The sequence below is a fragment of the Megascapheus bottae genome, chromosome X (assembly GCF_031878675.1).
Source record: "Megascapheus bottae isolate mThoBot1 chromosome X, mThoBot2.hap1, whole genome shotgun sequence".
Classification (NCBI taxonomy): domain Eukaryota; kingdom Metazoa; phylum Chordata; class Mammalia; order Rodentia; family Geomyidae; genus Megascapheus; species Megascapheus bottae.
Window position 1 is genome coordinate 47,738,628 of NC_143547.1, and position 72,089 is coordinate 47,810,716.

General features: G+C 40.4%; 1 protein-coding gene across 1 annotated transcript; it reads right to left on the minus strand.

Annotated features, from left to right (window-relative positions):
- Positions 1–13,443: 13,443 nt before the first annotated feature.
- On the minus strand, positions 13,444–42,359 carry Uprt (uracil phosphoribosyltransferase homolog). The gene is made up of 7 exons (XM_090327258.1): positions 41,803–42,359; positions 28,128–28,170; positions 23,375–23,444; positions 22,224–22,286; positions 17,622–17,783; positions 16,859–16,957; positions 13,444–14,147 (listed from the first exon to the last, which is right to left on the minus strand). The coding sequence occupies exons 1-7, from the start codon at positions 42,189–42,191 to the stop codon at positions 14,041–14,043; spliced, it is 933 nt and encodes a 310-aa protein (XP_090183384.1). The 5' UTR covers positions 42,192–42,359; the 3' UTR covers positions 13,444–14,040.
- Between the last annotated feature and the right edge of the window lie 29,730 nt (positions 42,360–72,089).

Consider the following 72,089-nt stretch of genomic DNA (forward strand, 5'->3'; position numbering starts at 1 on the left):
ATTCATAAGAAAACAACTAGATAAACAATTCATCTTGGGAAAAAAATCACAGGATAGACCATGAATATGCACAAATCAGTTTTCCTTCTATAAAGCAGAAACCAACAAATAGGGGCAATTTCATTTATAACAGCATCTGAACAATTAAAATACTTGGAAAAATAAAAGGCCACGTGTTGGTGGCTCATGAATGTAATCCTAACTACTCAGGAGGGTGAGGTCTAAAGGCTCCTAATTTGAAAGCCACCAGATAGAAATCTCCACTACAGTCTCTGTCTCCAATTAACCAGCAAATAGCTACACTGGAGGCATGGCTCAAATGGTACAGTGGCAGTCAAGTGAACAAGCCAATGAGAGTATGAGGCCCTGAGGTCAAGCCACAGTACAGTCACAAAAGAATTCAATAAAATATAAATAAATGGAGAAACATCTAGTGCTCATGGATACTTAATGTTATTAGAATGGCAATAAATACGCCATAGATTCAATGCAATTTTTTTCTTTTTTCTTTAAACAAATAAACGTATATACAATATACCAGATAACAAAGTAAAATACAGCAACAACACGAGATTACCCTAAAGGCAAAAAAAAAAAGAGAAAAGAAATAACATAGGGCTGGGAGTTTGGCCCAGTGGTAGCATGCTTGCCTAGCATGCAAGAAGACCCAGGTTAGATTCCTTGGTACCACATACATAGAAAAAAGCCAGAAGTGGTACTGAGGCTCAAGTGGTAGAGCTCTAGCCTTGAGAAAGCCCAAGGACAGTGCTAAGGCCCTGACTTCAAGCCCCAGAACTGGCAAAAATATTCAAAATGTATAAAGTACTACAACTTAACATTAGCCAACTCAAATTAAGAATAAGCAAAATCTAGGGAAACTGAGGAAATTGGTGGAGTTGGGAGGGACTGGGAAGAATGACGAAAGGGACAACTACTAAGATAATAAAAATAACAATCATAAAGAATGAGCAAAGGCTAAAAAAAACATTTTTCCAAAACAGAAATACAAATATACAATCAGCATATGAAACAAAAATGTTCAAAGTTAGGGAAATGTAAATCAAAACCACAATATCCACTAGAAAGGATATGATATACATAGGTTTTTTTATTAAACATTACGAGTGTTAGAAATATATGGAGAGTGTAGAACTCTGACACATTGTTGTTAGGAATGTAAAATGGTGCAGCCACTGTGAAAAACAGTTTGGCAAATCTTAAAAGGGCTAAGTATAGAACTGCTGTATGATCCAGTAATTTCAATTCTACATATATATCCAGAAGAATTGAAGATAGGGTCTCACCCAGATGCTTATGTATCCATGATCATTGCAACCTTACTCACAATAGCAAGAATGTGTAAAGAACTCGTGTTCATCAGCAGATGAATGGATAAACAAAATGTGGTATGTGAACACAATGGACTATCACTCAGCCACAGAATGAAGTTCTGATATATGCTATAATATAAATAAACATTTTAGCTAACTGTACTAAGAAAAGCAAGCCACACAGAAAAGGGCATATATTGAATTATTCTACTTATTGTGAGATCCACATTTGATAAATATATGCAGACAGAACGTAGATAGGAAATTAACCCTCTCAGCCGGGCAGTGGCTCATGTCTGTAATCCTAGCTACTCAGGAGGCTAAAATCTGAGGGTCAAGGTTTAAAGCCAGCCCTGGCACAAAAGAACCTGAGATTCTTTTTTTTTTTTGTAGTTTTATTTTCCCATAGTTTTCTGTATTTTATTTCTTGCACATAAGGAGCCTGAGATTCTTTTTTGTTTGTTTGTTTTTTTTTGCCAGTCCTGGGCTTGAGCTCAGGGCCTGAGCACTGTCCTTGGACTTTCTCAAGGCTAGAGCTCTACCACTTGCGCCTCAGCACCACTTCTGGCTTTTTTTGTATGTATGTATGTGGTACCGAGGAATCGAACCCAGGTCTTTGTGCATGCTAGGCAAGCACTTTAACCACTAGGCCAAACTCCTGGCCCCGCAACCTGAGATTCTTATCTCCAATTAATCTCTAGAACATGGGAAGTGGGGCTTGGCTCAAGGGTAGGGTGGTAGCCTTGAGTGAAGAGCTCAGGGACAGCGCCCAGGCCGAGTTCAAGCCCCATGAACCACAAAAAAAAAAAAAAAAAGAAAGAAAGAAAAGAAAAGAAATTAACCCTCTCCTCTGGTAGTAGGGGAGAGGAATAGGAAATTCTTGCGTAATAGTTGAGTTTTACTTTTAGAAACGGATGCTCATAATGTTTATACAATATTATAAATGAGAAGGGATGATATATCAAAGTCATTTGCTGAAGGCTTGGCTCCAAACTGATAGCATTATGGGAAGGTAGTGGAGCTTTCAGAAGGTGGGGCCTAGAGAAAGGAAGGCAGGTCCTTGGTTTGTAAAGGAATAACAGTCCTCCCTGCCACCAATCCCTGCTATGTGCTTCCAGGTCTTTGTGCATTCACTCCATTTCCTGATACTATAGGCCCAAAGCAACAAGGCCAAATGATTATGAACTGAAACCTCTGAAGTAAGAGATAAAATAAATCTTTTCTCCTTTTCTGTAGCAATCCTGGGGCTTGAACTCAGGGTCTGTGTGCTGTCCTTGAGCTCAAGGTTAATGCTCTTCCACTTGAGCCACAGCTCCACTTTCAGCTTTTTCGGTACTTAATTGGAAATAGAAGTCACATGAACTTTCCTACCCAGGCTGGCTTCAAACAATGATCTTCAGATCTCAGTGTCTTGGGCAGCTAGGATTACAGGAATGAGCCACTGATGTCAAGCACCTTTCTCCTTTTATTTTGATTTTTCTGAGATATTTTGTCACTGTAATGGAAACCCAATGAATATGTTCTGTAAATATATATTTGTTCAATGATAGATCACTTGAATGCATTATTCCTATGGGTTACATCCCCAGAAATGCATGAAAACATAGTATTGATAAAGCACATACATCATATAAAATAATCATAACTGTATTTAACATATATGGACATAATGATAAAAGCAAAGTTGGAGGAGAGTCAATAGGGACTATGAAGGAATAATATCTGTATATGTCATTGAGAATCGAATTCGTGTAAATCTGTGATAGTGTGCTGTAATAAGAAATACATGTTTGGTGTCTGCCCCTGGCTCCTGACACATATCTCCTAGAGCCCTTCCACTCCTTGCGTGATAAATGTCTTTTTGTGAGATGACTGCTGGCTGAGAAATCCTGAATAGCCTTAGGACAAAGGCTGATTGCTTGGGAAACCAATCTTGTGATTAGAGCATTGAAATGTTCAGTCTCACTCTCCCTGAAGCAGTTCTCTGGAGAGAAGAGAGGCTGAATGCTGTAATCTATCATGCCTATGTAATAAAGATTTCATGAACTGCCCCCACCCCTAAAAGGGACAGGGCTCAGGGAGCTTTCCAGATTGCTAAACAAGTGGGGGATTCAGGAACATGGAGTCTCCAGAACCGACATGGAAACCCTCGCACCCCTTCGCACATACCTCTTTCCTGTGTAGCTCTTCATCTGGCAGTTCACCTGTATTCTTTGGAGTATTCTTTATGATAAACCAGTAACTGTTAAATATCTTTGTGGAGTTATCTGAGCTATCTAGTGAATTAATCAAACCAAGGAGGGGCTTTTGGGAGCCCTCAATTTATAACTGGCTGGTCAGAAGTACCCGTGAGCTTGTAACTGACACTCCAACATGGGAAATGAATGAGCAGTCTCGTGGGATTGAGCACTTAACCCATGGGGTCTGATACGACTTATAGGTAAGACAGTGTCAGAGTTGAATTTAAGGACACACACTCGATGTCTCTATGTATCTGGTGCAAGAAATATTGTGGGGAGTGTGTGAGAGAAGAAGAGGTGTTTTGGTTTTTCCTAGCTCTAGTAGGGTCTACAGTAGCTTCAGTTAAGTTGGAATATACAGATAATTCCCAGTGTATCATCATTTGACTTACAGGTTTTGATCATGTGAGATGAACACTCAGTAGAAAGTGTATCTTCCATGTTTGTCTTACCCCAGGTAAGTAATATGCAGTAAAATACCTTCTTGCTATGCTGAGCAGGGCCAGCAACCATGCCTCCCACTCAGCCACATAATCACAAGGGTAAATAACCCCCCACTCCACAGCCAACTGTATTGCTAAGTTATGATGCTTGGTTTGTTAGATATATTAAGTATATTTTCAAGTAATAATGGATTTATCAGGACATATACTCATTTGTTGAGGAGCATCAATATATGGCAAGCTCTAGAATCTAAAGTAAAGTGGCTAAAAATAAAATTATTTAACCTGGGCACTGATGGCTCATGTCTATAATCCTAGCTACTTGGGGGGCTGAGAACTAAGGATTATATAGTTCAAAGCCAGGCTGGGCAGGAAATCCATGCGACTCTTATCTCCAATAAAACTACTAAAAAGCTGGAAGTAGAGCTGTGGCTCAAGTGGTAAAGTTCTAACTTTGAGCAAAAGAAGCTCAGGGACAGTGCCTAGGCCCTTAGCTTTAGCCCCAGGATCAACACGCGCGCACACACACACACACACACACACACACACACACACACACACACACGGAAAGAAAAATAGAAAGTAAACATTGCAAACAGGTAATTATAAAGTATAATGTTTAAAACTATTATAATAGTACAATTACTAAATGTAAAAGAAAGTAGGGAATGCTAGATTCCTGTGACTTACACCTGTAAATCCTAACCACTTAGGAGGCTGAGATCTGAGGATCAGAGTTTGAAGCTAGCTGGGGCACTAAAGTCTATTACACTATTTCTAGTTATGAAGCAAAAATTCAGAGGTAGAGCTGTGGCTTATGTGGTAGAGCACCAGCTCTTGAGCAGGAAAAGTTATGGGATAGCACTCAGACCCACATTCAAGCCCCAGTACTAGAATTGACCTACACATATTCACACACACACACACACACTCACACAGAAGGAAATCAGGGTGGAGGAGAGGGGAGGACAGGAGAGAGGGAACATGAGCATGCAAGAGATATGATGGAAAGTATAAATCTAGCAAAATCAATACCAGTGTTAATTGGTGCTGAGGGATGTGTCACTTCCTTTCTGTGCTTGCAGACATCTCAGAGACAGCACAAAAGCTCAATAGCACTGTGCATATGATCATATGAACTCCAAGAAATGGAAACTAGAAGATTTTTTTTATTGCACTGTTTTCAGTGTTTGTTTGTTTTTCCCAGTCCTGGCCTTGAGCTCAGGGTCTGAGCACTGTCCTTGGACTTTTCTCAAGGCTAGAGTTCTACTACTTGAGCCACAACACCATTTCAGACTTTTTCTATGTATGTGGTACTGAGGAATTGAACTCAGGGCTTCATGCATGCTAGACAAGCACTCTACCACTAGGCCAAACTCCTGGCCCTTGTTGTTGTTTATCTTTTTCTTTGGTTTATTCCCTTTTGTCACTGCTTTTGATCTCTGTACACTGTGTCTTGTGTTTTAAGTTTATCTGATTTGGGGAAGGGAAAGGGAATCATTGGAATGGAGGGACGAAGGGTGAACATGCAGCAGTGGTGTTCACTAGACACTGTTAGAAATGAACTAAACAACTTTAGGGGAGGGGGATCAAGAGGGGAAACCCTGGGAGAGAATGAGGGAGGGGTTACACAGTTCAAAAGGAACCATACTTATTACCTGACCTGACTTACATAACTGTAACTCCTCTGTACATCACCTTTACATAAACATTTTTAAATCTTAAAAAAGAATTTAAGGGCTGGAAGTTTGACCTAGGGGTAGAGTGCTTGCCTAGCATGCACAAAGACCTGGGTTCGATTCCTCGCTACCACATACATAGAAAAAAGCTGGAACTGGTGCTGTGGATCAAGTGGTAGAGTACTATCCTTGAGGAAAAGTCCAAGGATACTGCTCAGGCCCTGAGGTCAAGCCCAGGACTGGCAATTTAAAAAAAATAATTAAAGAAAGAAAAATGTAAAGATTTTAATACTACCCAAAATGATACATAGATATGTTATAATCCCTATCAAAATCCCAATCACTTCTTTGTATACAGAAAAAAAAGATAATCCTAAAATTCATAAGGAGTTGCAAGGAAGCCCCAAAAGCTAAAAACAAAGAAGAAAAAGAATAATAAAGGAGGACAACTCATACTTATTGATGTCAAATCCTACAGCAAAGCCATGGTAATCAGAAGTGATGTAAAGACAGACATAGGAGGCAATGAAATGAAATTGAAACCCAAGAAATACCAATAACCTTTATACTTGTACTTGAATGCGGTTCAGTGGTACATTACTTGCCTAGCACATTCAAAGCTCTTGGTTTGATCTCCAGCAGCACATACAAAAGTATTCAAAACACATCACTTTTTCATGATGGAATCACAGTGCGAGAGTAGTGATGCTGGCAAAAAGAAAGCAAGAGGTGCTTTCTTTATGTGCAAAGGGGAAAGTTCTGCACTTAAGGAAAGAAAATTGGTATGCTGTGGCTGCGAAAGTCTCTGGTAAGAATGAATCTTCTATTTGTGAAAATTGTGGAGGAACAAGAAATCCATGATAGTTTGGCTGTCACATCTTAAACTTAAGAATTATGTGCAAAGAATGACATATGCTTAGCTAAGGTTGAAAAAGGAATTAAATGTGTGACTTGATATTATCCAAGATTTCAGGTTCCCATTTGGGGTCTTGGGGTCTGGGAACTCATTCTGTGCGAATAAGGGAGAAACAGCTGTCAATATATACGCCAGAATTTGTAGGGCCTTTATTAAATGAATTGTATATACACATATATTTTGCCAGTCCTGGGCCTTGAACTCAGGGACTGGGTACTGTCCTTGGACACTTTTTGCTCAAGGCTAGCACTATGTCATCTGAGCCACTACCAGCTTTTTCTGTGTATGTGGTACCGAGGAATTGAATCCAGGGCTTCATGCATGTTAGGTGAGCACTCTATCACTAGGCTATGCTCCCAGCCCCTGAATTATATTTTTAAAATACTTTCTCTATTTTTTTTTAATCTTTTTCTTTTTTAGTACTTGGTATTGAACCCAGGATGTTGCACTTGCTAGGCAAGCACTTTACCACTGAGCTACATCTCAGCCTTCTACTTTTTTGATATACATTATAATGATCTATAGTTATTATATTGTATAATAAGTACACCAGAACTTCGTTGTCCTATCTAACTATAAGTTAATACCCTCCTTCCATATTTCTCATCTTCTGGTAACCATAACTCTACTTCTCTAATGTCAGTTTCTATGAGTAAGACCCTGTTTCAAATATTACAATTTCTCGCTTGGCTTGGTGGCTCATGCCTGCAATCCTAGTTACTCAGGAGGCTGAGATCTAAGGATCATGGTCCAAAGCCAGCCCAGGCCTCAAAAGTCCATGAGCTCAGGGACAGCTCTCAGGCCCAGAGTTCAAGTTCTAAAACTGACCCCCCAAAATTTATAATTTCTCTTATCCAAGAATGACAAAAAATAATATCTTTTTGGATTTTACTTAAGTGAACACATGAAGGTACTTGTTTCTCTGTGCCTGGCTTATTTTACTTAATGTAATCATCTCCAGTTCCATACATGTTATTACAAATGATGGAATTTTTCCCTTGCTTGGTTGAATTTCCATTGTGTATATGTAGCATGTTTCCTTTAACTATTTCTCAGTTGATGGATACTGGTTGTTTCCATTTCTTGGTTGGAGCACAGGAGATCAGATGCCTTACAACACGGTGATTTCATTTCCTTTGTATATGAATTAGTGAGAATTGCTGGACTCAATGGAATTTTCATCTAATAAATGGCACTCAAAAGAAAAGATGGGCCACGTGGAGCAGAACAATTAAAGAGATACTTTCCCAGAAGAAAAGTAAAGGACAGAATTTATCCTGGAAAAGTAGTAAGATGTTAGCAAAACAGGCTAAACACAGATTCACTGAATCACACTGAATATTAGTAGGAGTTGGTGCTAAGAGCTTGTGCCCTGTCCTACTAGTGTGTCTTGGACTATTTAAAGGAAAGAGAACCTGATCTAGAAATATGGTAATGGCCTTTCATCAACATTCCTGGAAATCTTATAAACCTGCAAACTGAGAAGTTCTCTAGAGACAAGAACAGTTTACATGAATGTGAATTGTCTGCCCTCAGCCCCAAGTTGTACCCTCTAATACAATTAATAGAACAGAAAAACCATTCCTAAGAAAGAAGCCCAAAGATGGGTGCCTGTAATCCTGAGCTACTCTGGAAGCTGAGATCTGAGGACTGTGGTTCAAAGTGAGTCCCAGCAGAAAAAGCCACAAGACTTTTCTCTCTAATGAACTACTCAAAAAAAGGGGGGTAGTAACTGGGGGGAAGTTAAGAGGTGACATGTCCAAAAAAAGAAATGTGCTCATTTTGAAACAGTAAATCTTCAGTATAACACCTTAATAACAATAAAATTGTATTTTTAAAAAGCCACAAGTAGAGCTGTAGCTCAAATGATAGAGCACTAGCCTTGAGCAAAAGAAGCTCAGAGATCAGAGACCTAGGGCTTGAGTTCAAGCCCCAGGAATAGCACAAAAAGAAAGAAAAAAATCCCAACTATGTAGCAGCACACAATGGAAACAGACTGAATAAAATTATATGAACTGAGGTAAGATGACTGGTTTTGTCTCACATGTTGTGGGCTGAATTGTGTCTCCCCCGCCCTCGAAATTATATTGAAGTCCCAACCCCCAGTATGTCAGAATATGAGTTTATTCAGAGATAAATTTAAAGGTGTGTTTTAGTTTAAATGAGGTCATTAGCCAGGTGTTGGTAGCTCACACCTGTAATCCTGACTACTCAGGAGGCTGAGATCTGAGGATCACGGTTCAAAGCTGGCTCAGGCCCCAAAATCCATGACACTCTTTATCTCAAGTTAACCACATGAAAGCAGGAAGTACAGCTGTGGCTCAAAGTGGTACAGTGCTAGCCTTGAACTGAAGAGCTCTGGGACAGTGCCTGAAAAAAGAAGTAGCTACACAATTCTGATTTGTGGTACTTTGTAAAGTTAGTATTGCTGGCAAGATTTAATTATCTCAGATAAGACACAGAATGCAGACATAGAGACCTTGGTAACTGTGTGTATATGTGTAAATTTAATTAAAGGTTTTTGATGCTGTGATATCAATGGAAAATGACTGGCTTAAGGAAGAACTAGACCTAATTAACCATCAACTAATTAATATGATAAACACTCCATGTAAGTTTATTGTCAAATACAAATAATAGTAGACAAAGTGAAGAAATAATTAGTACAAAAATATGGATATCTATATACTGATTTTATAGAATGGATTAATGGCTTCAAGTCTATTCCTATTTTGCATAGAATTCTGCATGTGGAGGATTATACATAGGCTATTATTATACCATACCTGTTATAGATGTTCAGAAAAATACAATAGGTTTCCTTTAAGAGAGTTTGGGCCAAAGTCCAGGAGAATAAACTATACAAGAAAGAGTTGACTCAAAAGCTTTGAGTTGCTTAAACCTTAAACATTCCATGAAGAAATAAAATGGATTCACAAATATCCCAGAAAAGGTAGAAAGAGGAAAAAGTGAATAAAGAACAAATACAAGGCAAATAACAAGACAGTAAATACAAAACTAATCATTAATAAAATTAAAATGACCTGAGCATCCCAATGAAAAGGCAGATACATTCAAATTGGATAAAAAAAGCAACACTCAACTGGGTTACCCATTTAGCAAAACAGATTAAATCTAAAAACACAAATAGGCTAAAAATAAAACTGGTATTTTGGAGGGTGAGATCTGAAAAGCACAGATCAAAGCAAGTCCAGGCAGACAAGTCCATGAGGCTTTTTTCTTTAATTTTCTTTTTTTCTCTGCCTACCCTGGGGCTTGACCAGGGCCTGAGCACTGGCCTTGCGCTTTCAAGGCTAGCACTCTACTGCCTGAGCCACAGCACCACTTCCAGCATTTTCTGTGTATGTGGTACCAAGGAATCAAACTCTTGTCATTGTGCATGATAGGCAAGCACTCTACCATTAGGCCACACAAATTATATATATTAGGCCCACAAATTATATTTTTGACTATAGTGGAATTAAGTTAGTAAAAATGTGAAGAAAGACACTGGAAAATCATGTGTATATGTGTGCATATGTATAGTATATAGTGTATTATAGTGTGTGTATATATATATATGTATACATAGTATACAGAAATGTAAACATACATTGGTTGTATAACAGAGGGGTTCATTTGTTGACAGTTCCACAATGTATGCAATGTATCCCAAATTCACCCCCTCTATCATCCACCCTTATCCCATACCTACTATCTAAAACAATTTCAAGGGGCTGGGAGTTTGGCCTAGAGGTAGAGTGCTTGCCTAGCATGCACGAAAACCCGGGTTCAATTCCTCGGTACCACATACATAGAAAAGCCAGAAGTGGTGCTGTGGCTCAAGTGGTAGAGCTCTAGCCTTGAGGAAAGCCCAAGGACAGTGCTCAGGCCCTTGTTCAAGCCCAGGACTGGCAAAAAAAAATTTCAACTGGTTACTTGATTTTATTCTCCTCTACGCCAATAAAATAGTTCCACCAGATTCCATCCAGTAAAAAATAAGTTAAAGAAGTTTTTTTGTTGTTGTTGTTGTTGTTTTTTGCCAATCCTGGGGCTTGAACTCAGGGCCTGGGTACTGTCCTTGGACACTTTTTTTCCCAAGGAATTGAACCCAGGGCTTTGTGCATGCTAATCAAGCACTCTACCACCAGACCACACTCACAGCCCCTTGAGTTAAAGAAATTTTAAAAGCCAACGTAAAAGTATGTTACTTGGTTTAATATGAAAGTGGGGTACATTTGTGGGGTACAAAGCTGGAGCTGGGGCTCAAGTCTGTAATTTTTACTACTTAGGAGGCAGAGATCAAGAGACTGTAGTTCAAGGTCAACTCGGGCACAAAAGCTCAAGAGACTTCACCTCAATGGATGAGGTGGGTGTGGCGGCAAATAGCTGTTAACCTAGTCACAGGAGAAACATGGCTGGGCGCACTGGGACAAACCTGTTGTCTCCTGTGACATGGGGAAACACAAGTAGGAGGATTATAGGCCAGTTGAGCTTGAGCATAAAATTGAGACCTTATCTTGAAAATAACCAAGCCATTTTCAAGGTTTGTTTGGTTTTTTGGTTGGTAGTATGGAGCTTGAAGGGTAGTGCTCTACCATTTGAGCCACAATGCCATTTCTGGTTTTCTGGGGGTTAACTGGAGGGAAGAGTATCATGGACTTTTGTGCCCGGGCTGGCTTTGAACCCCCTTCTTCAGATCTCAGCCTCCTGTGTAGCTATAATTACAGGCATGAGCAATCAGTGCTTTCAAATTTTGAAAGCCACAATTATGTACCATTTGAATGTCACTCTTATTGTGTTAGGGTTTTTCCTCCATAGGGCATCTACCATTTATACTACTCTCCCATTCTTGGTTACTAAACATAACATTATTTGCAATAATCTATTAATCTCGTTTGCTAATCTTGAGTCTTACAAGTGATTAACCCTACAGGCAATGCTTCATTGCTAAAAATATCCCAAAGTTCAGAAAGTATAGTTGAACTTTATCTTTATATTATTTTTGTTTGTTTCTTTGAGATACTGGAGTTTGAGTTGAGTTCATTTTTCCTGATATTTCTAGTGGTGTGACAATGACTATATCAAATAATTCCTACTATTTATGTTGGGCTCACCATGTGGGAATGAAATTCATGTTCACTGATACAAAGAAAGAAATGTTCAATATAAATGGCTGATTATTATGATTCATATAATATTAATTAATTTTTTGAGCTGACAGCAATGCTGAACGCCAATTTCTAGCAACTCAAGAAGCTAAGATTGGGAAGATTGTGGTTCAAAGCCAGCCTGAGCAGAGAATTCTGTAAGAATGGATCCAGTTCCAAAATACCAGCAAAAAAAAAGAAGGGGGAGGGGCTAAAGGCATGGCTTAAGTAGTACAACACAGTGAAGGAAGCAAGTGCAGTAAGATCACAAATCCTAAATTTAAATTCTTATACCAAAACTGAAAACTCTTCTCATTTTATAGAGTAATAAACCCTGGGTTAAGAGACAGAGTGCCAGCCTAAGAAGCAAGAAACTCTGATTCAAATTCTTGTGTTGTGAAAGAGGGGAAAAAAGAATTTTCTTGAAATATGGTTTTACGGGCCAGGAGTTTGGCCTTGTGGTAGAGTGTTTGCCTAGCATGCATGAAGACCCAGGTTCAATTCCTCAGTACCACATATATAGAAAAAAAAGGCTGGAAGTGGTACTGTGGCTCAAGTGGAAGAGCTCTAGCCTTGAGAAAGCCCAAGGACAGTGCTCAGGCCCTGAGTTCAAGGCCCAGGACTGGCAATATATATACATATATATAGTTTTATACTTGAATACAATTTGGTTTTATTAAACTTCAATTGCAGCTTTTGCTAATCAGAGTAAACAAATTCCACATTTAAGAAAACAGTTAATTATAGATGAGAATTTCAATTAGAATTTGAAAACAACACATACAGAAGAACTATAAGAGTAACCTCAATTTCAGTTTATTATGTGACAGTCTGGAAAAATAAAGGAAAATATACTAAATACAATATAATAAGCTGGTGCCAGTGGCTTATGTCTCTAATTCTAGCTACTTAGGAGACTGAGATCTGAGGATTATGGTTGGAAGCCAGCCCAGGAGGAAAGTGAAAAGTTCCTGTGAGACTCTTATCTCCAATCAAGTACTCAAAAAAAAAAAAAAGAGCCAGAAGTGGCACTGTGGCTTAGTGGTAGTGCACTAGCCTTGAACAGAAAGAAGCTCAGGGACAGCACTCAGGCCCTGAGTTCAAGCCCCAGGACCGGCAAAAACAAACAAATATATATTATAAATTTTTTTGAGTATTCTGGGATCCAGAGATAAAAATAGAATGCACTCTACTCTGCTTTCATTCTTCCCTTTATGCTTTGCTCTCCCTCTTCAGCTTTGGTTCTTTCTTGGAAAGAGGATGGTAGCAGCTGACTATAGGACTAGGAGAGAACTATAAATCTAGCAATTACAACATGGCCACCACTCTTAAAATGTTTTCCTATCAATGTAAAATGAGATCAGTTTTTACACAAACAGATTTAACAACACAAAGACTGATTTCCAAAATGGTTTGTCTTCCAGAAGCATCAATGTATAAATATGTATAACATCTTAGGAATTTCTAAAAAGGAGTGCCTATTTCTCCATTTTAATATATCTGCACATCACAAACAGGGAAAATAACAACTTTCCAGATCAAAGACCTATAATAGAAACAGTCAAATGAAAAATGAAGAATTTTAATTTACTTATTGATTATTAAATGTTCCATGAAACTCACTTTCTTCCCACACTTCAGAAAATCCACCATGAATCTCCCTAGAGCTAAAAGCATATACTAAAGCTAAACTCATATTAGCTATGCAGGAGGCTGAGATCTGAGGATCGAAATTAAAACTAGCCCTAGCAGATAAATCCAGGAGATTCTTTCCTCCAATTAACCAGCAGAAGACCAGAAGCAGAGGTATGACTTAGGTGATAGAACTTCAGCTTTGAGTAAAAAAGTCGAGTAATAGGAAAAGGCTCTGAGCGCAAGTCCCAAAACTGGCACAAAAATAAATAAATAAAAATAAATGTACACTAAACAAAATGTAAACTGTCATGGGCCAAAGAAGGATTCTCATTTGAGTTTTATTCATGGCTACAAGTAACTTCCAAACTAAGAGAATCATAAATTAGGGAACAATTTCAATATACTAAATGAGAGTTTGGCAATCTCCATAAACATATTATTAAGATTTGTGTGTAGGCTTCTTAAGTTTGGTACCAACTGTCAAGAAATAACCAACTAAATTAAAAATTATTGCTTACTGAGCTTTTATTATTCACACTTCCATAATATCTTTAATGTATCTTTCTCTATTATTCCTCAAATTAATAAAACAAAGTCAAGACATAACTGTAATGTGACACAAGATACTTCATTTTCCTTCAGCAATTTAATCTGTTCCAAAATACTTCTGTCCAAAATGTGTAGGTGCAACAGGATGCACTTCAGTAGTTAAAATTGTGATCTCTGGAAATTCTTGAATGATTGATTTGGCACCTTCAAGAAACAAAGAAAAGAAAATAGTTGAGTATGGGATTTTTGGTAATGCTAGTTTCAATTCAGCAATTTTATAGTCATTGTTACTAGATATACTATTGAGCTAGAGAGAGTGTGAAATAGCCTTTGAATATTTATTCTGACATAATCTCTAGGTGACCGGGAAGCTTTGATAGTGGTTATACTATGCCCCTGAAGTCTCATTAATATATGCATAGAATCCAATTTTTTATACCTAAGTTGTGAAAAAAATTAGTTACTTATAGCAACTTTTTCCTAAAGAGCTTTTTTTTGTTGTAGTTTAGAGGTGGCTGGGTTAGAATGAATAGAGTTCTTTCTCAAAGGAGGATCACACACACAAATCAAAGCTCTCCCACTGACACACTATGAAACAAGTTCAGAGAGTTGGTGGTGTGTCAGAGCAACTGAGCTCTTCAGAAATCAGGACTCTAGCTTTGGAAGAGGGACTAGACTAGGAATTAAGACATCTGAACCTATTAAATAGACTAAGTTTTGGAGGGGGGGGAAGTCAGGTTAGAATCACAGTTAAAAGAAGAAGTTGAGCTGGGTGCTGATGGCTCATGTAATCCTAGCTACTCTAGATTGAAGTTCAAAGCCAGTCTATGCACTAAAGACGATGAGATTCTTTTTTCTATTATTATTTTTGCCAGTCCTGGGGCTAGAACTGAGGGCCTGAGCACTGTTCTTGGGTTTTCTCAAGGCTAGTGCTCTTTCACTTGAGCCACAGTACCACTTCTGGCTTTTTCTATGTATGTACTACTGAGGAATCGAACTCAGGTCTTCGTGCATGTAGGCAAGCATTCTACCACTAAGCCAAACTCTGGGCCTGACTGTGCAACTCTTATCTCAAATTAACCACTAGAAGCTGGAAGTGGCTCTGTGGCTCAAGGGGTAGGACAGTAGCCTTGAGCTGAAGAGCTCAGGGACAGTGTCCAGACCCAGAGTCCAAGTTCCCCAAGTCAGAGCAAAGCTACCAAAAAATATTTTTTTCAGTTATAATGTCAAGGATAGTATGCTATTCTAATGAAAAATACTAAAACTAAATGGATTAGTTTTGTATTCCTCCAAATGGATAATTACAGGATTAGCTTAATATGTTTAATGTTATATGTTCTGAATAATCAAGGAAGTCACACTTTGTCACCACCAGTGTTTGACTTACAGATCATTTCTGGTTACAAAAGAACAAGGTGATCAAGCAGGTCAGAATTCCTACCCAACTGGAAAGTGCAGTCAGAACCTACTGTAGCTTCTTCAGGGCTGGCTTAGTCTTAGAACACTTGGAAATAAGGAACTAGGCCTGGGTAGAAAAGTCACTTCTTTCTCTTTCTTCTCAGTTATGAAACAAAATAGGAATTCATTGTAGAACAACTTAGGAAAATCTCACCCCCCCCTCAAAGGTAAAAGATGAATGAAAATCATTTAGAATCTCACTATCCTAAAATAATCCCTTTGACAAAACATTGAAATAGCATTGTGTATCTACACAGTCTCTTGCACTGAGGAATGACTTATTAGGAGACATTGCAAATTCAAGTTTGTTTGGGAAGTTAAAACAGTTAACTGGTATCGCCATCTCTAGACCTGGTGAAAACATTTCTCAGCATTTTAATGCTGCTGTGGCTTACGCTGCATTTTCACATTTACCATCCACATTTAGAGTTCATTAAATATTTTTCCAAAATAACATCTGACAGTGATATAGTTATTATATCCTCTGAATATACACTAATTTACAATTTATTTTAAGTCATTTATCTCTTTCTTTTTCCTTAGACAATATAACTATACAGTGAATATCCTGGAAACTAAATTCTTAATTGCATCCATCGCTGATTTTCTTAGCATGCATTCCTAGAGTCTTGAGTCTTATTTTAGGCACATTTCTCTGAGGAAATGGGGAACACAGTTTTCTCATCAAGTCTTTTGAGTCGAAATCTAACTTGAAAACTTCTTTAACTTCACATTGCAACATTTACTTCTGAAGTGAGACCATGTGGTTAGACAGAACCTGGAATTTCTTGCTATTTTGGGGTTGCTGTCAGACCCTAGTGGGAAATCAGAAAAAAAAGGGACTTTTCCAACATTTAAGGACATTTTTCTCTTCAAATAAGTCCATCAAAAAAAATTCTAATACTGGGTTGTGATTGTGTAGTGTTTTTGTAGTTTGGGGTGTGTGTGTGTGTGTGTGTGTGTGTGTGTGTGTGTGTGTGTGCTGGGACTGGGCTTGAACTCAGGGCCCTGAGGTCTCACTTGGCTTTTTTACCCAAGGCTGTTGCTCTACCACTTGAGCCATGTTTTCTTCTGAATTTTCACTGATTAATTGGCTAGCTTCAAACCAGCTTTAGAGCAGAAACAATTGTAATTATTTTCAGGGAGGTTGGTTCCTACTTCTCTATTTGAATCTGAGCGTTAGAACTAGGCATGTTGATAAGTCTAACTATTCAGAGGATCACTTAAGTTCAGGAGTTCAATACCACCCTGAGCAATATAGTGAAACACACTCAAAAAGGCTGCAAATTATTATCACTAAGCCTACAAATGATAAACCTAAGCTATAAATGCCAAAATTAGATTTAAATTGAGTAGGAGTGTAACAAACTTTTCCTCTGGATGAGAAGCTAGGCAGATTCCCACATACCATCTATTAACCATCTAGAACTGCAGTCACTTCCTGGTGCTCAACTTACCATGAGGAGTAGAGAAGAGACTGAGCAAGATAATAACACTTGGTTGAACTCCGTGTTCTATAAGAACCTTTACAGCTTCAATTACAGTATTTCCAGTGCCTAAAAGCAAAACACAACCAAATGTATTAGCAACATGAACATTTATTTTGAAATGTCTTTGAAGGGCAATGTGGCGCTTTTACATAAAATTGATCATTAGGTAAAGCTACACTTATAGGTGCTTCTTCTCTATTTTAAAATAACAGACATGAGATATAGTTATCAGTAATACAATAAGCCCTAACTTCATGTATTATTTGAGATATAAAATTTGTATTGCCCCTCACCTCTTTGGGAGACTATTGCATGACCTGAAAAAGCTTAGGAAGGAGAATAGAATAACAGAAAAATGTATATTACCTCCAGAGAGGATAAAGCCTTGAGAAAATCATTACCATACTCATTAAGCTAGAGAGAGAATATGTTTCAATATATTTTTTCTCTTCTATATATTTTGGCCTCATTAGGTTCTCTGCTTTGATGTGTTCACTTCAATACAGAAGCTCTTTGGAACTAATAAAGTTTAACTAATGGGTATTCCCTCCTGATTACACAATGAAATTTTTTTTTTCTGTGAACTTCCCAGGGCAACTCCAAATCCAACAGAGAATAACACATTTACAAACTGTGTTGGCCTTGTAGATAAGGATATGTAGGAGATAGGCACTAAGCTGCATTGAAACTTTGATCAACAATTACAGAGTAATGAACTTGAGACACTTACTGAGAATTGGATACATCAGAAGGACTTTTCTCCGGTAAATGTCTGGGGGGAACTTGGCATAATATACTTTGGCTCTTTGTGTTTCCTCATCACTCTGAATCAGGATCTTCCCAATTCTTATGGACCGACAGCAATCTCGTAGCCCTTGTTCCATTGCCTCACCTGCATGATGGAAACAGAAAAAATAAGGATAGGGCCAGGAGTTTGGCCTAGTGGTAGAGTGCTTGCTTAGCATACACAAAGACCTGGGTTCGATTCATTGGTACCACATATATAAAAAAGCTGAACGTGGTGCTGAGGCTCAAGTGGTAGAGCACTGACCTTGAGGAAAACTCAGGACAGTACTCAGTCCCTGAGTTCAGTCCCAAGGGCTGGCAAAAAAAAAAAAATGGTCTGCTGAGTTTTTTCATTATTAGGGATACTAATTACACATATGGTGTCAAAGAAGACTTCAGATCACTTATTTTTTACTTTCATCTGAAAAAAAAAGAAAATATTTTTGGAAGAATGGGGGCTATGGGTCAAAGAATATCCTTTAAGATCAAGGTGGGACCAGTAGACATCATTTAGCTCAACAAAAACTTCACTGACAGGTTTTGTTACAAGTGGTGAAAAAAAGTGGAATATTGTTCTCCCTCATCCAAAGATGAACCACCACTACCACCACAACCTCACTATTTTTTAAATATATAACTAATTTGGACAGGGTCAAGATTTTAGGCTAGCAGTAGAGTGCTTGCCTAATATGTATGAAGACCCAGGTTCAAGTCCTCAGTACCACATACACAGAAAAAGCCGCAAAAGCTACTGTGGCTTGAGTGGTAGAACTCTAGCTTTGAGAAATCCCAAGGACAGCACTCAGGCCCTGAGTTTAAGACCTGGGACTGGCAAAAAAAAAAAAAAAGACCTAATCTGGAGACTGAATTCCTAGAGAGAAGTGTTTGTCAAAAGTCAGTCTCAAGCCCAGTATGGTGACTCACACCTGTAATCCTAACTACTCAGAAGGGTGAGATCTAAGGATTGGGGTTCAAAGCTACCCGGACACTAAAGGCTGTGAGACTCTCATCTCCAATTAACCACTAGAGAACAGGAAATGGTGCTGTAGCTCAAGGGGCAGGGCGATAACCTTGAGTTGAAGAGCTCAGGGACAGTGCCCAGACCCAGAGTTCAAGCCCCATAACGGGGTGTCAGTCTTTCAAGGGCCTCATATCTAAAATATACCTACAGCTCAAAAAATTGAATCTCTCAAAAACAAATCCTCAAAGAAACAATCATCTTCTCTGAAGAAGAAATAAAAATGACCTATAGACACATGAAGAAATGCTTGACATCTCTGGCCATAAAAGAAATGCAAATCAAAACAACTTTGAGATTCTACCTCACTCCAGTTAAAATGGCCATTATCAAGAACTTTAATAACAACACATGCTGGCAGGGATACAGCCAGAAGAAAATGCTACTACACTGTTGGTGGGAGTGTAAACTCATTCAGCCACACTGGAAAGCAGTATGGCAATTCCTCAAAAGACTAAACATAGAGCTCCCCTATGACCCAGCAATCCGACTCTTTGGCATTTACCCAAAACTATCTTTGTCCAGAAACAAGGGCATACTAAAATTGCTAGCACAATGATGTTCACTGCAGTACTATTTACCATAGCTAAGACATGGAACCAACCCAGATGCCCTTCAGTAGATGACTGGATCAAGAAGATGTGGTATTTATATACAATGAGAATTCTATGCTGCCATCAGAAAGAATGACATTGCCCCATTTGTAAGGAAATGGAAAGATTGGAAAAAATCATATTAAGTGAAGTAAGCCAGACCCAAAGGAACATAGGCTCAATGGTTTCCCTCATTTGTAATAATTAGTACACATCTAGGACTCTCTTAGCGTAGGATCACAATAGCTCAAAACCTATGTACGTATGTCATATAGGATGAGACTAAACAAAATGAACTCCAGGATATGGAAGCAAGAGGTTTATCTTTGTGATTGTTGTTCTCAGTGTACTATGTGCAGTTACTTCTTTTCTCCTTTTTTCCCCTTATGGTTAATCTTGTGTGGTTACTGTATCTGAGTTTGTTTCCTGGTGTTTGGTATATATATATTTACTTGTTTATTTGAAATAGGGAAGGGAAGGGGGAAAAAGATGATTGGGAAGGAGTGGGAGGAGGGAAAATGAGACAAAAACATGAGAAGATGTATCAATGTTTGAGAAGTAATGGATCCACTACCTGACAAATGTAACTGTAACCCCTCTATACATAACCCCGACAATAAAAAAAAAAAGCCTGTCTCATACAGTCACAATTTTAGGCTGTATGAGAATTCTGAGTGCTGGCACTTTAGATTTTTTTTCTTTTTAAAATTGTTATTATAAAGGGGATGTATAGAAGCGTTACAGTTACATTAGTAGGTAATAAGTAATTCCCTTTTTTTCTTTTGGCTAGTCCTGGGGCTTAAACTCAGGGCCTGAGCACTATCCTTGGGTTTTCTCAAGACTAGCGCTCTACCACTTGAGCCACAGCAACCCTTCCAGCTTTTTCTATATATGTGGTACCAAGGAGTCGAACGCAGGTCTTCATGCATGCTAGGCAAGCACTCTACCACTAGGCCAAACATTTTTTTTTGTGGATCATGGGGCTTGAACTTGGCCTGGGCACTGTCCCTTAGCTCTTCAACTCAAGGCTACCACCATACTCTTAAGCCAAGCTCCACTTCCAGTTTTCTAGAGGTTAATTGGAGTCTCAGATCCTTTTGTGCCCGGGCTGGCTTTGAACCTTGATCCTCAATCTCAGCCTCCGGAGTAGCTAGGATTACAGGCGTGAGCCACTGCTCCTGGCTGAATACATTTCTTTTTGAGCAATGTCACTTCTACATCATCCTGTGTCACCATTGGTATACTTAGGGGTACAAGGATCACTCTGGTCCTTTTAGAAAAGAATCTAGGAGGAAACAGAAGAACTGACAACGGTCTTCATTAATTTAATAATTTATTAATTTAATAACATTGTCCTAAGAATGTCATCATTGCCTATGAGGAAATTGATTTAAAATTGGACCTTAAAGCTTCCATTTCAGTTGAGGTATTTAATTGCTCACTTATACAGCTTCAGAGCCAGAGAAGAGTGAATGTTCATATATATCTATCTACCAACATCTATCTATGTATCTATCTATCTATGTATCTATCTATCTGTGTATGTATCTATGTATGTATCTATGTATGTATGTATGTATGTATGTATGTATGTATGTATGTATGTATCTATCTATCTATCTATCTATCTATCTATCTATCTATCTATGTTGGTCCTAGGACTTGAACTCTGAGCCTGAGCATTGTCCCTGAGCTCTTCAGCTCAAGTCTATCACTACCAGTTGAGACACACAGTGCCACTTCCAGTATTCTGGTGGTTAATTAGAGATAAGAGTCGCATGGCTTTTTGTATCTGAGCTGGTTTTGAACCAATATTCTCAGATCTCAGCCTCCTGAGAAGCTAGCATTGCAGCTGTGAGCCACCAGAGCCTAGTTGAATGTTCATATTTTTCAAAATTTATTTCTAGAGTAAGTGATTTGTACTTCCAGCATAAAAAGAAATGAAAAATTAGCCGGGCAAGATGGCTCACACCTGTAATCCTAGCTACTCAGGAGGCTGAGATCTGAGGATCAAGGTTCACAGTCAGCCCCGGCACTGAGAACCTGAGCTTCTTATTTCCAATTAATCACTAGAAAACAGGAAGTTGGGCTGTGGCTCAAGGGGTAGGGCAGTAGCCTTGAGCTGAAGAGCTCAGGGAGAGGGCCCAGGCCCTGAGCTCAAGCCCCATAACCCAGCACAAAAAAAGAAAGAAAGAAAGAAAGAAATTAAAAATTAAGGTTGCTGCAGGAAAATAGTAACTGCTGAGTGGCAGGTATACAATGTTAGGGCACGCAGGTCAGTTTAGAAGGGCAAAAAGCTGGACTCAAACACAAATACAACATTTACACAAAACCAACAAATGCAAAACCCTAGAGCTAATGACAGTTAAGTGCTTTTGCCTATGTGTCTCACACTCATCACACATAAAAAATATATTAAATCATCCAGTCTAGTTCTTGGCTAAGTCCTCCGCAATAGAAATAAAACAGAACAAATTATATGTATATAAATTATATATCATATATTATATAATTAAAATTTTAAATAATATGTTATATTATATATATGAATATATTATACATATATAGATAGATAGATAGATATTTTGTTAAATCCCAGCCAGGAATCCAAAAGTTCTTCAGGCCTGAATTTATGCCAGTCTCTTCAAACTACCTTGTTCGCCTCAAGATAGCACGGCATACACCTCTGATCCCCCTTGAACCTTTTGGAAAATTGGCTTGCCCATACAAGCAGGCTGCTAAGAGGCTCTGCAAACTAAGCAAACTTAGCAGTGCACAGGCCACAACTGCAAAACAACAATGGGGACGGGAAGCATCGAGAGGGGGTGGGGAGTGTGAGACATTAAGCTGTGGCAGGCTGATCATCTTTTGCCCAGGAAAGAATGACTGTATCTATGCGCACAAAGAGACTAAAATCACATACGTGCACACCTACCACTTCTCATTATGCTGACCCCACAATTTCCCTTCTCAAACTTCACTCCTTCATATTTGTACCCTGTTGGGAAAGAAAACCCAAGAATTTATCTTACATCATTGGAGCAACCTATTTATTCTAGAAAGTGCCTATGGTTTCAAGTAGATGGATACAAAGCAATCCCTTGTCCAGATACACTGTGTAACACCTTTGGTTCCCTGTGAAAGGAATGAGATGCGTTATGATTTTTTGTAGTGATTTCTTAATTCCTCCTAAGAAACCTGTGGGGATAATTGAGAGAGGCAGACTTCATTGAAGGCAAAAGACTTATTATAGGACGATATTCGCATACACGTTCTTCAAATTGAATTCAGAGGAGAATCGCTGCACTCTGACAATGCTATCGACCCCATCAATTCAAACTGAGACCCCACTGAGAGCCACATCAGAAAACCTCCTCATTTCATCCCTTTTTATGAGCCTCTATTCTGCCTTAAAAGCCAGAAGAAAAAGGCAGAAGTAGTTATCAAGCTACCCAACCCTTGGTCTCTTCCTGAATTTGTGTCAATTATGATGCAACAAGCTCAGCCCTCAATTTTCCTTAAAAGTCAACCCTTGAAGAGTTTTCCATTATTTACTAAGGAACCAAATCTGAATTTCAAATCCCTGAAAAGGGGATGTGGTGTGGAAGGGACAGGGGAGGGATCCTTTGGCTATTTTTTCTTGGAACAAAGTACCTTCTTGAATTCTCATCCCTTTTCCATCTCTTTTTCCTTTTCAAGTCGCATCATTTTTTTTACCTGGAGTTTTAATGCCAAACCAGCCTCCCCCATTTGTTAACATCAGTGGCTTCCCCACAGAGGTAAAGATAAGCTGCCAGCAATTCTTAACTCAGGTCCCAATGGGCTGTCATCATAGGTAACACCTGCATGCCGAAGAATATTTATTAACCTTTAACTGGAATTGACAAGCAAGCCATTAACAAAAAGTCACCTACACAGATTTCTTTACTAAATGTCTCAGAAGTTTAAAAGAACAGCTCCATCCAGACTTCTCACTTTGCATACCAATTTTTTTTTACTCCATTTCCACCTCTTCCCCGCACCCCAACCCCCCATTGGCACTCAGAATTTTTAGGAGGATAATTTGAGAATAACAGCCCTGGTTACCTGTTGGAGTTGTCACCATGCATTCTTTATATGGCAGCTGATTCAGTCCCTCTTCCACAACAAGTCTGATCTAGAGAGTCAAAGGAAGAAGAAGTTGAGCAGGCTACAGTGAATCTCCGGCTAGCTTTTAGCCTCCGGAGCTCAATAGTGAACAGGGTCGATAGCACACTAAGTAAGGTTTTATTTCTGGAAATAGGAATGGGAACCCCATCAAAGGGCTCCAGTCTGCCTCCTGATTCCCAGGCTATGAAAGATAGGAAATTTCAAGTGACATGAATCATGGGAAATACCCTTCGTAGTCATAAAACTAGATACAGTGGAAAGTATCCAGTGGCACTTTCTCTGCCTTGTTCACTTTGAAAATGCTAGGTTGGATTTTTTTTTTTCAAACAAAGCCCCACTACAATACAAACAAAACTCTTGTAAGGAAATGAGTAAGTGTATGGGCTGAACCAATTTACTAGTCTGAAGAAGGATCCAGTAGAATAGACTGCGACTTGTCAATGAAAGAAAAGGTCTGTAACTATCATAACATATGGGGTATGGTTAAAAAAAAAAAAGAAAAGAAAAGAAAGAATCATTCAAAACCTCTAGGAACAGCTTCCCCGAGCCAGATGTTGTATTCCCATGGGTTTCCAGAGCCTACTGTAACAAAGACGGGGCCGAGCCTGCAAAGCACATTTTCTCCAATCGATACTACATTACTGATTGAGAATCAGGAACAGCAGGGAAAAGCACCAGGCTTCATGCTCTGTTATCACAACATAACACCCTGCTGCCATTAAAAGGATCAATTCGAAATGGGCCAGCACTTTGGTGGCCTGCAGAATCAGAGAGAGAGACCCCCAGCAACTTTATGAATACTGTTTGCAAGGGTACACTGGCCCTTAGCCACCATCCTCTACAGTGAGCTATTGTTTGTTAGCAGCAAATTACAACCTACGGTTCTTTTCTTTGAAGACAGTAGCCCACCTCACAGGAACACAAAATCATGGAAAAGAGTGACTAAAATATAAGAATGATGGGACTAAACCTCAGTGGTGGAGTACATGGGAAACAAGCACAAAGCCCTGAGCTCTGAAGTTGTGTTAGTGAGAAATTAAATACCTCAACTAAAAAGGGAGCTTTAAGCTCCCTTTTCTAAACCAATTTCCAGTTAGGTGATGATGGCATTCTCAGGACAATGTTATTAAATTATGAAGACTGTGGTCCATTTTTCTATTTCCTTCTAGAGGGACCAGAATGATCCTTGCACCCCTAAGGTATACCAGATGACTATGGACAAATACATGAATGAACGAATGAATGAATGAAACAAACATAATGAACTCAAGGATCAGAAGCCCAGGAAGCCAATTGTGACAAATTCAGAAGAGAATTAATGTCCAGGGCAATGAGACCATTATGTTAGAGAGGATGGTACCTAGCAACCCTCAGCCAACACAAACTTAAGGAACTGAAGTCCCCACCACCACCAACACCATAGACCCTTCCCTACCCAATGTAGTAGGCCCTTCAAAGCCAACTACAGAGAGCAGAGAGGTTCAAAGTAGCATCTCCCAAGGTACATTATGTCATACATCCTATTATTTCATTTGCCTAAGATACAAAGTCTACCATTTCAGGGAAGAATTGAATTTAAATCCTACTTCATATAGTAAAAGAGCATATGGGGCCTGACACAGGTGGCTTGTGCCTATAATCGCAGCCACTTGGAGGAACGATTTGTGTGTGTGTGTGTGTGTGTGTGTGTGTGTGTGTGTGTGTGTGTGTGTGTGTGTGTGTGTGTGTGTGTGTCGGTCATGGGACTTGGACTCTGGGTCTGGGCGCTGTTCCTGAACTCTTCAGCTCAAGGCTACCGCCCTACCTCTTGAGCCACAATGCCACTTCCGGCTTTCTGGTGGCTAATTGGAGATAAGAGTCTCAAAGTCTATAGTGCCCCGGCTTGCTTTGAACTGCAATCCTCAGATCTCAGCTTCCTGAGTAGCTGGGATTACAGATGTGAGCCACCGCTCCTGGCGGAAGGATTTTTGTATTCCGGAGTGAGGTAAACCTGGTCAATATAAGGAGATACTATCTCACAAAAAAATTTTTAAAGGAAAGGAAAGAGAAAATTGCACATGGAAATGAAATGAAACAGGAACAATTTTCTGCCAGTGAACACAGATTCTTATTCTCTCCATACTAGACCTTAAGACTAGTTCTTAAGTTTCCAGTTGGGCACTGGTGGCTCAGACCTGTAATCCTAGCTACTCAAGAAGCTGAGATCTGGGGCTAGTGGTCTGAAGACAGCCCAGGCAGGAATGTCCATGAAATGTATCTCCAATTAACCACCAGAAATTTAGAAGTGATGCTGTGGCTAAAAGTGGTCACTGGCTTTGAGTGCAAAAGCTCAGGGACAGTGTCCAGGCCCTGTGTTCAAGCCCCACAATCAACAACAATAATAATCAAAGGACATAGCTTCCCTTTCATTTGGGGGTTTGGTAAAAGAATAAAAGACAAAATGATCTATTGTCCTAGAAATGTCAACCTTATCTCTCTTGGTGCCATGCAATATTTATTACTGCATCTGAAAGCTAAAATAATCTGAAATAGAATCTGGTTTTGAACAAGGACTATTTAAAGCCAAAGCACTCTATAATTATTTTGGAACAAATTCTCAAGGGAAAACCTGACTGAAACATATCGTGTCCTTTTCTCATATTTCCTTTTATCATCTGTTTCCTACCATCTAACTCAGGTTAGGAAATCAGCTTTTTTTCTTTCCCAAAGTACCAACACTGTATTTAGGATGCAAACTCCAATGTCATCAACCTTATTCTTTTCTTTTATTTTGCCAGTTCTGGGGCTTGAACTCAGGGCCTGAGCACTGTCCTTGGACTTTCTCAAGGCTAGAGCTCTACCACTTGAGCAACAGCCCCATTTCCGGCTTTTTCTATGTATGTGGTACCAAGGAATGGAACCCAGATCTTTGTGTATGCTAGGCAAGCACTCTACCACTGAGCCAAACTCTGAGTCCCCTTCTTCTTTTTCTAAATTTTTTTATTTTAGTAACCTTATTCATGCATTCTTCTTCTCTACACATTCTAGCACAGGATGAAACCAGTGCATGTTTCATGAATGGATGAAAGTTAGCAACCACAGCAGGAAACATGTCAGCTTACTGGCAACACTGAGCTTGCTAAGATAGGAATGGGAGAAATTGTTACTTTGAAGACAAGTCAATTTGGCCTGAGATTCTGTCAGATGACAGAAGCCGAACAGAAATAGGCTTGCCTAAACCTTTCTAGGATTTCTTTTTTGCCAGTCCTGTGGCTTGAACTCAGGGCCTGGGCACTGTTCCTGAGCTTTTGCTCAAGGTTAGCGTTCTGCCACTTAAACCACAGCATCACTCCCGGCCTTTTCTGTGTATGTGGTACCAAGGAATCAAACCCAGGGCTTTGTGCATGCTAGGCAAGCATTCTATCACTAGGCTATGCTCCTGGCCAATAAAGCATATCTAATTCATTTATTTTTATTTTCATTTTTTGTCAATTGCAGAGTTTGAACTCATAGCCTAGGGGCTATCCCTGAGCTCTTTTGATCAAGGCCAGATCTCTACAACTCTGAGCTACAGTACCCAATTCCAGGTTTTGTTTTATTTTGTTTTTCTTTTTAGTTGGTCATAGGACTTGCGCTCTGGACCTTAGGGCTATCCCTGAGCTCTTCAGCTCAAGGCTATCGCTCTACCATTTTGAGCCATAGTGCCACTTCTCATTCTAGGAGTTTCTTGAGGACTGAGTAGATAACCCAACTTAGTATGTCACATGTTAAGGATGGTACAGAACAGAGTCATGGGGGCAGGTGTGTGGCCTAGTGGTAGAGTGCTTGCCAGGATGCATGAAGCCCTGGGCTCAATGCCTCAGTACCATATACACAGAAAAAGCGGATAGTACAGTGACTCAAGTGGCAGAGCACTCACCTTAAAGGAAGCTCAAGGACAGTGCCCAGGCCCTGAGTTCAAGCCCCAGGACTGGCAAAACAAAACAACAAAAAAAGAACAGAGTCAAAAGAAACATCACCTCCATGTAAACTACAAAATGTATACTCATTTTTTGCCCATTAGTCAGATATCACATGGGTAACTTCTAATGTAAACCACTTCATTGCCTAAGGATGATGAGAAAAAAGGCTGCCAAGTTGCAGTCATATCTGAAAACTAAAGGTCATGAGTTCCTAGGCAAAGCTTTGGGGAGGAAGGGATTAGAGTCAGAGTTTTATTTTTATTTATTTATTTATTTATTTATTTTTGCCAATCCTGGGCTTGAGCTCAGGGCCTGAGCACTGTCCTTGGACTTTCTCAAGGCTAGAGCTCTACCACTTGAACCTCAGCACCACTTCCGGCTTTTTTCTACGTATGTGGTACCGAGGAATCGAACCCGGGTCTTCATGCATGCTAGGCAAGCACTTTAACCACTAGGCCAAACTCCTGGTCCCTAGAGTCAGAGTTTTAATGCGATGATAGAAAGAACACTTCAGGGGCTGGGAGTTTGGCCTAGTGGTAGAGTGCTTGCCTAGCATGCACAAAGGCCAGGGTTCGATTCCTTGGTACCACATACATAGGAAAAAGCCCGAAAAGCACTTCAGAAGCCTAGCAACATGTAACCATGTTACATGGAACAATCTTTCTTACTCCCAGAATGATCTAGAACAAAACAGCCATGATTATATCACTGATACAACAATGAAATGAAAATGGAAAATGTTCACCTACCAAACGATCTGCAGAAAACATGAAGTCCCCTCTACTGGCTGTCCTAAAAAAAAAAAAAAAGGTACAAGTTTTAGAAATGAAAGGTAAAATATTACTTAATATGTATAGTAACACTGATATCAAGGTCTAATGCATACTAAAAGCTTAACTCATTTAGGGCATGGTCTATTGTCCTTATCAACAAGGTATTAACTAGCCCAAAGGTAAATGGGGAAACTTATGCTCTTTCTGGATATAAAAAGTTCGTAGTGTTCCTCTTTCTCTTCTTCTATATAATTCAAATAGACTGAGTGAACTGATTTATGGCTTTTGTACTTCAAAATCGCCACCAAAGCACACCTAAAATTTCCCCACACAATATCAAATAACATATGCAAGCACCTGCTAGCCCAATATATCACCAATCACCACACTTTGTTAAGTTGCATTTCCTTTCTCTGACATGGGAAAGCAAAGAAAATATCTCTGACATAAACAGTATTATGTTTCCTTGCGTTCTATCATATTACAGATATTAACTGCCTTAAGTATGGATCATAGTTGAGCAATAGTAAGAATATACCCTTATATTTTAATGTATAAATATTTCCTAAGTTCAGAAGACCACACACACACACACACACACACACACACACACACACACATATACAGGCACAAAGAAACCATTTGAAATAGATTTTATTTCATGTACTGTAGTTTCCAAATGAGACCAGCACCTTTCATTTCTATAATTAATCTTCACAACATGCTTGTCAAGAAAGCAAAAAGCAGCGAACTATAAAAAAAAGTACTGAAGCTTACTGCTTCTGCTAGACTTATAAGAACTTGTCTAGGCAGCTGGAACGTAGTTTTTTCAATATGGAAGAAAAGTCTGGGTTTCCCTTAAAGAAATATCCTGGAACGTATCTTGGAAATCCATCTGAATTAAAAAAAAAATATGGACCAAACATATGAACTTTACACCAGTTAAATGATCAGAGTTGCCCAGATCTCTTCTTTTCTCTTTCCTTTCCTTTCCTTTTTTCCTTTCCTTTTTCCCTTCCTTCCTTCCTTCCTTCCTTCCTTCCTTCCTTTCTTTCTTTCTTTCTTTCTGTCTGTCTGTCTGTCTGTCTGTCTGTCTGTCTGTCTGTCTGTCTGTCATCATGGGACTTAAACTCAGCCTGGGCACTGTCCCTGAGTGCTTCAGCTCAAGGCTACCACCCTACCTTGAGCCAACCCCCACTTCCCGTTTTCTTGAGGTTAATTGGAGATAAGAGTCTCAGGTCCTTTTGTGCCAAGGCTGACTTTGAACCTTGATCCTCAGATCTCAGCCTCCTCAGTAGCTAGGATTACAGGTGTGAGCAACCGTGCCTGGCTTATTATTTTATTTTCAGTCAGATATTTTAACACCTTTCACAAACTCCCTTCCTCAAAATGCAGCTTAGCCTACAACTTTTTTTGTACTTGTCCTGGGGCTTAAACTCAGGGCCTAGCACTGTCCCTGGGCTTTTTTTTGCTCAAGGCTAGCACACTACCACTTGAGCTACAGATCTACTTCTGGCTTTTTGGTGGTCAATGCAGATAAGAGACTCATAGACTTTCCTTCCCAGGCATGGTTCAAAAAGTGATCCTCAAATCTCAGCTTCCTGAGTAGCTAGGATTATAGATTTGAGCCACTAGTGCCTGGCTAGCCCGTAACTTTTATGTAATAAGAACCTTCTCCATCACCAGAAAAAGTACACAGTAAGAGAACAATGTAAATGGTTAACTTTGATAATTAGTTGATTTACAAATGTAATCATTTGCTGTTCTAATTTACCTATTATAAACACTAATCACTGACTTTTGTTTTAGACCTAGTGGTAGAGTGTTTGCCTAGCATGCACAAAGACCTGGGTTCGATTCTTCAGTACCACATACATAGAAAAAAGCCAGAAGTGGTGCTGAGGCTCAAGTGGTAGAGCTCTAGCTTTGAGAAAGTCCAAGGACAGTGCTCAGGCCCTGAGCTCAACCCCCAGGACTGGCAAAAAAAAAAAAATCTCTCCTACTAGAAGTCGGGCACCAGTGACGCAATGCCTATAATCCTAGCTATTTGGGAAACTAAGAGATGAGGATTGTGGTTTGAAGCCAGCAAAGACAGGAAATTTTGTGAGCCTCTTACCTCCAATTAACCACCAAAAAGCTGGAAGTGGAGCTGTGGCTAAAGTGATAGGGTGCTTCTTTGAGCAAAAAGTCTCAGGGCCTGAGTTGAGTTAAAGGCCCGGGCCCAGCATAAAAAAAAAAAAATCCCTTGTACTGCAAACAGCTTTGAAAGATTCAGTCACATCTTCTATTAACAATATCAAGTAAAATCACATACCTGAAATATCCCACAATACATGTAAATAATTAAATACCACATATTTAAACAGACAATGATATCCAGGTATTCAGAATCCAAAGCATAGAAAGATAACAGTAACTGGAACATTTAGTTAGCTATATATTTGCTGCTTGATTGATTGTAGGTACTGAGTTTGGAGCTTGGGGCCTCACCCTCTTGCTTGGCTTTTTAGCTTACAGCTGATGCTCTATCACTTGAGCAACACCTCTGTTTTCGGCATTTTGTTGATTATTCTTTTGCCAGTCCTGGGGCTTGAACTCAGGGCCTGGACACTGTCCTCGGGCTTTTCTCAAGGCTAGCACTCTATTCTTGAGCAACAGCACCACTTTCTGCCTTTTTCTGTGTATGTGGTACCGAAGAATTGAACCCAGGGCTTTGTGCATGCTAGGCAAGCACTCTACCACTAGGCCATGGCTTCCAACCCCTGGCTAATTATTTTGTAGATGGAGTCTGTGGTCTTTTCTGCTTAGGCTGTCTTTAAAAAATGATTTTCTAGGGATTTACAATAGAGCAAAACCTAGATACATAAGGCCATATAGGATGACGCTAAATGAAAGGACCTCTAGGATATAGAAACAAAAACCATATAAATGAGTGATTGTTATCCTTAATGTACTATGTTATCTCTCATCTCTTTTGCTGTCCCTTGGTTATCTCATATGGTTATAATATTTCACCTTGTTATCTGATATAATGTATATATGTTTATTTGGTTATTTGAAATCGGATAGGGAAGGGGGGAAAACAAGATGAGAGGCGGGGGTGGGGGTAGGAAATGGGGTATCAGTGTTTGTGAAGTAATGCATCTTCTATCTGGTGAATATAATGTAACCTTTCTATTAATTACAATAAAAATACATGGAAAAATGATTCTCTAGCAGCTTGAGCTGCTGAGTAGCTAGGATTACAATGTAAGTTACCACCCATCTTACACTGAATGCATTTTAAATTGTACTGACCTCAAAAAGGTTAAATAATGGATACCTAATTATCATCTAAGAATACACACACACACACACACACACACACACACACACACACACACACACACACAGATGTGGTGCCATACCCCTGTAGCAACAAAGGGAAAGCCAAAGGCACTCCAATTTATTAAGTAATTTTCAGTTGGAAACAAGAAAATTAGATTCATACTACAAACCAAATTTTATGGAGCAAAATTGGGTTTTCCCTACTTACTAAGTAAAGCTATCTATCAAGCATTTAAAATTTTCCAAAAAAAAAAAAAATAGGTATTTACGCCTGGAGGTTGAAGCAGGAGAGTCAAAAGTCTGAGGTCAGCTTGGTCCACATAATGAGATCCTATCTCAGAAGAAAAAGGAAGTAAAGAAAGAAGGAAATGAAGAAAGAGAAAGAAAGAGGAAAAATGAAAGAAAATTTATTTCTCCAGAAGCAGAAGCTTTTATGATGACATGAATTGTAAAAAAGTATATACTAAGGTTATTACATGTAGAAATACTTTGCCAGGCATGGTGATACTCACCTGTAAACTTAGTACTCAGGAAGTAGACACAGAAGGATCTGGAGTACAAAGATCTAGAACTAGCCTGGGTTATGTAGTGAGACCCTGTATAAAATAGTAATAGTGATAATCATAAGAATAGATTCAAGCCAATTCTCCTGGTTAGTAACTTTAAACAACTGAATTGAAATCAAATATTGGGAGAACTAAATGAAGCATCTTTTTTAAAAAAAGACTATTTGTAGCACTTGGGACAGAGGAAGTTGGAGTTCGGTATATAAAACAAAAATACAGAGCCAAGCGTGGTGGCTCACGCCTGTAATCCTAGCTTCTCAGGAGGCTAAGATCTGAGGATCAAAGTTCAAAGCCAGCCCCAGCACTAAAGTACCTGAAAGTCTTATCTCAGGGGTAGGGCAGTAGCCTTGAGCTGAATAGCTCAAGCTCCATGACCCACAAAACAGCAACAACAAAAAACAAGAAACAGTAAAAATAATCCCCCAAATACAGGATGATCAATTAAACTTGTGCTTCGGAAACCATGCAATTTTTAAGTAATAGTCATTGGAAGAATTATGTGAAGAATCATAAGACCCAGGTTCCATTCCTGGGTACCACATTTGTAGAAAAAAAGTCAGAAATGGTGCTGTGGCTCAAGAGGTAGAGCTCTAGCCTTGCGAAAGCACAAGGACAGTGTTCAGGCCCTGAGTATAAGCCCCAGGACTGGTTTAAATATATATATATATATATTTTTAATATATATATATAATACAATGTGAATTCTCAGTTCTAATTGTTTTTTCCTTTTTTTTTTTGTCAGTTGTGGTACTTGAACTCTGGGCCTGGGTATTGTCCCTGAGCTCTTCAGCTCAAGGCTACTGCTCTATCCCTTGAGCCTCAGCACCACTTCTGGTTTGCAGGTGGTTAATTTGAGATAAGAGTATCTTGGACTTTAGTGCCTGGTCTGGCTTTGAACCATGATCCTCAGATCTCAGCCTCTTGAGTAGCTAGGATTACAGGCGTGAGACACCGCGCCTGGCTCTTCCCATATTTTTATTAGCATCAAGTAGTTGTACCAGAAAGCCTCATTTTGACATGTCCATATATGTATACAAAGTATCTAGATTAGACTGAACCCTTCTATCACTCTCCCGCTTCCCCTCCTCCCTCTACCCTGCCCATACCAATCACAACAAGCTTTGTTGTTCCCTTTTCACATACTGTATTCAATTTACCCTTTCTCTTCACTATCTCCTCTCTCACATCCAGGACAGAATCTTGTTTTACATTCCTGTCCTTCATTTTTTTTTTTTTAGCGTATTCTAATGGTCCACAAGCATTTCCGGTATGTTTTTGTTGTTAAACAACTGGTTAAAGACAAGTAAAATGTAACAGTTTTTCTAGTAGATTTAAAACCAAAGGTATGCTCCATTTACAGTTAATGTTCAGTGAAAATTCTGAAAACCTAAGCTCCACATCTCTGTTATTATATGATCAGTAAAATAATAGTCCCAAGGTTTGCCGTAAGATGAAAATTTTTTATAAATTACTTCACTCTTCCTTACTTTACTGTAAACACACACACACACACACACACACACACACACACCCCTGAAATAAAGTACTTAAAACAAGTGTAACTCAAGCAAGGTGCCAGTGGCTTACATAGAAAATTCTAGCTACTTAAGAGGTCGAGATCTGATGGAAGTTTGAAGCCAGCACAGGCAGGAAAATCTGTGAGACTCTTAACTCTGATTAACTACCTTATAAAGAAGCCAGAAATGGATCTGTGTCTCATGTGGTAGAGCACCAGTCTTGAGCAAAATAGCTCAGAAACTGCATCAAAGCCCTGAGAATTTAGTGTGGTTTAAAGCTGGGGTGTGGAGTTTGCCTGTAATCCCTGCTACTCAAGTGGTAGAGACAGGAGACCTGCAAATTCAAGGCCAGTCTGGACAAAGGTAGCAAGCCCTGTTTCAAACCCAAAAAAGTTAACACACAGGGATAGGAGGCAGAGATTCAATGGTAGAACACACCCAGGATTCTCTAGATTCAATCAGTAATACCATCAAAACAAAACAGAACAAAAACCTGAAAATAGCTTTTACTACCTGCCAGGTGCAAATCATCAGAGGCACAGCTCCTTAGCACTTTCTTAATGAACTCATAAAACAGAACAGCATTAATTATTTGCTTGCACCTACAGCAGAGTTCAACCTAAACATTCAAAATCAGGTAAGAAAACCCATGAAGAAATAGCATGATGATGATTGCTTCCTTAAATTAATGCCCATATGTGCCAGGCCAGATGCCTTTTCCTACCCTTTCAGAGACTAGTCTAGTTGGTGAGACATCACTAGACTATTTCCAATAAATAGGATGCTATGGATGAATACCACTTAAAACTGTGACTTTCCCCCTATGTCCCAAAAGCCAGTTAGAAAATTCATCTGAGGGAAAAATGAGAAAATTGGTAAAACAGTTTCCTCTGTGCTGAGCAATTTGGTTTTGTATAAATTGAAAGGAAAAGTTCTGAGCTTTTTCCAATCTCAGGGTGATGCCAGACCCAGCTCTTTAGGCTGATTTTGTTTAGTATGTACAATCCTTGGCTCACCCTTGTACTCCAAATCTGAAGCCAGGCAAATCCCCACACAGGGGCACTGGCTATTTTCCCAGAGGCACAGAACACAGAACACAATAATCATCATTTGTGGTATTTGTAAAAGCTAGGGATAGTGAAGTTTCACCAAATACTATGCAAAACAACCTTTTAGGACTAAGGCCAGGGAGTTCTTATTAAAAGAAAAGGACTCCACAGGCAATTGTGATGCAGTTTCTGTGCAGAGCTTGGATGATTCAAATCACTTTAGGTTGCATTCACATTAGGGTTGGGCAAGAGGTTAATCTACCCAGAAGTTGTTTCCTTTCCAGATGACTAAGCAAAGTTATAAGGCTCAATTCATTTCTTCAGTGCCATCTCATGGACTCAAATACTCTTAAGATTGCTCAACTTTCATCCAAGCAGCGTGCACAGGCTATGTTGCAGCTCCCTTCTAGGACAAGTATACAGAGTGTATTCAACAGCTTACCAATGGCTTACTCAGGTTTCAGGAGACAAAGAAAAATAAATTTTAAAAAAATGGGCAGGGAGGATAATCATTTATTTATACTGCATTGCCTCAGTTACATTTAAGGGAAAATGTGCATAATACTCAGATGTCACTGTTTACTCTGTGCAGGAGACAGGACAGCAAGAGGTGAGGTTTAATATATTTCAACACCAACAAAAAGGAACCACAAGGAAATGAAGGCATCATTTCTTTTTCCTGGTTCACCAGTGACCCACTGTAAGGCTGAGTAAATTATCTGCTCATTCAGTGTTTAGATTACTGCATTCTGAAAGAGAAAAAATCATTTCCTCAAATTCAATAATATAGCCAGCATATTATGTGTTGAACACTGCACATTTTTAAAAAGTCATTTAAAATCAGTACAATATTCATCACCTCTCCTGCTTTATACATAGCTACAACAACATATAGTCTGGCTAGATCAATCTCTGTTCTCCATGCCAAAAACAATTCATGTAACAATCCTGTCACTAGATAGATGCTAAGTACCCAGAACAATAAGAATGACTTAAAAAAAAAATCACAGACACCAATGGCTTCTATTATCAGTTGGCCCCATAGTGTGCATATATGCTGGCATGACAAAACAGAGAAAAGCTTATGCCCTGCAGAGGACAGGGTGTGATAAGTAGACCTATGTCAACACAGTGACTTGTACCACAGGTGACCCATCATCTTCCTGCAGAGATAGAACAGGTCTTATTTGTGTGAAGGCATGGCAATTTGTTTGTCAAGGAAAAGAGAAGAAAAGAGAAAGCCTTTATGAACAGATTTGGTTAGCAATCACACAATAAAAACATCAACTCATTATCCATAGGTCTTTCTGTACTATAGCAAAGCAAGATAAAATTGTGGCTCTCGGTATTTATTTTAACAATAAGAATGTGAATTTGAAGTACAATTAAATTCCCTTTATTATTTTTAATAAGGCATGCCCCAAAACAAACAGGAAGATCTGAAATGCCCTAAAGTAGGAACAGCTCTTTATAGTTTATAACAAAAGCTAACAATTGTGTGTGCGTGTGTGTGTATGCATACGTGCCTGCGCGTGAGTGTGCTGGTTCTGGGGCTTGAACTCAAAACCTGGGCACTATACATATCGTGCCTGAGCTTTTGAACTCAAGGCTAGTACTGTACCACTTGAGCTCACTTCTGGCTTTTTTTTTTGCCAGTCCTGGGAACTAAACTCAGGGCCTGAGCACTGTCCTTGGGCTTTCCTCAAGGCTAGTGCTCTACCACTTGAGCCACCGCACCACTTCCAGCTTTTCTATGTATGTGGTACCAAAGAATCGAACCCAGGTCTTTGTGCATGCTAGGCAAGCACTCTACCACTAGGCCAAACTCCCAGCCCCAAGGTCATTCTTCTGGATCCAACTATAGGTTCCCAAATTCTAAGACTAAAGAGACTCCACTCATACTCAGGTGTGCTATTTAGGTCAGACTTTTCTGAATAATGAAGTATATCATGTTCAAATATTGCGACATGTAAATGCTAAATGTCGTATTTTCTCTAAGCTTTATAGTAATGGTTCTTAACATTACTATTCTTATCTTTCTTATGGACCTTTGTGAAATCTGAGAAAACAGATGGATCCTCATTTCCTAAGAAAGGTCCATAAACAAATGTTTACAACTGCATTATCCATAATGATCAGAGTGGGTAGAAATCACCAAAAGGGGGCCAGGAGTTTGGCCTAGTGGCAGAGTGCTTGCCGAGCATGCACAAAGACCCGGGTTTGATTCCTCAGTACCACATACATAGAAAAAGCCAGAAGTGGTGCTGAGGCTCAAGTGGTAGAGTTCTAGTCTTGAGAAAGCCCAAGGACAGTGCCCAGGCCCTGAGCTGAAGCCCAGGACTGGCCGAAAAAAATAAATAAATAAACTTCGTAAAGCACAACAAGAATAAACAATTTTAAAAAAAAGAAACCTGGGCCGGGAGTTTGGCCTAGTGGTTAAAGTGCTTGCCAAGTATGCATGAAGACCCAGGTTCGATTCCTCGGCACCACATACATAGAAAAAAGCTGGAAGTGGTGCTGAGGCTCAAGTGGTAGAGCTCTAGCCTTGAGAAAGTCCAAGGACAGTGCTCAGGCCCTGAGCTCAAGCCCAGGACTGGCAAAAAAAAAAAAAAAAAAAAAAAAGAAACCACCAAAAGGTCCATCAACACTGAAATGGATGAACAAATTACATGACATCCATACAGCAAAGTATAAGCCATAAAAACGAATGGTACACCGCCTAACATGTTTGAAACCGGAAAACATTATGCTAAAAGAAGCTACTTACACAAAATCACGTATTGCATGTCCCTTTTTGTCTGAAAATGTCCAGAATAGGGAGAACCATATGATTTCATACCTATGTATAATTTTTTTCTCTTAATCCCAGAGCAGTTGCCCGTAGAATGGAGGTTATCACAGGCTGGAGACAATAATATTGAGAGAAGAATGGGGGAAGGACAATGAATGGGTACTAAGTTATATTTATATAGGAACAAGAAGCTCTGGTTTGCTGTTGCATACATAACAATAATATACTGTCGATTTCCAAAAGTTACAATAAAGGATATATAAGGTTTGCTTGTTTTTACCAAAAAGCAATGATCAATGATCTTGTTGCAGGACCTGTAATCCTATCTACTCAGGAAGCTGAGATCAGAGGATGAAGGTTCAAAGCCAGCCAAGGGAAGACAAATCTGGGAGACTTCAATTAATAAGCAAAATGCCAGAAGTGGAACTGGCAGCAAGTGGTGGACCATGTGCACATGCGTGCACACAGCACACAGCACACAGCACACACACACACACACACAGCACACAGCACACACACACACACACACACACACACACACACACACACACACACACAGCTAGTTCTGGGGGTGTGGCTGAGGTAGTAGTCACCCATAAGTGGAAAAACCTGAATGAAACTATTAAGTTCAGCATTCAAGCTCCAATACTAGCCCCAAACAGTAACAACAATGACAACAATAAACGTCTGAAGATCAACTATGTGTAACCTGATTTAAGCATTATACAATGTTTGCATGTACTGAACATTACACAGTGCTTGCATTAATATGAATGATGTGTGCTTTTATCTATCTGTTAAAGGTAAATTTAAAATGAAATGTCTGGAATAGGGAACTTAAGAGGAAATAAATTAGTGATCCTTTGGGACTTGAGTAGGATGCTAGAGGAAAATGGGAAGTGACAGCATGTGTTTCATGTTCAGGTGATAAACATCCATGAACATGCTCAAAGCCACTAGAAATGTTAGCTTTAAATGCTTGCATTGGATGATCTATGAATTACAGCTCAATAAAGATGTCCTACTTGCAATGCTAGGAATTGAACTCAAAGCCTTGTGCACACTAGGCAAGCTCTCTACCACTGACCCTTGGTTGTTTAATAAAGGTGTTGTCTTGAAAACAATTGAAAATGATGAAATAGAAATTTCCAGATATTTTCTCAGTCTTGAAACCCATCTAAAACCCAAAGGTAATTACTCCTGCTTTACAGATGCAAGATTCATCATCCTCTATTTGTCATGATGTTTTATTTCAGCTGCCTGCATAATTATCAAGCAGATGACTCGTGTTTTTTTAAGATGACCGCTTCATGAGATCATATGATCACAAAAGCTTTCCATATTTGATTACTTAAAAACAAGTCAAATGGAGTAAAGTCATAAATAAAATTTTAAGAACTAAATCCAGGTATAAAGATGCATTTCTGTAACCCCAGCTCTTAGGATCTGAGATGGAGGTCAAGACAACTTGAGCCTTATGGTAAAACACCCCCTGACACACACAGACACTCAAAAGCTAGAGCCAAGTACCAGGGTTCACATCCATAATGCTAGCTATTTAAAGGGCTGAGGTTCAGAGTTTGGAGATGATCAGCCTATACATAAAAGTCTATGACGGGGCCAGGAGTTTGGCCTAGTGGTAGAGTGCTTGCCTAGCATGCATGAAGACCTGGGTTCGATTCCTCGGTACCACATACATAGAAAAAAGCCGGAAGTGGTGCTGAGGCTCAAGTGGTAGAGCTCAAGCCTTGAGAAAGTCCAAGGACAGTGCTCAGGCCCTGAGCTCAAGCCTAGGACTGGCAAAAAAAAAAAAAAAATCTATGAGATTCCATTTCAAAGTAACCGGCAAAAAGCAAGGTTAGAGGCATGGCCCAAATGGCAGAGCATCTGCCAAACAAGCAAGCTGAGTGACCTTGAGGGCCTAAGTTAAACCCCAGTACCAGAGAGAGAGAGAGACAGAGACGAGACGGTGACAGAGACAGAAAGAGAGACCCAGAAACAATTTTTACTGGAAAGGCATATTTGGAACTCAAAAATGTAAAATAATTCCTGCTCTTAAAGGGCTTATAAACCTTTAGGCAGCCAGGCACCAGTGGCTCACACCTGTAATCCTAACTACTCAAGAGGCTGAGATCTGAGGATCATGGTTCAATGCCAGCCTGGGCCCAAAGGTCCAAGGTCTGAGAGATTCTTATCTCTAGTTAACCATCAAAACCAAAACCAAACCAAACCAAACCAAAACAGGGGCATAGCTTAGTGGTAGAGTCACTGTGGCTCAAGGGGTAGGGCAGTAGCCTTGAACTGAAGAACTCAGGGACAACACTGAGTCCTAGAGCTCAAGTCCCATAAACAACAAAAGAAAGAAAGGAAGAAAGAAAGAAGAAAAGCAGACTGGTAATGTGGCTTAATGGTAGAGTGCTTGCATAGCATGCATGAAGCCCTGGGTTTGATTCCTCAGTACTACATACACAGAAAAAGCCAGAAGTGGCACTGTGGCTCAAGTGGTAGAGTACTAACCTTAAGCAAAAGAAGTTTGGGACTATGAGCAGGCCCTGAGTTCAAGGCTTGGACTGGCAAAACTAATGAAGCTGGGGGGTTGGGGGGAGCTGTCCTACTGGTAGAGTGCTCGTCTATCATGTACAATGCACAAAGACCTGAGTACCACATACATAGAAAAAAGCTAGGAGTGGTGTTACGGCTCAAGTGGTAGAGCTCTAGCTTTGGGGGAAAAAAAGAGAAGGACAATGCAGACAGTGCTCAGGGCCTGAGTTCAAGCTCTAGGACTGGAAAGGAGGAGGAGGAGGAGGAGAAATAGCAGCAGCAACTGGGTCTGGTGCTGGTAGCTCATGCCTGTAATCCTAGCTACTCAGCAGGCTGAGATCTGAGGATCATGGTTCAAAGCCAGCCCAGGTAGGAATGTCTGTGAGATTTTTTTTTTTTTTTTTGCCAGTTCTGGGGCTGGACTTTGGAGAAGCAGAGGTTGGAAGACTATACCAAAGCTGGCCCCAGGCAAAAGCAGAAATGCCTATGTAAAAAATGACTACAAGAAAGTAAGTAAAGCTCTGGAGCATGGCTCAAGTTGTTGAATTTTTGCCTAATAAGGGCAAGGCCCTCATTTCAAGCCCTAAGACACACCCACCAAAAAAAACCACCCTAATAGACAAGATAAGATTCATACACAAGTAATCTGGACTTTACTCAGTAGGTTTTAAGAAGTCAAGGGAAGCTGAGTTGAGCAGATATGAAATCAAAACTGTATTCACACAATGGATTAGATAGCAATATGTGCCCACAATGTGGAAAAGCGATAAACTGTAGCAAAGAAATCAATTAGGAGCCTGTGACAGTATAGGAAAAATGACTAGAGTCTGACATAGGGAGTGGTACCATATTATACAGTAGCCATGTTGAAAGTATCAAGATATGTCCTAGTCCTGAAAAGGCAGCGTTCTAACATGCTAAAGCTAGTCATGTAAAGCAGCCAGTAACAGTGAGGTATTGTTGAGTGCAAGTATATTCCTTGGTCTTATGGGGCTGAGGTGGGATGGCTTAACCTTAGGAATTTAAGGCCAGAGTGGGAGATATAAATATAGGAAGGCAGCCATTGAAAGAAGGAAAGAAAAGGAAAAGAGAGAAACAAACATACTGACAATGAGGGAATCCACTAGAATACATTGCAGTATGTATTTCTCCTAAATCTGAAAGTAGCAAATAGTATTTGAACATTACGTTCTGACTTTAATGGTTTGTGGGGTGAGGAGGAGCTCAGGGTCCTTGTAGGCTGGCTTTGTTTTATAGGGTTTATGGACCCTACATTTAGAGCAAAACATTTCTGATAAGAGTTGGGTGATAAGCTTTCAGGTGACTCCTTCTATCTGAAAGAGTCCTAAAACAATATGCCATAGGAGTTGTAGGAACATAGTAAAGGATCCAAAGGCCAATGTAGCTGTACAGGATTTCCTTGAACTTGGGGGTGGGAGGTGGGGGTTGGGAGTATTGCATAAGCCAGGGTAAGAAGCATGGCTGGGTTATACATTTGTCACATGATCAGGCCGTGGAAGACAAGAGTACACCTGGCCTGGAACGGCTGAGTAGTCGTCATCCATCAGGCAGGCAGACAAAGAGGCCGGAAGAGACCACAGGCTACTAAAAGGTTTCAGCCCTTCCCAAAGCCGCGTGAAACACGGAACTGGGTAGGAGAAGGGCTAGAGGCGTGTTCATTCGACTGTCCACGTACACATGGTCCTAAGAAACGCAGGATGGTCAAGATCCAAGACCGTTCCCCCCACCCCCCGGGCACCTTTACTTCCAATCCCCGCCCACCCCTTGCACTGTCCCCCTCCCAACGCACACTTCCCTTTCCCCTTCCGCTGTCGCACGCTCGCTCCCTGGCTCGCTTACTTGTCCCGGATGATGGTCTGTAGCTCTCGGATCTGATCATTCATGGGAAGCAGCTTAAGCTGAGTCCCGATCTGTCCCAAGAGTTCACATTCTCCTAGGAAAGAGTCACCCGCAGGTGCGTCATACTTGTGACTGTCACCACTGTCACTGTTGCTCTCCGAGTGAAGGTTGACGCTGCTGCCACAGGCCTGAGGGTCGTCGGCCAGCACACGAGGATGGGCGTGCCGTGCCAGGAGGGTCAGCTTCGCCATAACGCTACTATTGCCCTCAGCACAATCCGCAGTTGGCTCGCCAGAGCTCAACGGTGGTTCGGGACTTGGGGTGGAAGCAGAGTTTACTTGCTGATTGTGACAAGGCATGGAATCCTGATACTGGAACTCTGTGGCCATACACCAAGCCGGGACGGTTCCCGCAGCTACGAAACCCTTAGAGTAAATAAAGGCGGGTAGGAGGAGAAGGCCCCCCACCTCCGATGCTCAGGAGCTTTTCCGGTAGCTTCCGCCCTCCTCAAAATCTCTAACCCCGGCTGCACTCTCACCCTTAGGCCGCCAAGGGCTCCTTTTTGCAAGCTTTGTCCCAAGCCAGCCCACAGCAGACGCTCAGCCTGCTCGGAAACCCTATTGGTTGGTGTCCCTGCCATTCACCAGCAAGCTGCTCCTTAACTCTTTACTTACTCTGGCTGCAGGCGTTCTCCCACGTGGCCTGCCTGGCACTATAGGCAAAGGCAAAGTAGCCAGACAAGGTTCGCCTCAGTCACAGTTGCTAGGTTGCTCAGGCCTCTTGGACTTCTGAATGTAGAACTTTGGGTACAGGCTAGAAAAGCTGGGGAAGGGGGTGAATTGCAAGCCCAGGGCCTATGTTTTCAGGGCCTTGGAAAGGAAATGATACTTCATTAACAAGCTTGTCTGCATAAGCAAAGGAGGAAATAAAGTGGCCCAGCAAGCAGGCTAAGATCCTGTCCTTTTCGACTCCACTCCACAAACTGCAGATTCACAAAGGTGCTTAGCCTCTAAAGCCTTTTTTGCCTGTGAGATTGGCTGGGCTATACAGAGTACAAGTTTACCATGAGGATTCTGGCACCTTTTCAGACCCACTATTCATTTTAAACTGTGTGGATTCATAAGAAAGGTCTGAGGAAATGAATGTCTAAGACTGTACTTTTCAGACCCTGACCTGTAGCAAAACTACACACAGAGCATGTAAAAATTTAGGTTATTAGCCTAGTATGCAAGTTCATGCCAGTGATCCTAGCATTTAAGAGGCTGAAGCAGGAGGCTCAGGACTCTAGTTTAATATTCTCATTCAGTTGATCTCACATGGATCCCAAAAATATTTTGAAGTTTGTTTTTTAACTAGTAAGTCGTAGATTTTGATTTTTAAGATGGTACTCATAAGAAAGATTAATTTACAGGTTGCCTTTTGTGTTGTTTTGTGGACAGTAATGGGGTTTCAATTCAGAGCCTATGCTTGCTATTACTCTACCACTGGAGCCACTTGGACTATTACTAATTTAAAAAGTATTTTACATCATATTTCAAATGTCACGTTTAGTGATTGTATATAGAGATTCTCTTCTTGAATACTTGTTTGTTAAACATGAGATTTGAAATATGATGTAAAATCAATGTTAATAAAAAAAAATCTTAAAAATAAATAAATAAGGGGCTGGGAGTGTGGCCTAGTGGTAGAGTGCTTGTCTAGCATGCACTAAGACCCACGTTCGATTCCTTGCTACCACATACCTAGAAAAAAGCCAGAAGTGGTGCTGTGGCTCAAGTGGTACAGCTCTAGCCTTGAGAAAGTTCAAGGACAGTGCTCAGGCCCTAAGCTCAAGCCCAGGACTGGCAAAAAGTAAATAAATAAAAATAAATAAATAAAAAATATTTTATTTGGGGATGGGAATTTGGCATTCTACCGCCTAAGCCATGCCTCCAGTTGCAGCTTTGCACCTGAATCGTCACCCAACCGAGGTGTGGTTTAGTTAAGCTTTCCTTTTAATATAGGAACTCTTGGGCCAGAAGCGTAGCCTAGTGGTATAGTGCTTTCCTACCATGCACTAAATCCCTGGGTTCGATTCCCCAGTACCACATACGCAGAAAAAGCCAGAAATGGAGCTGTGACTCAAGTAGCAGAGCATTAGCCTTGAGCAAAAAGTGTCCAAAGACAGTGCCCAGGTACTGAGTTCAAGGTCCAGAACTGACAAAACAAACAAACAAGCAAACTGTTTACTTAGGGTCCTTGACTTCCCTTGCAGAATAAGAATTTCTGGACAAATCACAATGGTAACAAAACTTGGCAGAGCTTTATTGAGTTAGTAAACAAGCAGGCAAACAGACACAAAAGGGCTGGGGCACACTAATTTAGTGTGGGTGCTCTCATGGGGAGAGAGACAAAGAAGCACACAGCTGCTTAAGCTGCTGGGGTAGGGGGTCTGGCTTCAATGTTATGCAAAGATAGGTGCTTTGTCTTTGCTCTGAGCACATCTGGTGCTACCTTTTGAGTTTCCAGGTAGTAATGCATTCTGCCAGAAAATAAGCTTATCCTTGAGGCAAGGAAAAGTGCTCTTGGGCAGGTAGCTTATGTTTTCTCAGGAAGGCATACATTCTGTCAGTTAGCTGTGAAGTTGGGTGAGATATGCATCCCTCAGGAAGAAATGTTTTCTGTTGTCTCTCTTTGAAGCAGAGATAGCACTTGTATGTTTCTACATACCATATTTTTGAGTTGCCTTCTCTAGGCCTCATTTCTTTGTTATTCTGTTTCATTTCCTCTAAAAATGACCTTTGTACCCATAATCTTAAGGGATGTACATGAAGGAATATCTATTTGCTGTAAGCTGACTACCTCATTTTCCCTAGTCTATGGGGCTTCAGAATCTTGTTTTCAGCCTGCACCATGAACTTCCTCCTTATATGTCTCATTAGCTGTGATGACACATTTGTTTGGTCTGAACTTGAAATTGATCCTCTGATTTCTGCCTCTCAAGTAGTAAGAATTATAGCTGTGATCCATGATGCCCAGAATCCTGTTTAAAATGTTACAACCAGAAAATTTGAGTTTAACTAATTTTGCCAAAATTACTGACCAACATTTGACAAACCTTTTGCCCTTCTCTGAACTTGATCTTGCTGCCTATAAAATGAGATAGATTAACTATTTGACCCCCCCCTCCAAGTTTGACCTTCCGATTCTTGTTTGTCTCCCAAAAAGCTAGTTCTTAACGTTTTTTCTTCTATATACGAAAACCAACACATGCAGGGATTTAGAGAATTTGACTAACAAATAATATGAACATTTCAGGCCTTTTGCAAGAATTCAACCTTTACCTTACTCTTTGTTTTACATTTTCAATTTGTCCACTTGTTGTTTTGATATTGGCTTTAGTGATATTTCCTCCTTTGGTTCTGTATTTTGTTTTTTACTCTCCTGGTTTATACATTATTAGCTGTAATTGTAGAGAGTTTAAATGTGATTGGATGATCAAAATTGCCCCATAGAATTGAATTCATTCCCACTCACTTTTGAAAGCCTGTATATCCTTTCACCTAGCACATAATACAAATGAAAGGGTCTCTGGATTTAAAAGCTGCATCTGCTAGATTGAAGTGGACAGTAACAAATTGAATGGCTACTTTGGCAGTAAATACTCTCAGGGAAAACACTGAAATGTGGAATTGTTTCATTAGTAGTAATTTAAATGTAGTAATTAATTTTAAATGGTATTGTAAGACATCTTAGATCCAAAACTACACTGTACTGTCTCAGGTGTTGCAGCAAGCACGTAACCTTATTCTTTTTGTTTCCAATCCTGGCTTGAAGTCAGGGCCTGAGCACTACCCTGAGCACTCAAGGCTAGAGTTCTATCACTTGAACCTCAGCACCACTTCTGACATTTTCTATGTATGTGGCACTGAGGACTTGAACCCTGGTCTTTGTGCATGCTAGGCAAGCACTCTACCATTAGGCCAAACTCCCAATCCCACAGAATATGAATTAGAATAGTACAATTGCCAGTATTTCCTCTGTTTTTATCCTCATAGTAAGTTGTTATGCTATGCTTGTGTATATTATCCAATAAGCATTATTAGCAGGTCTATTTAGGTAGCTTATATAAGGCTCTATAAGGGCAGAACTCTAATGACTATTCATAATAGCACCTAATTTTGGTGCTTTAGAGTTTACAAATTTTTTCATATACATTCTCATTTATTTTAATCAGTTATGGAGCTTGAACTCAGGGCCTGAGTGCTGTCCCTGAGCTCTTTTGCTCAAGACTAATACTCTACCACGTTGAGACACAGTGCCACTTCCCGTTTTCTGGGGCTTTGGAGGTAAGAGTTTCATGGACTTTCCTGTACAGGCTGGATTTGAATTGTGAGCCTCAGATCTCAACTGCCTGAGTAGTTAGAATTACAGGCGTATGTCACTGGCACACAGCTCATTCTCTTATTTGAATATCCAATAAAAGCTTGAGTGCCAATCCTATTTAGAAAAAACTTCATGTGATTCCTTTTTTAACAAGGATTTTTGCCAGCTACCATTGGCTCATGCCTGTAATGCTAGCTACTCAAGAAGTTGAACTCTAGGTGCGGTGGCTCACACCTGTAATCCTAGCTACTCAGGAGGCTGAGATCTGAGGATCATTGTTCAAAGCCAGCCCCGGCACTAAAGAATGTTAAACTCTTTTTTTTTTTTTTTTTTTTTTTTTGCCAGTCCTGGGCTTGAGCTCAGGGCCTGAGCACTGTTCTTGAACTCCTCAAGGCTAGAGCTCTACCACTTGAGCCTCAGCACCACTTCCGGCTTTTTTTTGTATGTATGTGGTACCGAGGAATCGAACCCGGGTCTTCATGCATGCTAGGCAAGCACTCAACCACTAGGCCAAACTCCAGGCCCCAAGAATGTTAAACTCTTATCTCCAGTTACCCACTAGAAAAAACAAGAAGTGGGGCTGTAGCTCAAGGGGTAGGACAGTAGCCTTGAGCTGAAGAGCTCAGGGACAGTGCCCAGGGCCAGAGTTCAAGACCATGACCCACAAAAAAAAAAGGTTGAGATCTGAGAATCATGGTGTGGTTAAAGTAGTAGAATGCCAGCTTTGAACAAAAAAGCAAAGCAAAGAATGCAAGGCCCTGAGTTCAAGCCCCAGTACCAGCACCCTATAAAGGGCTAAATTATTTTTTTTAAAAATCCCAAGAACACATATACAGAAAGGAACAGAACCAAAGTAAGAACCCTAATCTTTTCACTCTCAATTCACTTTAACATACCTAAAAAATCCTGATAATTCAGATAACCAAATAAAGATGGAGACATTTCTCTTAGCCAAAAATTTTGCTAGGTACTAGAACAGAAATAAAGGAAATGAATAAAGGTCTTGAAATTTTCCATTACTATAAAGGTCATGAGTTATGCATATCTTTGAAAGCCAAAAGAGAATATCAGATGTATAGAAATCTTCATCATAGATGAAAACAGCAGATTTGATCATTTTGAATTTAGCTCTTCTCTTACTTGTATCTGGTGGAAAGCCAGGCAAGGTGTGCGCTGGTCTCACACCTGTAATCGCTACTCAGATGGCTGAGAACTGAGGATCATGGTTCAATGCCAGCCCAGGAAGAAAAGTCCCCCTGAGACTATTATCTCCAATTAGCCACTCAAAAACCACAAGTGGAGCTGAGGCTGAAAGTGGTAGAGGGCTAGTCCTGAGCAAAATTGCTCAGGGACAGCACCAAGGCCCTGAGTTCAAGCCCCATGACTGCAAAAAAAAACAAAAAAAAAACAAAAAAACCCATATTGTTGGGCAAGAGAGATGGAAAGGGTGACATTGTTGAAAAAGAAATGTACTCTGACTTATGCAACTATAACCCTTCTGTACACCACCTTTATACAGTGGGATTATTTGACATGCATATGTATTATAACATGGTTCCCACGATCCATTACTTCATATACCTACCATTTTTTTTGCACGTGAACATGCTATTGATCTACTGTCTTAATAACTATTTATGTACAAAACAACGTTCCTAGTCAGGCAATGGCAGCTCACTCTTGTAATCCTACCTACTCAAGGAGGCTGAGATCAGAGGATCACAGTTCAAAGCCAATTGGGAAGGAAAATCTATGAGACTATTCTTTCCAATTAACCAGCAAAAAGCTGGAAGTGAAGCTCTGGCTAAAGTGTTAGAGTCCCCCGCCTTTGGTGGAAAACTGTGGAACAGCACACAGGCTCTGAATTCATGCACCTGTACTGCTGCCAAAGAAATAAATGAATTCAAAATAAAAACACAATTAGCTATAGTCGCTACACTAAATATGAAATTACTGAACTTCATTCTTTTTTTTTGCCAGTCCTGGGCTTGAGCTCAGGGCCTGAACACTGTCCTTGGACTTTCCTCAAGGCTAGTGTTCTACCCTGAGCCACTGCACCACTTCGGGCTTTTTCTATGTATGTGGTACCGAGGAATCGAACCCGGGTCTTCATGCTTGCTAGGCAGGCACTCTACCACTAGGCCAAACTCCCAGTCCTTCATTCATTTTTTTAAACTGAGAGTTTGTACCTTCTGATCAACATATCCTCATTCTATCCTTAACCTCAACCCCTGACAATTCTTGATTCTTTGAGTTTAAACTTTTTAGGTTCTGCCTACACATCAGATTTCTTTCTGCATTTGTCATTCTGGTGTCTAGTTCATTTCATTCAGTACAATATCCCATTGTAATACCAATTGATACTAATATTAATTAGGTTAATATTAATCCAAGTTAATCTATGTTGTAATGGCTTCAAAAAATTGTAGTCTTCATACTCAAGTAAACCAACACGAAAGGACAGGCAATTGAGTATGAAGTCTTCCCTGTAGCTCCTACACAATTCCTGGTAAGATGTGGGTGGCAGGACAGGCAAGCCTTATATAAATGAGTAGATCTTATAGAAAAGAGAACCTAGTGGTTGAGTGCTTGCCTAGCATGCACGAAGACCCAGGTTCGATTCCTCGGTACCATATACATAGAAAAAAGCCAGAAGTGGTGCTGAAGCTCAAGTGGTAGAGCTCTAGCCTTGAGAAAGTCCAAGGACAGTGCTCAGGCCCTGAGCTCAAGCCCAGGACTGGCAAAAAAAAAAAAGAAAAAGAAAAGAGAACCTATAAAATTATATATTAAGAACTAACATAGGCTGGACACTGGTGGCTCACACCTGTAATCCTAGCTACACAGGAGGGTAAAATCTGAAAATTGCGGTTCAAAGGCAGCTCAGGTAGGAAAGTCTGTGAGACCCTTATATACAATTAATCACAGTCAACTGGACATTGAGCTGTGGCTCTAAGTGGTAGAACACTAGCCTTGAGCAAAAGAGCTCAGGGACAGTGCCCAGGCCTTTAATTCAAGCCTAACAACTGGGGGAAGTGTGGGGAAGAGCTGATATAACTGGCTAGTGGTGACTCACACTTAACAATCCTAGCTATTTGGGTAGCTGAAATAGGAGAATTATGGTTCAAAGCTAGAGGGGGCAGAAAAATCTAGGAGAAGCTGCGCAGTGGCTAACGCTTGTTCTCAGGAGGTTCTCAGGAGGCTGAGATCTGAGGATCTCGGTTCAAAGCCAGCCCTGGCACTAAAGAACATGAAACTCATCTCCAATGAACCACTAGGAAACTGGAAGTGGCGATGTGGCTCAAGGAGTAGGGCAGTAGCCTTGAGCTGAAAAGCTCAGGGACAACACTCAGGCCCAGATCTTAAGCCCCATGACCGGCCAAAAAAAAAAAGTCTAGGAGACTCTTATCTCCAGTTTATCTACAAAAAGCTGGAAGTGGAGGAATAGCTTAAGTTGAAGAATGTCAGTTTTAAGTGAAAATGCCAAGCAAGAGCACAAGGCCCTGAGTTCAAGTCCCAGTACCAGCACAGAAACATACACAGAGAGAGAGAGAGAGAGAGAGAGAGAGAGAGAGAGAGAGAGAGAGAGAGAGAGAGAGAGAGAGAGAGAGAGGGAGGGAGGGAGGGAGGGAGGGAGGGAGAGGGAGAGGGAGAGGGAGAGGGAGAGGGAGAGGGAGAGGGAGAGGGAGAGGGAGAGGGAGAGGGAGAGAGGGAGAGAGAGAGAGAGAGGGAGAGAGGGAGAGAGAGAGAGAGAGAGAGAGAGAGAGAGAAGGAGGGAGGGAGGTCTGCTAATCTGTGTTCCCATTAACTTGCTACCTCTAGGTCTTGTTATATTTTGCTCATTTGCAGTCTGGAGATTTGAATTTAATACCTACAGTTCTTAATCATGAACAACTTCTTTATTTCAAAAACAAAGAGAAAGAGTGTAATTCTGCTGAGCCCCATTACAAGCTCACTATGAGAGTGAGGTATGCAGTGAGTGAAAACTCTTTGAGGCTGTAGGCATGAGGAAGTAGAGGAAGGAAAATGTGATGGGCTACCCCAAAACCCCACAAATCCAGAACCCATTCCTATGGCTTCCTGGAATGTGGCCTTTTTGTGTGTAAGTGTGGTGCAGGAATTAGAACTCAGCGTTTCATACGTGCTGAGGAGGAACTTTACCACTTGAATTGTCAGCCATTTTGTGCTGGTTATTTTCAAGGTATGAGGTCTGTATGCATGAGCTCCAATTCTGCTTGTCCTTTCATGCATTGCTGAAGGTGACAGGCATGCAGCCCTGTGCCTAGACTTTGTGCGCCTCCTGTAGCTGGGATAACAGGTGTGTGCCACTGTGTCTAGCCATTGGTTGCAATGGAATGTCTCAACCTTTTTTTTTTCGTGGGCTGGCCTTGAACCATGGTCCCCCAATCTCTACCTCCCACATGGCTAGGTCCATGACCTTGAACAACTTTACCCTGCCTATCTGGATTCATATTCACTCCCTCCCTAAGAATTATCCTAAGCGGAGAGAGCTGCACTAGTCAACATTTCACATTGCAGGCTATATCCACTGTCAGATTGATATGAGGACATAATGTCCCATATCTTGGCTCCAATTCAAAATATCTCTGAAGGGCCATCCAACCTCAAAACTTATTAGGCTCACCAAGGCATCAGTTACAGTGTCTTCCTCTCTTCAGTCTTGCTGCTGTTATTCTCTCTCACATGTTGTTCTCAAGAGCACTCAACAATAAACTTCCTACATGCAAATCTCTACTTTACAGTCTGTTTCCAAAGGCATCGACTCTGACAGAAAGAAATATAACTCCAAATAACCTCATTATCGAAGTGGCTGAATCAACCTGATGTTTCAAGCTGTTGGGGGAAAAAAAAAATCAAAAGGAAAGAAATAACAGCTGCGGTTGATTAAACTTCTACATTGCAAATTGCAGGATCAGACCTACTTACCAGACAACTGGATTGACAAGATTAATTAAAAGTGGTCTGGCTTTGATTTGTTAAAATGTAGTTATAAGACCGTGAACTAACAAGTGCCCACTTGCCTAAGTCTTGACACATATCATTTCATTTTAACTGAGATGCAATTCTCTGTGTAAGTATAGGTACCATAGGTGGTACAGTAGTTCCCTTATTTTTGTTTTAATTATTGTCATTTCAATCACTTGTGATGAGCTACGGATAAGAAGGATGAGTTCAGTACGAGATCTGAAAGAGAGTGATTGTTTTTTTTTTGTTTTTTTTTTTTTGCCAGTCCTGGGCTTGAGCTCAGGGCCTGAGCACTGTCCTTGGACTTTCTCAAGGCTAGAGCTCTACCACTTGAGCCTCAGCACCACTTCCGGCTTTTTTCTATGCATGTGGTACCGAGGAATCGAACCCGGGTCTTCATGCATGCTAGGCAAGCACTTTAACCACTAGGCCAAATTCCTGGCCGAGAGTGATTGTTTTTTAACCTCTTATTTATCCCAGTGCTAGAGGCTTGAACTCAGCGACTGCATATTCTCCCTTAGCTTTTTCTGCTCAAGGCCGGTGCTTTACCATTTGAGCCACAGCTTCACTTTTGCATTTTTTTTCTGGTTAATTGGCATTAAGACTCTCATGGACTTTCTTACCTGAACTGGCTTTGAACCATGATCCTCAGATCTCAGCCTGCTGATCAGCTAGGACTATAGATGTGAACCACCAACACCTAACTGTTGTTAAACTCTTACTATGAGCATTATAAATTGAACTTTTCATCAGTATGTAAGCATAGGATGAACACAGTGTATATGGGTTTGGTATTATTTGTCATTTCAGGCATCCACTGGGAGGGTCTTAGATATATCTGTTGCAGCTAAGGGGAGAACTGTTATATTGCATTTGATTTCTATTACGGTGATTGTGCTGGTTTGAAGGGTTATGGTCAGTTGAAAGACTGAACATGAGAAAGACTTCTATGTTTCTTATACAAAAGAGTATCACACTAGGAGAGAAGAACCAACAGCCTCAATTTCTCTCATTTGATATATGTAGGAATGTGGGCAAGAATTTTCCCTTCTGTGGGTCTCATGTTTACTCACAAGTAGAAATAAGGTCTCAAGGATCTCCAGTTTTATTCTGTTATTAATATATTCACATGTCTGTGAATTTTCCAAGCAATGTAATGACTGGAACTAATCTCTGGCTCTGACTCTGGCTCCAAGCCTCAAACAATTCTCTGTCAAATACCACCCGCACCACTCTCATTCTCGTGTGTGTGTGTGTGTGTGTGTGTGTGTGTGTGTGTGTGTGTGTGTGTGTGTGTGTGTAGAGCAGTCAGTCCTGGGGCTTGAACTCAGGGCCTGAGTTCTGTCCCTTAGCTTTTGTATTCATGGCTGGTATTCTACCACTTGAGTCACTGCTGCGTTTCCAGCTTCTTGCTTGTTAATTGGAGCGGAGAGTATCATAGACTTTCTCACCACAGCTGGCTTCAAACTGCTACCCTCAGATTTCAGCTTCTTGGGTAGCTAGGATTATAAGTGTGAGACACCAGTGAAAGGCCCTCATCCTCTTGTTGCACGATGCATAGGTGCATGTAAAGTTACATGACAACAGTTAGAATATAGAGGGCCTTGTAAACCCACCAACTTATCTACCTGATGAGTTGTGAATGGCCTACGCCCATAGACATTGAGAAACATTGTCCTGGCCCAAATGATTTGCAAATCAAATACCCTGTGACCTGCCTGGACAATAAGGGGACAACCCAGTGCTGTGTACTCAGCTACCCAGGAGCTCATATGCCTACCTGCTCAAAGCCAGATTTTGAGAGTTAAAAAGGACCATTACTTTTATTTCTATGCACTATTTTTCCATTTCAGGAAATACCATTATGCTCCCATCCTCTACTGAAACTGGTTCATTAATTGAGTCAACAAATCTTTCTGATAGTCAACTTTGGGTATTGAATGAAGCAGAAAAATACCTTCACCCTTTTGGAGAATACAGTCAGTTGTCAGAGATGCAGGCAACATAGGAAATAAGTTGTGTTAGATGATGGCAAGCAGGAAGAGAGGAGGAGAGTAACTGCAGAGAGAGGACATCCATTGAAAATGGGATGATTAGAATGGCCTCATGGAAAAAATGGCATAAGAACAAAAAACCTGGGCTGGGAGTTTTGCCTAGTGCTAGAGTGGTTGCTTTGCATGCACAAAGACCAGGGTTTGATTCCTTGGTACCACATATATAGAAAAAACTGGAAGTGGTGTTGTGGCTTAAGTGGTAGAGTTCCAGCCTTGAGAAAGTCCAAAGACAGTGCTCAGGCCCTGAGTTCAAGCCCTAGGACTGGCAAAAAAAGAACAAAGAACCTGAAGTATACAGGATTTTATCTCTGGAGATAACTTCGTGGCAAATGGTTTACAAAGTGCAAAAGTCCTGTGAGAAAGCAAGGTTAGTCTGTAAAAAAGCAGAGTGGGTGGGTAAGTGCTGAGTGAGAGAAAGCCAATAGAGAAGCATGTGAGGTCACAGAGGGAAAACGGACAGGGAGCAGACAGATCTTGCTTGCGGAGTCATTTAGGCCATTGTAGGAGCCTAAGGTTTTCCTCTGAGTTGGGAAGACATCAGATGGTTTAAAGAAAAGGATCAAAGGCCAGCTGTGGTAGTACACACCAGTAATCCCACTTCAGTTGAGGAGGCTGAGACAAAGGATTGAAAGTTCAAGGCTGGCCTGAGCTACATCTTTACATATTCATATATATATATATATATGTTTTATATAGTATGTATATAGATAGATGAGATGGAGCATAACATGATACAGCTTCAGATTTAACAGGATCAGACTGGCATGTTAAAAAAGTAGAAGCAGATGGGCACTGGTGGCTCAGGCCTGTAATCCTAGCTACTCAAGAGGCTGAGATCTGAGGATGGTAGTTCAAAGACAGCCACGGTATGAAAGTCTGTAAGACCCTTATCTCCAATTAGCCACCAGAAAACCAGAAGTGGTGCTGTGTCTCTGGGGCAGTGCTCAGGCCCTGAGTTCAAGCTTCATGACTGACTAAAAAAAGAAATGAAAAGGGAGAAGAAAACAAGTGAAAGCAAAGAGACCCATGTTGAAGGTAGACAGAAGGAAAGCAGGAAGCTATTGAGATTATAGTAGCCTAGGCCTGATTAGAGGGGCGACAAATGATCCTATGTTGGTATATTTTACAGATAAAAATTTTCAAACTTTGTCTGCAGACTGGATATGAGGTAAAACACAAAGAGTTGAGGATGCTACCAAGATTTCTGAGCAGAACAGCAAAGAGATAAGAATTTGTTTGTTAATTGTGAGTAGAGCAGGTTTTAGGATGAGCCACAGACAAGAGTACAGATTTGACATGCTAAATTTGAGATGTCTATTAGCTCTGCAAGTGGGGATGGGTAACTAAGATGTTACATATGGGAATATCTAACATAGGGATAGATCCTAGCATAATTGACATTTAAAGCCAGGATATAGGATGAGTTGGAGGCAATAGATATAGATAGGAAAACAAAAACAAAAACCACAGAAACTTGGGAAATTCACTTCTTGTATGAAAGTTCACTAGCTCTTCTAAACTGCTACACAATAAAACCAGTGAATTTTTGTAAAAACAAAACAACATTTATTTTTGGCAGTCACGGGGCTTGAATTCAGGGCCTGGGAGTTGTTCTTGAAAGAGCTCTACCACTCTACCACTTTGAGGCACAGTGCCACTTCCAGTTTTCTGGTGGTTAATTTGGAAGTAAGAATCTCATGGACGTTCCTGTCTGTGATGCCTTTGACCCCCAACCCTCAAATCTCAGCCTCTTGAGTAGCTAGGATTACTGGTGTGAGGCACCAGCACCCTGTTACTAACCAACACTTAAAGACTCTGGGAATGGTTCTAAGGGTAAAGAGCAAGTGGAGAAAATCAATTTGAGTTTGTAGTATGTGAACCAATACACTCTCTTACCCCTCCCAGAGCAGCAAGATAGACACTTACTCAAAGCTGATATAGTCAGCTGATGCAGTCCCTTTTTCCAGTTCCCAACTAAAGAGCAGTCTTCTTCTCGTCTTGCCCTGGATTGCCTATTATGAGAGCAATGTGGTCAGTAAGTAGAGGGCTGCTTTTCCTATCCATTTTTTGCTTGTTAAATGGAGCCTTTAACTTGAGAATGGTCTCATAAGAATCCTGGAGAACAGACAGTCCTTCCTTGATTTCCCCATCAAGAGAGGTAAACTGGGCCTGAACAGATGATCAGGACTGGAATCCTAGCTACTTAGGAAGCCTGAGAGTGTGGTTCAAGGCTAGCCTGGGCAAAAAAAAAAAGTCTTGTGAGATCCTATATCAAAAATAACCAGCGGGCTGGGAGTTTGGCCTACTAGTTAAAGTGCTTGCCTAGCATGCATGAAGACCCGGGTTCGATTCCTCGGTACCACATACATAGAAAAAAGCCAGAAATGGTGCCGAGGCTCAAGTGGTAGAGCTCTAGCCTTGAGAAAGTCCAAGGACAGTGCTCAGGCCCTGAGCTCAAGCCCAGGACTGGAAAAAAAAATAACCAGCAAGCCAGGCACGGTGGCTCACTCCTATAATCCTAGCTACTCAGGCTAGGAGTATGGCCTAGTGGTAGAGTGCTTGCCTAGCATGCATGAAGACCTGGGTTCGATTCCTCGGTACCACAGACATAGAAAAAGCCAGAAGTGGTGCTGAGGCTCAAGTGGTAGAGCTCTGGCCTTCAGAAAACCCAAGGACAGTGCTCAGGTGCTGAGCTTAAGCCCAGGACTGGCAAAAAAAAGTGTCCCTAGTTACTCAGGAGACTGAGATCTGAGGATTGCGGTTCAAAGACAGCCCGGGCACTAAAGTCTGTGAGATTCATTTCCAATAAATCACTAGAAAACTTAAAGTGACACTGTGGCGAGCTGAAGAGCTCAGGGACAGTGCCTGGGCCCAGAGTTCAAGTCTCAGAATGGACAAAAATAAAAATTATAACCAGCAAAACATAACTAGAAGTATGACTCAAGCAGAAGAGTGCCAGCCTAGCAAGCATGAGATCCTGCATCAGTCCTGCAAAAACAATAACAACAATAGCAACAGCAATAATCATCATAATAAACAGAGGTAAGCTGAAAAGACCCTAGACTACTGCTACCTCATCCAGGAGGGTTCAGCTCTTGGAGTGGTTGTTGCAGAAGGCAGTTTTCCATCAGCTTCCTAGTCCTGGCTTAGAGATTTTTATCTAGGCGTGGGGACGGCAATGAGGGAAAGAAGCCAGCTATGTGATGAATAGCCTGTGATCTCTTCCCAGATGAATCAAATTCATTTGTAACAGCATTAGAGCTCTTGAAACCGAAGAGCTTTCTCAAAAAAAAAAATATCATGATGCAGGGAATTGTGAGGAGACTGGTAGATCTCCGGAAAATGCAGCCTAGAATACAGGCAGTAATTATGCAGGAGACAATGAAGGAATAATAAAAACTGGCAGGAGCCTGTGTGAGTTCAAAACACTATCACTGGCCTCAGAAACGATTTCTTCACAGCCACAATTTGATTAGATTACCATACTTCCACCTTATCTATGGGGAATACATTCCCAATACTGAAGGGATGCCTAAAATCCAAATAGTAACAAATCAACAGTGTGTATACATAATGCCTACATACATGTATACGTACCCACATATACATGCAGGAACATATACATGGCAAAGTACAAGGTTTCATTTATAAATTAAGAAGGAAAGATGTTAGTAAAATACTTCACTCTTGTAATAAAGCTTACTTGAGCCCGGAAGTTTGGCCCAGTGGTAGAGTGCTTGCCCAGCATACACGAAGACTGGGGTTCAACTCCTTGGTACCATATACATAGAAAAAGCCCGAAGTGGTACTGTGGCTCAAGTGGTAAAGCTCTAACCTTGAGAAAGGCCAAGGAGAGTGCTCAGGCCCTGAGTTTAAGCCCCAGGACTTACTGGCTCTCAAAATATCTTATTGTATTGCTCTCTCTCCTCTACTCTTGTGATGATGTGAAGTAATGCAGTGCCTACAAGCAAAATGAAGTGAGGCGGATGGCATGGTCACTGTGACATAACTATTATAGAAGAGATATTTCCGTGCAAGCACTGTAATACCCAATAGCTGATCTCATAAGCAAGATAGTGACTAAATGCCTAACAAGTGAGGAGTGTGTAGAGCATAGAAATGCTAGACAAGGGCCGGGAGTTTGGTGGAGTGCTTGCCTAGCATGCACGAAGACCCGGGTTTGATTCCTCGGTACCACATATATAGAAAAAAGCCAGAAGTGGTGCTGAGGCTCAAGTGGTAGAGCTCTAGCCTTGAGAAAACCCAAGGACAGTGCTCAGGCCTTGAGCTCAAGCCCAGGACTGGCAAAAAAAGTAAAACAAATGCTAGACAAAAGGCTGATTCACATCCTGAGCAGAATAGAGTAAGATTTCATCATCTATATTATGCAGCAGTGTGCAATGTATTTCTCTGTGTGTGTGTGTGTGTGTGTGTGTGTGTGTGTGTGTGTGCTGGCACTGGGGCTGAACTCAGGCCCTTATACTCTCACTTGGCTTTTCCTTTTTGCTCAAGCCTAGCTACTTTACCCCTTGACTCACACTTCTACTTCCAGCTTCTTGCTGGGTTCATTGGAGATAAAAGTCACATGGACGTTTCAGCTCAGGCAGTGATCAAATCTTGATCCTCAGATCTTAGCTTCCTGAGTAGCTAGGATTATAGATGTGAGTCACCAGTGCCCAGCTAGAAATGTGAAATTGAAAACATGAATTTTTCTAGGATTTTCCACCTAATATTTTCTAGCCATAGTGAAAAAAATGTACAGTGGAAGATAAGTAGAATTTATGCCCTAAGGAATTCTTGCAAAGGTAGGAACTTTAATGCATGGATGTGATCAGGCAAAGAGTAGAAGAGAATTCTCCTGGTATCATGGTCATATCCAGCAACTAATATTATCAATGCTGTACCCCCTGAGGAACAATAACAGAAACATAGGTCATTGGGGGACAATGAAAACAAAGGGCAAACAAACCTTCTTGAAATAATTCAGCCAATCTCTAAATAAATAAACAAACAAAAAGAAAATACTAACAGATCAGGGAGAGTGGCAAACCCCACTGTGATTACAGTGTGTTTTCTAATGTTGAATTTCTACAAAAAATTATAATGCATTCAAAGAACCAATTCTGTTTGACCCATGTAACGGGGAAAAAGCAACAACCAGGCAACAGAAATTACTTATGAGTGTGTCTTGATATTGGATTTAACAGGAAAGAATTCAAAAATAATAATTCTAATATATCCATGTAACTAAGGTAAAGCAAAATTAAAGAGTTTTTTTAGAAAAAAAAAAGCTAATGAAAATTCAAGTTGAAAAATTATCTTTCAAGCATTCAGGAAACCAAGACAAGAGGAACACAAATTTCAGACTAGCTTGAGCAACACAGCAAGACCCTGCATCAGAAAATAAAGCATGGTAACTGAAATATAAAAAAACAAAGCAAAACTCTACAGGAATCTAATACAAAGTTTGAGCTAACAGAATAAAAAGTAATGACCTTGAAGAGATATTGATAGTGGGTATGTATACTAAACAAGAGAAAAAGAGAATGAGGAAAAATAGAACCATAGACAATTGTGGAGGGAGCATAGGCTCTATGGTTTCCCTCGTTTTTTTTGTTTTGGTTTTTTTGCCAGTCCTGGGCTTGAGCTCAGGGCCTGAGCACTGTCCTTGGACTTTCTCAAGGCTAGAGCTCTACCACTTGAGCCTCAGCACCACTTCCGGCTTTTTTCTATATGTGGTACTGAGGAATCGAACCCGGTCTTCATGCATGCTAGGCAAGCACTTTAACCACTAGGCCAAACTCCTGGCCCCTCCCTCGTTTTTAATAACTACTACACATCCAGGATTCTCCTAGCAGATGATCACAATAGCTTAATAACTATGTGCATATGGCCATATAGGATGAGGATAAGCAGAATGAACTCAAGGATAGGGAAACAAGATGATGTTTATCTTTGTGTGTTTGCTGTTCTTAACCTACTATGTGAAGTAATTTCTTCCCTCCCCCCCCCTCTGTTCTCTCCTCATGGATTGTCTCATCTTGTTACTGTATCTGACTTTGGTTCCTGGTATACTGTACATACTTTTATTTGTTTATTTGAAATAAGGAAGGGGAAAGTCAAGATGATTGAGGGAGGGGAGGGAAAGTGGAAAGAAAACGTGAGAAGGGGTATCAATGCTCAAAAAGTAATGTACCCACTACCTGACGAATGTAACTGTAACTCCTCTATACACCTCACCCTGACAATAAAATACAATTTAAAATATGTGGAGGGAACATTAATCCCATAAATATACACAGAATAGTGAGTATAAGAAGCAAAACACAACGTCAGGTACCTCTGACTCATGCCTGTAATCCTAGCTACTCAAGAGGCTGAGATCTGAGGATTATAGTTGGAAGCCAGCTCCAGCAGTAAAGTCCATGAGACTCTTATCTCCACTGATCTTCTCAGAAAAAAAATCCTGAAGTAGCTCTGTTGCTCAAGTGGTAGAGCACTAGCCTTGAACACAAACAGGCTCAGGGACAGCACCCAAGTCAAACAGCAGGAATGGCAAAAAAAAAAAGGAAGAAAGGAAGAAGAGAAAGGGGAGAGAAAGGAGGAAGAGGAAGAAGAAGAGGAAGAGAAAGAAGAAAAACAATGGTTGAAAATTCTTCAAATGTACTGATGAGATAATAATCCACACATTTGAGCCAGGAGGTTCAATGAATGCCAAGTAGGATAAATGCAAGAACAGAGAACATGGGGCAGGTGCATAGCCCAGTGGTAGAGTGTTTGCCTACCATGCATGAAGACCTGGGTTCGATTTCTCAGTACCACATACACAGGAAAAGCCAGAAGTGGTGCTGTGGCTCAAGTGGCAGAGCATTAGCCTTGAGCAAAATGTGTCCAAGGACAGTACCCAGGCCCGGAGTTTAAGCCCAAGGACTGGCAAAAAAAAAAAAAGGACAGAGAACACATAGTAAAAATAGTGAATGTCCAAGAAGGGGGCGGGAGTTTGCCTAGTGGAAGAGTGCTTGCCTAGCATGCATGAAGACCTGTGTTCCATTCCTCGGTACCATATACATAGAAAAAGCCAGAAATGGTGCTGTGGCTCAAGTGGTAGAGCTCTAGTCTTGAGAAAGTCAAGGACATTGCTCAGGCTCTGAGTTCAAGCCCCAGGACTGGCAAAAAAAAAAAGACAAGAAGAAAATTTTGAACTAGCAAGAGAAAACACTCACATCACTTTTTAGGAATTCCCCATAACATCAATAACTGACTTCACAGCAGAAACAATGGAGGCCAGAAGACAGTGGGATAATATATTCAAAGTTCTCAAATTCTCAACCTAAATCCTCTCTATCCAGAAAAGTTATTATTTATTTAAATTTTGATTTTTCCTAGAGCGGTCTACTGAACTGAGAGCCTTGCACTTGCTAGGCAAATGCTCTTCCACTGAGCTAAATCCTCAATCCTGGGATTCGGAAGTGAGAGCCAGGCCAGGTTCATAGTTGTAACACCAGCTATTTGGAAAACTGATAGTGAGACGCTTGTGATCAGGGTCAGCTTTGGCGAAGTGTTATTAAGATATTCATCCTAACAAAAAGAAAAAACTTGGATATAATAGGGCACATGCCCTACTGTGAAGAGGCTGTAGACTGCAGGATCTGAGTCTGAGGCTGGCCTCAGGTTGAAAAAAAAAGCAAGCAGCATCTGGTGAATATAATGTAACCCTTTTATTAATCACAATAAAAAATAGTTTATGGGGAAAAAAAGCAAGCAGAAAATACAATATTCAAACCCCAGTGTCCTGGTATCATCTTCCCCTAAAAAGAACAAAGCTGGGCGTGGTGCCTGTAATCCTAGTTATTCAGGAGGCTGAGGTCTGAGGATTGTGGTTCAAAGCCAGCCTGTGAACAAAAGTCCTTGAGACTCTTCTCTCCAATTAACAACCAGAAAACCGGAAGTGGCTCTGTACCTCAAGGGGTAGGGTGGTAGCTTTGAGCTGAAGAGCTCAGGGACAATGCCCAGACCCACAGTTCAAGTCCCACAACCGACTAAAAAAAAAAAAGAAGGAAGTCAGGTAGACTTACCCAGATAAAGAAAAATTGAGAATTCTTTGCTAGTAGACCTATTATCATACAAGAAATACTAATGGAAGTTCTTAAAGCTGAAAGCCAGTGACCCTGACCAGTAAGTCTGTAAGGACAAACTAAAAAAGAAAGGCAATTACCAATAAGGTAATTATGTAACTGTAATGTGCTCTATTAATGTATTTTCTCCTTTCTTCTCTTCATAGACTTAAAAATAATATTTAAAAAAAATGTGGCTGGGCGCTGGTGGCTCAGGCCTTGTAATCCTAGCAACTCAGGAGGCTGAGATCTGAGGATCTCGGTTCAATGCCAGCTTGGCATGAAAGTCCATGAGACTCTTATCTCTAATTAACCACTGGAAAGTCAGAAGTGGTGCTGTGGCTCAAGTGGTAGAGTGGTAGCCTTGAGCTAAAGAGCTCAGGGACAGCACCCAGGCCCAGAATTCAAACCCCACGACAAACAACAACAAAAAATGCAGTGGCTCTTTTGTAATCCTAATGACCCAGAAGCCTGAGTTTTAAGGGTCATGGTTCAAAGCCAACCCAGCAAAAGTCTGAGACTCTATCTCCAATTAACCAGCAGAATTCTGGGCTGGAGGAAAGGCTCAGGGGATGTAGTGTGATAGCTGTTAGCAGAAAAAGCTGAGCATTGAGCTCTGGTACAAGTTTTTTTTTAAGGGCATTATGTATTGTTGGGCCTATAATAATAGGAATGCAATACATAAATACTAATCTACTAGTAAAAGGGAGATAGATGAGAGCAAAAGTATTACAGGCCAAGAAAATAATGACAATGGTAATCATTATAACAGTGTGTGGTTGAGTTTGTAACATTGATAGATGCAATATGAATAACAATATGTATTAGCTTGTAGGAGCAGGAAACCTTTTTTCTGCCAAGGGCCATTTGATTTTTATAACATCATTTGTTGGCCATACAAAATTATAAACAGAAGCATACAACTGTAGGGAGCTGATAAGAAACATTATGTGTCTGTTTTGTTATGTACCAAATGATTTTGTAGGCCTTATATGGTCCTCATGCAGAACTGTTCCCTGCATGAGATAACCAACTTCTAAAAACAAAAAAGAGTTGGGGCTGGGAATGTGGCTTAGTGGTAGAGTACTTGCCTAGAATGCATGAAGCCCTGAGTTCAATTCCTCAGTACCACATACACAGAAAAGACTGGAAGTGGCACTGGGGCTCAAGTGGTAGAGAGCTAGCCTTGAGGACGGAGAGGCTCAGGGACAGAGCCTAGTCCCTGATTTCAAGCTCCAGGACCAGAAAAAAAAATAAAAAGAGTTGAGGGCTCTTGTTTTTAGAGATTTCAGAACATGATCAAATGACCCTGTTGCTTTAGGCCTGTGACAATTTACATGACAGAGACCTGTGACAGAACATAGCTGCTGTTCTCATGACTGAAAGGACCCTTCGAGGTCCTAGTGACCTGAAGACCTCCCACTGGGCCCCATCTACAAAAGGTCTACTGATCAAGATGTCTTCTACTCACAAACTTACATGTTGAATTGAAACCTCTTTGCACATTTAATCAAAGATAATAAAAATAACATCTGAGGGACTGACTGGGAGCGTGACCTAGTGGTAGAGTTCTTGCCTAGCATACACAAAGCCCTGGGTTCGATTCTTTGGTACCACATACACAGAAAAGGCAGGAAGTGGGGTGCTGTGGCCCAAGTGGTAGAGCGCTATCTTTGAGAAAGCTCAAGGACAGTGCCCAGGCCCTGAGTGAATTCAAGCCTCAGGACTAGAAAAAAAACAAAAATATAATACAAAAGAATTTTAAAAATAAAACTATATATATATAATATCTGAGCTGGGTGCAAATAGCTCACACCTGTAATCCTAGCTACTCAAGGGTCTGAGATCTGAGGCTCACAGTTCAAAGCCAGCCTAGGCAGAAAAGTCCCTGTGAGACTCTTATCTCCAATTAACCAACAAAAAAGCCAGAAATAGAGCTGTGGCTCAAGGGGTAGTGCACTAGCCTTGAGCAAAAGAGCTCAGGGACAGTATCCAGTGCCCCAGCACTGACATAATAAATAAATAAATTAAAAAAAAATCTATACAACAACAGAATGATCTACTGAAGTTGTGATGATGCTACAACATCCCAAAAGCACCAAGCTGGGGACCAATCCTTTTGAGGACATTTCAGGTATACACTGAGGCACAATACTATGGTGATTGGGAAGGGAATCTAGTTATATGGACTAACAACTCTATTATTGGATTTAAGCTATTATAAGTCTGAAGTTGAGCCTTGTGAGCATATGTATAGATACAGAACCATAAAGTTATAGAACAACTAGAAATATAACAAAATTATAGTAAAATATTTTCCTACATTTTTAATATTTTTATTGCATTTTATTGCTGGGGTAACATATAGAGGGTTATATTTATCAGGTGGTAGGTACATTCCTTCTTGAACATTGATACCCCTTCTCATGTTTTTCTCCCACTTTCCTTCCTTCCACCCTCTCCCAATCATCTTGTATTTCCCCTTCCCTTCCCTGTTTCAAATAAACAAACAAACAAACAAACATATATACAATATGCCAGGTAACAAAGTCCGATACACTAACAACATGAGATAAATCATAAGAGGGAAAAAAGAGAAAGGAAATAACTTCACATAGTATATTAAGAACAACAATCACCAAGATAAGCCTCTTGTTTCCATATCCTAGTGTTCATTTTGCTTAGTCTCATCCTATATGACCATATGTACATAGGTTTTGAGCTATTGTGATGCTTTGCGAGGAGAGTCCTAGATGTGTACTAATTATTACAATTGAGGGAAACCATGGAGCCTATGTTTCTTTGGGTTTGGCTTACTTCACTTAATATGATTTTTCCAAGTCTTTCTATTTCTTTATGAATGGGGTGATATCATTCTTTTTGATGACAGCATAGAATTGCATTGTGTATAAATACTACATCTTCTTGATCCATTCATCTACTGAGGGACATTTGGGTTGGTTTCATGTCTTAGCTATGGTGAATAATGCTGCAATGAACATGGTTGTTCTGATAGCTTTAGTATGGACTTGTTTGTAGACATTTGGGTAAATGCCCGGGAGTGGGATTGCTATGTCATAGGGGAGCTCTATGTTTAGTCTTTTGAGGAATCACCATACAACTTTCCATTTTCCTACATTTAATGAGCACAAATTAGCATTGTTGTACAACATGGGAGGTTCATTGTGACATATTCATACATACATATAAAATATACTTGGATCATATTCACCCTGTTTGTCTTTCTTTTGCAAAAAATTTACTAATGGCCAAACAATGGTGTCTTACGCTTGTAACCCTAGCTACTCAGAAAGCTGAGATCTGAGGATCATGGTTCAAAGCCAGCCTGGGCATGAAAGTCTGTGAGACTCTTATCTTCAAGTAACCATTAGAAAACGGGAAGTGGTGCTGTGGTTCAAGGGGTATGGGGTCGCCTTGAGCTGAAGAGCTCAGAGACAGCGCCCAGGCCCAAAGTTCAAGCCCCATGACTGACTAAACAAACAAAAAACAAGCTTTACTAATGGATACAAAATACTACAATATCAAGATATATTCACTTACTGCAAAAGATAGCAGTACATGAAGAATACACAAACCAAAAAGATATGAGACATATGGAAAATAGAATAAGATGGCAACATAACTTTAACTGTATCAATAATAAAAAAGCATAAAATGTAAATGGATTCAACAGTCTAAAGTAGAGCAAAGGATGGCAGACTGGATAAACACATGATTTAAATGTGTGTTATGTAAAGGGAATGCACTTTAGGTTCAAAGATATAAATAGCTTCAAAATGAAAGAATGCAAAAATATATGTTGTGCAAAGGTAAATTCATGGAACTGGTGATTATTGTGGTAGGCAAAATTAGTCACATTCAAAAAGAAAAAATATCATGTTTTGTTTTTTAGATGGAATTTAGAACTAAAAAGAAAAAAATGAACGCAAAAGTAGTACTTTTGGAGGGGGGGAGGAGCCAGAGGGAGGGGAGCAGGTGAAACAAGAAGATGATGAGGGGGTGAATATGATCAATGTACAGTACATGGATGAAAAGAGCCAAATGGACCTTGGTTAAAAACTGTAAAAAGGGGGCACGGGTGTTTGGCCTAGTGGTGGAGTGCTTGCCTAGCATACACGAAAACCCAGGTTCGATTCCTTGATACCACATACATAGAAAAAAGCCGGAAGTAGTGCTGAGGCTCAAGTGCTAGAGCTCTGGCCTTGAGAAAGTCCAAGGACAGTGCCAGGCCCAGAGCTCAATCCCCAGGACTGGCAAAAAAAAAAACTTGTAAAAAGGAAGTTGAAAAAGTACCACAGTGAAACCCCTTTATACAATTAATGCATAATAATTTGAAAAGACACATTGTGAAAAGAGCAGCTACAGGAAATTTTTGTTGTCTATATTAATATCAGACATTATATATCTTAAAATAAGGTACTAGATAGGTATATACATGAAGGAAACAGCCCGTATATACTAGAGATACTTGTACATGCATACCTGTCATGATATTATTCATGACAGCCAGGCTATCCAATCGACTATATATAAAGGACAGAGTATTATTTAGGAATAATGAAGTATAAAATAGGCACTTAAAAACATGAATAGTGACTAGAGCTGGAAATCATTACATTAAGTGAAATAAGAAAGACTCAAAAATATTTATTGCATATATTATAAATTATATTTTATAGTTGCACAAAAGATATTTTTTTGCCAGTCCTGGGGCTTGAGCTCAAGGCCTGAGCACTGTCCTTGGGCTTTCTTAAGGCTAGCGCTCTACCACTTGAGCCACAAAACCACTTCTGGCTTTTTCTATGCATGTGGTACAGAAGAATCGAACCCGGATCTTTGTGCATGCTAGGCAAGCACTCTACCACTAGGCCACTCTCCTGGCCCATACAAAGGAATTTCTTTTCTTCTCTTTTCTTTTTTTAAAGTTGGTCATGGAGCTTGAAGTCTGGGTGTGGGCACTATCCCTGGGCTTTCAGCTCAAGGCTAGAGCTCTACAACCTGAGACACAGTGCCACTTCCAGTTTTCTAGTGGTTAATTGGAGATAAGTGTCTCATAGACTTTCATGCCAGGGCTGGCTTTGAACTGCCATCCTCAGATCTCAGCCTTCTGATTCTAGGATTACAGGCATGAGCCATCGCGTCTGGCACATTGAATATTTTTTAAAATTTTTTTTTCTAGAAGGCTGGACATGGTGGCATATATCTACAATTCCAGCAATTCAGAGGTAGAGGGCAGGAGGATTGTGAGGCTAGTTGGAACTACAATGTGAGTTCAAGATCAGCTAGGGCTACAAAGTGAGACTGTCTTAAAACAAACCAAAAGCTACTAGAAGTAGGGGGATACTTTGCAGGTATAAAAGAATCAATCCTAGCCAGGCACGGTGGCTCATGCCTGTAATCCTAGCTACTTGGGTGGCTGAAATCTGAGGATCCTGGTTCAAAGCCAGCCCGGGCACTATAGGCCATGAGATTCTTATCTCTAGTTAACCACTAGGAAACAGGAAGTGGGACTGTGGCTCAAGGGGTAGGGCCCAGAGTTCAAGTCCCATCACACACACACACAAACACACACACACACACACACACACACACATACACACACACACACACACACAAAAGAGTCAATCCATCTAGAACATATAACTATGTAAAACTGTGCACCCAAAAACAGAGCATCAAAATACATGCAGCCAAAACTAACAGAAAAGAACGAACAAATAATTCAACAATCCAAACACCCTATTGTGAAAATGTATTCTAGATATGTGACCGCAAAGTGACTTGCAAAATGCAGTGATCCAAAATCCATAATAACTGCTATTGCCTGATATTTTTCCTCTTATTGTGAATGTTGACTCGACTTTCAACAATCCTAATCATTCCTTTAAGCACTGAATAAAGAACCCACCTGGCTTAACACATCACCAGTGTTACATGTCACGCCCATCACATCATTAAATGTTAGCTGAAAAAAATTAATACATCAAGGGGCCGGGAGTTTGGCCTAGTGGTTAAAGTGCTTGCCTAACATGCATGAAGACCCGGGTTCGATTCCTTGGTACCACATACTTAGAAAAAAAGCCAGAAGTGGTGCTGAGGCTCAAGTGGTAGAGCTCTAGCCTTGAGAAAGTCCAAGGACAGTGCTCAGGCCCTGAGCTCAAGCCCAGGACTGGCAAAAAAAAAATAATAATACATCAAAAAGTTAGAGTGGGGCCGGGAGTTTAGCCTAGTGGTAGAGTGCTCGCCTAGCTTTCACGAAGACTGGGGTTCAAGTCCTCGATACCACATACATAGAAAAAAAGCCAGAAGTGGTGCTGAGGCTCAAGTAATAGAGCTCTAGCATTGAGAAAGCCCAAGGACAATGCCCAGGCCCTGAGTTCAAGGACCAGGACTGGCAAAAAAAAAGTGAGAGTGGATCTGTGACTCAAAAGGTAGTGCTGACCTTAAGAAATAAAGCTAAAGGACAGTGGCTAGGCCCTGCATTCAAGTCTGAGGACTGGGACCAAAAAATGAAAAAAGTAATGAAGTACACATTACAAAATATATATGCTTGAGAAATCACTCAAGGGGGCCAGGAGTTTGGCCTAGTGGTAGAGTGATTGCCTAGCATGCATGAAGACCCGGGTTTGATTCCTTGGTACCCCACATACATAGTAAAAAGCTGGAAATGGTGCTGAGGCTCAAGTGGTAGAGTGCTAGCCTTGAGAAAGTCCAAGGACAGTGCTCAGGCCCTGAGCCCAAGCCCAGGACTGGAAAAAAAAATCACTCAAAAAAGCCCACATGCTTCATGATTCTATTTATTTTAAGTATGCACAGTAGGCAAGTCCATAGAGATAAAAAATATAGTAATAGTTTGTTGTTGTTATTTTATGCTGGTACTGGGGCTTGAATTCAGGGTTGTCCCTTAGTTTTTTTTTTTCACTTAGAGTTGACTCTCTACCACTAGAGCCAAAGCTCCACTTTGGCTTTTTGCTAGTTATTTGGAGATAAAAGTATCATTGATTTATGTATAGGGGCGGGAGAGGAAATGGAAAATGATAGTAGTCTAGAAGTTTCTTTGGAGATGATGAAAATATTTTGGAGTTAGTGAATAATGAGAATTGCACAATTGGATTGTTCTTGTTAAAAAGGTGAATTTTGTTGTAGGGAGTTATATGTTGGTAAAACTAGTTACAAAATACAAAGAGCAGGGCCGGGAGTTTGGCCTAGTGGTTAAAGTGCTTGCCTAGCATGCATGAAGACCCGGGTTCGATTCCTCGGTACCACATACATAGAAAAAAGCCAGAAGTGGTGCTGAGGCTCAAGTGGTAGAGCTCTAGCCTTGAGAAAGTCCAAGGACAGTGCTCAGGCCCTGAGCTCAAGCCCAGGACTGGCAAAAAAAAATACAAAGAGCAGAATGAAAATGAAAATTAGAACATATCAAGATTTCTCAGATACAACTAAAGGAGAACTGAGAGGAAAATTGATAGCCCTAAAATAATTATTTTAGGAATGAAGAAAAAACTGCAATCAATTTTTAAGTGGCTAATTTTAAAAGGAATAGAGGGCCAGGAATTTGGCCTAGTGGTAGAGTGCTTGCCTAGCATGCACAAAGACCTGGGTTCGATTCCTCGGTACCCCATATACATAGCAAAAAGCCAGAAGTGGTGCTGAGGCTCAAGTGGTAGAGCGCTAGCCTTGAGAAAGTCCAAGGACAGTGCTCAAGCCCTGAGCTCAAGCCCAGGACTGGCGAAAAATAAATAAATAAAAATAAAAGGAGGGCCAGGAGTTTGGCCTAGTGGTTAAAGTGCTTGCTTAGCATGCATGAAGACCCGGGTTCGATTCCTTGGTACCACATACATAGAAAAAAGCCAGAAGTGGTGCTGAGGCTCAAGTGGTAGAGCTCTAGCCTTGAGAAAGTCCAAGGACAGTGCTCAGGCCCTGAGCTCAAGCCCAGGACTGGCAAATAAATAAATAAATAAATAAATAAATAAATAAATAAATAAATAAATGGAATAGAAAAAAGAAGGGGCTATAAACCCAATCAGCAGAGTAGAAAACGGTGAAAAGCAGAAGAGAAAAACAATAAAAGAAAAAGTAAATTCTTTGGGGAAAAAAATCAATCTTGCAGATTTTTCAAGGGAAAAATTGAAATGTGTGATTAGAATTCTGTTTAGATCATCTTAGCTGCCAGGCAATATTCTCAGTCTGTCTATCCCCTCCTAAGTCTTGTCTCATTGCTGAACTATTTGCAATGTATTCCAATTTGCTCCAAGGCCGCTTGGCTTCTAATATCATGATTCATATTTCCATGAGCTAGGTAGCAGAAATAAATGAGCTCTGTAGTTAGAGTGGGATTTGATTTCTCTGAGTCGTCCAAATTGTGAAACCAAAACAATTTCCTTGAGGCTCCTTTACTTCATCTAAATGTTGAAAACCATCCATTTTCTCTATCTCACAGGTTTTATTATAAGCATTAAACAAAATTCACGTGCAAATAACTAGTGCAATTCCTAGCTGATTGAGCACAGAGAAGAAATGTGAATTCTCCTCTGTTCCCCTACTCACTATTGTAATCTAATCATCCTCATGCCTATGGCAAGCCAAAAGAATGACATGAACCACCATGATGTCGTAAAGTAAATAGGTAAAGAAAATGGGCCAATATGACTTGCCAAATTTCTCAAAATGTTCCCACCATAGTCAGTTAAATTTCTGTCAGGGCACTGTCAACAAGACATTCCTGAGACATTGCTTTGACAGACTCCAGGGGCCTCAAGGGCCAAAAACATGTGTTTTACATTATATCTTCAAGGCGAATTGCACTACATGGCACATGTACAAGGATAGAAATGTATTCATGTGTTTGTGGCTAAGAATTTCTTCATCATCTTGACTTACTGTGGATGCATCATTGTTAAAATGGCTTCACATGAATAGAATCATTTAACATGCGCCTGATGCTGATGGCTCATGTTTGTATTCCTAGCTACTCAGGAGGCTGAGATCAGAGGATCACAGTTCAAAGCCACCCCAGGCAGAAAATTCCAACAAAGAGCTGCACTAGAAGCATGGCTGAAGGGATGCAGCACAGTCAAGTGAGCCAAGCAAGAGTACAAGGCCCCGATGCTGGCATAGATGTGCACAAAGAAACATCCCAGCTATATTTTTGGACCCATTTGCTACCAAGTTTTTTTCACCTAAATCTTGTAAAAAAATCACCATATCTACATAAAAATGAGAGAGAATGAGGGAGGGAGTGGCAATGTTCAAAAAAATGTTCCTAGGCTCAATGGTTTCCCTCATTTGTCATAATCAGTAGAAACCTTGGGCTCTCCTAGCAGAGATTTACAATAGAACAAAATCTAGATACATAAGGCCATATAGGATGACGCTAAATATAAGGATCTCCAGGATATAGAAACAAAAGCCATATAATGAGTGATTGTTGTCCTTGATGTACTATGTTATCTCTTATCTCTTTTGCTGTCCCTTGGTTATCTCATATTGTTACAATATTTCACCTTGTTATCTGATATATTTCATGTATGCTTAATTGGTTATTTGAAATTGGATAGGGAAGGGGGGAATATCAAGATGAGCAGGGTGTGGGGTAGAAGGGGGGAGGGAATGGGGACCATGACATGAGAAAGGGTATCAATGTTTGTGAAATAATGCACCTTCTAGCTGGTGAATATAATGTAACCCTTCTATTAATTACAATAAAAATATATGGAAAAAAAGAAAATGTTCCCATTACCTGATTTATGTAACTGTAACCCCTCTGTGTTTCACCTTTACAATAAAATTTTTAAAATTAAAACAACAAAAAAGAAATAAACAATCATCTGTTCCCCTCAACTAATAAAATGGAGATATCTATTATTTTGCAACCAATAAGATACAGAAACGTTCTAATAGTAGTGAACTCTTGCTCATTAAAGAACTTAATTGTGTAAATGAGAAATATGTCTTGAATGCCAAAGGATATGGCTTGCTTGTTATATTTATTTATTATATTAGTTAAGGTTTGGAGCAAATTTTGTCATTTAAATCTAAAATTTATAAAAAAATGTAACAACCCCATTGATTATCACCTGTCTGTTTCCACAGCCAAACAAAGGAATTTTGTCTTCCTCATCTAAAAAGGGATAGCATGTAGCCAGGCACCAGTGGCTCATGTGTGTAATCCTGGCTACTCAGGAGGCTGAGATCTGAGGATCTTGGTCAGAAGTTAGTCAGAGCAGGAACATCCACGGAACTCTGATCTCCAATTAAGCACCAAAACCAGAAGTAAAAGTGTGGCAAAGATGGTAGAGTGCTAGCCATTCAATAGAAAAAGCAAGGGGCAATGCCCAAATCCTGAATTCAAGCCTCCCCCCCCAGAAATAGCATCAGGACCTTTGCAGGTCTTCTTTGTCTGTACATGGCTCAATACAGTACCAAAGTGTTATCTCTGCACTCTATTTTATCCTGGAAAAACATGTTCACATCCTGTTTCTGAGCCATGAAGACTTCTTTATTCAGTTTCTTCAATATGTGCATGACTATTTATCAACAATTATATTGAACTCGATTCAAAGACAAATGAAATGTGTTATTGATTAGCAGGCATAAAGTTCAGTCAGCTTCAAAGCCTTCACTTCTTGTACTACAGTATTAATAAGTTTTGACTTATGAACTCCTTATATTTTAGTAATACAATTGTGTGTGTGTGTGTGTGTGTGTGTGTGTGTGTGTGTGTGTGTGTGTGTGTGTTCCTTGTGTCCAT

Excerpts from the sequence above, each read along its gene's own strand:
- Uprt (XM_090327258.1), bottom strand. The coding sequence starts at position 42,191 with ATGGCCACAGAGTTCCAGTATCAGGATTCCATGCCTTGTCACAATCAG. Across the intron at positions 28,171-41,802 it reads CAGACCATCATCCGGGACAA|GACAGCCAGTAGAGGGGACT; the intron begins GTAAGCGAGCCA and ends TTTTTTTTTTAG. Across the intron at positions 17,784-22,223 it reads GGTCAGCATAATGAGAAGTG|GTGAGGCAATGGAACAAGGG; the intron begins GTAGGTGTGCAC and ends TCCATCATGCAG.